Source organism: Chionomys nivalis, chromosome 1 (genome assembly GCF_950005125.1).
Source record: "Chionomys nivalis chromosome 1, mChiNiv1.1, whole genome shotgun sequence".
Taxonomy (NCBI): Eukaryota; Metazoa; Chordata; class Mammalia; order Rodentia; family Cricetidae; genus Chionomys; species Chionomys nivalis.
In genome coordinates, this window is record NC_080086.1 from 154,481,981 (window position 1) to 154,551,773 (window position 69,793).

The 69,793-nt window shown below is 49.2% G+C and overlaps 4 protein-coding genes across 15 annotated transcripts in view; all 4 read right to left on the bottom strand.

The window, feature by feature from the left end:
- Gimap8 (GTPase, IMAP family member 8) overlaps positions 1–12,534 on the bottom strand; it is a 16,405-nt gene extending 3,871 nt beyond the window's left edge. Inside the window, exons 1-4 of one of the 2 annotated variants that reach the window (XM_057773419.1) lie at positions 12,282–12,534; positions 8,011–8,665; positions 4,742–4,787; positions 454–1,077 (exon numbers count right to left, since the gene is read on the bottom strand). In XM_057773419.1, coding sequence (XP_057629402.1) covers positions 454–1,077; positions 4,742–4,787; positions 8,011–8,665; positions 12,282–12,373 — 1,417 coding nt within the window. In that variant the 5' untranslated portion in view covers positions 12,374–12,534. The remainder of the gene's footprint in view (positions 1–453; positions 1,078–4,741; positions 4,788–8,010; positions 8,666–12,281) is intronic. The other variant, XM_057773425.1, reaches the window with a different exon arrangement.
- A 14,330-nt stretch (positions 12,535–26,864) lies between these two features.
- Positions 26,865–33,383, bottom strand: LOC130889189 (zinc finger and SCAN domain-containing protein 2). 8 transcript variants are annotated; one of them, XM_057792842.1, is made up of 4 exons: positions 32,279–33,159; positions 30,640–31,334; positions 30,165–30,307; positions 26,865–28,910 (listed from the first exon to the last, which is right to left on the bottom strand). In XM_057792842.1, the coding sequence occupies exon 2, from the start codon at positions 31,304–31,306 to the stop codon at positions 30,695–30,697; it is 612 nt and encodes a 203-aa protein (XP_057648825.1). In that variant the 5' UTR covers positions 31,307–31,334; positions 32,279–33,159; the 3' UTR covers positions 26,865–28,910; positions 30,165–30,307; positions 30,640–30,694. The 8 variants fall into 8 exon arrangements, with proteins under 8 accessions (XP_057648825.1, XP_057648785.1, XP_057648809.1 ...); XM_057792802.1 differs by having other exon boundaries at positions 30,468–31,334; XM_057792826.1 differs by lacking the exon at positions 32,279–33,159 and adding an exon at positions 33,304–33,383 and having other exon boundaries at positions 30,165–31,334.
- Positions 33,384–40,380: 6,997 nt separating this feature from the next.
- Positions 40,381–57,856, bottom strand: Znf775 (zinc finger protein 775). 2 transcript variants are annotated; one of them, XM_057775914.1, is made up of 3 exons: positions 57,748–57,856; positions 48,468–48,549; positions 40,381–42,866 (listed from the first exon to the last, which is right to left on the bottom strand). In XM_057775914.1, exons 2-3 carry the CDS (start codon positions 48,496–48,498, stop codon positions 41,275–41,277), a joined length of 1,623 nt encoding a protein of 540 aa, XP_057631897.1. In that variant the 5' UTR covers positions 48,499–48,549; positions 57,748–57,856; the 3' UTR covers positions 40,381–41,274. The 2 variants fall into 2 exon arrangements, with proteins under 2 accessions (XP_057631897.1, XP_057631907.1); XM_057775924.1 differs by lacking the exon at positions 57,748–57,856 and adding an exon at positions 57,492–57,536.
- Positions 57,857–60,924: 3,068 nt separating this feature from the next.
- Repin1 (replication initiator 1) lies at positions 60,925–66,488 on the bottom strand. 3 transcript variants are annotated; one of them, XM_057785643.1, is made up of 3 exons: positions 65,866–66,006; positions 64,935–65,129; positions 60,925–63,763 (listed from the first exon to the last, which is right to left on the bottom strand). In XM_057785643.1, exons 2-3 carry the CDS (start codon positions 65,086–65,088, stop codon positions 62,109–62,111), a joined length of 1,809 nt encoding a protein of 602 aa, XP_057641626.1. In that variant the 5' UTR covers positions 65,089–65,129; positions 65,866–66,006; the 3' UTR covers positions 60,925–62,108. The 3 variants fall into 3 exon arrangements, with proteins under 3 accessions (XP_057641626.1, XP_057641620.1, XP_057641627.1); XM_057785637.1 differs by having other exon boundaries at positions 60,925–63,766; XM_057785644.1 differs by lacking the exons at positions 64,935–65,129; positions 65,866–66,006 and adding an exon at positions 66,278–66,488 and having other exon boundaries at positions 60,925–63,766.
- Positions 66,489–69,793: the final 3,305 nt, after the last annotated feature.

Sequence of the window (69,793 nt, forward strand, 5' to 3'; positions counted from 1 at the left end):
GACAGCAAGGAGATCGGGAGAGTCTCCATGCTGGAGAGGTGGGATAGGGGTCAGGAAGGAACTAAAGACAGGCCTAAAGTTACATTAAAAAGCTTGTAACTTTAGGATAATTTGAAGAAGACACCAAAGTAAGTATCTGTTAGTTGGTTTTGAGACAGGGTCTTATTTATAACCCAGGTTGACCTTGAACTCACGATTCAATCAATGAATTTGAATTCCTGGTCCTCCTGACTCTACTTCCCAAGTGTTGGGACAACAGGCATACACCATCACACCAACTTGATGACCTGCTGGGGATCAACCCTAGTGCAGGCTGGGTAAGCCCTGTACTGAGCTACACCCCCAGCCTAGACCTTTTCTCATGCTCTGCACTTTCTTCAAAAAGTAATAGCTCTAGACCGTGCCTTACACTCAAGCGCTGGACCCAAAACTGTTTGCTATGCCCAGCCGTACCTTTCTCTCTGAAGATGCAAGGCTTGTTGCCGTTGCGCTGCACCAAGCTCTCGACTTGGCTCAGGAGTTTGTCCACCTGGCTCTGCTCCTCCTCCACAGTTGCCCGGTAGTTGAAAGCGGTGTATCTTTCTCCAAATTTCAAGCTGAGGTCCCGTAGATCATTATTTTTACTTATAAATTCATCTAGAGCCTGATCCTCTAAATCTTCTTTCCTGGTAAAGAGAATAATTGTGAACTTGGTGAATTTCTCTCCAAAAATATGTCTGACAGGGTTAAACATCTTGTCGTCACACTTTATCAAGGAGCTCAGTGGTGTCACCAGCAGGAAGGCATGGGGACCTGGAAAGGTGAGTTTCTTGACATCAGCTGCATCAGGCTTCCACGATGAGATCTCTGGAGAATCAATGACCAGAAATTTCTTCCTGTTCCAGATCCTGCTATGGGAGACAAAGTCCTTGGTGACCTGCTGCTCACTGAACTGAGTCTTAAAGGGCCACTTCCCCAGAATGATGTTTCCGGCCGCACTTTTCCCAACACCATGCTTCCCTATGAGGAGGACCCTCAGTTCCGGCATCTCCACATCCTCATCATGTCCTGTAAGCTGAGACTCTTTCCTCTTTGTACCTGTGAGACAAAACAAATAAAAATTAAAAATAGACCCAGTGTCTCCTCCTGCCGTTGAAGACAGCTGTGAACTGTTCTACAAAGCCTCAACCCTCTGCCTGAGCAGACCTCTCTCCTCGGGCAGAACCCAGCCACCCAGGTAGAAACCACGGGAAGGAGGAACGAACTAGAAGGACTATGGGAAGCCCAGGATTTTCCAGGAGAATGGCTTTGCTAAATTGAACGTCTGCTGTCCCTCATTCTTCAAAAGCAAGTATGAAAGCATGGTATCATGGGCTAAGGCAAGGGCTGTGACAACCTGGTTATTAAATTCCCTCAGCCTTACACTCACACAACAAATAGCCAGTTGTTGGTTTTTTTTTAACATGTACGAAACTCAAAAGCATGCTGAGTGCAAGAATCCAGACACAAAACTGACACTGTGTATGGCTCCATTATCTGAAGTTCAAAACAGGACAAATTCATCTGTGTTTATGGGAGTCTGCAGTGGTTGTCTACGAGAGGAGGCTTTAAGAACTAATGTTCTTCACAGAGGAGAGGATATTATTTTTATATTAACTTTCTAATTAACACGCAAAAAATGCTTAACCATTTGTGTTTATTGTCGCATTATTTACAATATAATAATAAGCCTAGAAACCAACAACAGTTAAATGAAGAAAATATGGTATGGGGATTAGGAAACAAGTCAGTTGCTAAGCAACTTGCCTTGTAAGAATGGGGAATCTAGTTCAACATCCTAAACTCATGGAAAATTAAAATCCAAGCGTGATGGTGCACACTTGGAATCCCAGCACTTGGGGGCAGAGACAGGTAGATCCTAGAGCACTTTGGCCAGGTAGTCTTGTCTACAGGGTGAGCTCCAGGCCAGGACTAGATCTTGTCTCAATAAAAAAGTGCATGGTACCTAAGGTGATACACGGAGGTTGTCCTCAGGCCTGCATGTTTACACAATACACAAGCATGTTCACACTTACCTGCACACACTCATGTACACATATACAAATGAGAACACTCAACCACAAATGTGATATGTATATATGTGCGTACACATACACACACACATACACGTATATCAGTCTTATTTGGATATAAAGAAGAATAAAATTAGATCTAGATGGAACTAGAAAATAAGACAATGGGTCCTTGCTATGTCCCTTTGCCATTTGGGCAAATTGTTCTCCTCTGACTATCAGAACACACAGGGTAGGATGCCCCAGTCTGTTGAAAGGGCGAGAGAGGATAACACCCGGGCCTTGACAGGCACGGAGCAGCTACAAAGGGTTCATGGTCGAGGAAAACTTGAGTCCGGCTTTGAGTCCTGCTCCCCACACTTCCCCCTTGCCCACACACCCTCCACATAGGACAGAGCTCCTCACCCTACTGTCCACACCAGCTGCTTACTCAGGTTCCATACAAATATGGCTGCTTCTCAAGTGCTCCCCCAAGCCACACAAGCCAAGGGTCGCGCATTTCCCTTTACCCAGAGAGTATTATAACCTCCATCAGAATGGCCACCAAGAACACAAATGGCCACACATGCTGGTGTGGATGTGGAGGAAGGGAACGAACCCTTGTATACTGTTTGGGGGTAAAAGGCGGTAAGACGTCTTAAAATTCAGTCTGGAGGTTTCTCAAAAGAAATGGAAATAAAACTGCCCTCTGGCCCATCCATTCGACACCTGCCATACACCCAGCAGACTCTATTCCACACTGCAGAGATCTCTGCTCATCTGTGATGATTGCTGCTAAGAAATGGGGGAAACTTAGCTATTCATCAGCCAGCGAATGGACCAGGAACATATGACACACATATGTTCATACATAAATACAATGCGATATTATTCAGCCACGAAGAGAAATGAAGGTCACAGGTAGATAGATGAAACTGGAGGTAATTATACAGAGTGGGGTAACCCAGGGCCACACAGACAAATGTCTTGTCTTCTCTCTGATATGTGGAGCCAAGCTTGAACTTCGTAGTTCTGCTGGTTTGATGTGGAGTTTCTGTGGAAGCAGCAACTGGGAGGGGGTGGAGGGGGTATGAGGGTAGGTTCCCTTGCAGAGGCGGGGTGGTAGAACATAGGTAGAAGGAAAGTAGATGAGAGGAGAGAAGCCTGAGGAGGAAGGGGTGTGCATATATTGGAGAGATGAGGGGGTGGAAGGAGGATTAGTCAAAAACAAAGGGTCTGCGATAAAGGCCTTGCAGAAACCACTGTCTTGTAAACTCCAAGCCGCCCCCCTCAAGGAACACTAAAGGAAAAAAAGTATCGTATTATTCCATTTGTTATTTCTTTTTTTTTTTTTTTTTTTTTTGCTTTTTCGAGACAGGGTTTCTCTGTGGTTTTGGAGCCTGTCCTGGAACTAGCTCTGTAGACCAGGCTGGTCTCGAACTCACAGAGATCCGCCTGCCTCTGCCTCCCAAGTGCTGGGATTAAAGGCGTGCGCCACCACCACCCGGCCTCCATTTGTTATTTCTTTTCAAATGAGGGCTCCCTCAATCCAGAGAGCCCAGACAGTGCAGTGAATAGGCAAAACTAGAGAAGACAGCAAACCTAGAGACGGTGTCTTCTTTCTCAGCAGCCATCAGTCCCATGGTAGATGCCAGCGCTGCATATGGCCATATGCAGCATGTAAACAGCCCCAAAATATCCCTCTAGCGACTACAAAGACAGCAGTGGCCTCTCTCTAACCGTGTCATCCTGAGGACAAAATAATTCCTAGAGTTTCTTGTTGTAGAATTACCCCCCACTGCTTACTAGCACCCAGTCCAAAGAGACCCGACTTCCTTGGAACCACCTAATGCAAGCCATGTGCCACTGCAAGTTCTCTCCAGCCCGCGGGCTGAGGAGTCCTCTGGGTTAGATCAGCCATCGGCACATGCATGTCCTGAGGGTTTTCCTAAACAGCATTGGCTGAATTTTTAATCCTCAAGGCCTGAAAACTCAGTGTGTTGACAAGACACCTTCATTTGATGATCTCATGAAAAAAAGTGCCTTCCATGGCCGCTAGTGTGCCTGCCAAGATGCTATAAACTGTACATGGGCTGTACATATAAGTTTACAGACTTTGAGGCTTGAAGTACATGTATGTTATTTCCTAGTCCACAACGTCAGTTTCAATTATTGTTATTATTACTAAATTTCATAAATGACATTTTTGTTATTTTGTGGTACTTCCCAGTCTGTGAGCTTCACTTTGAGATTTTCGGTTTTTCCACAGGGCTGACCCAGAAAGAAGCTAAAAATGCATCTGCGGCTTCAGAAGCCTTGTGTGTCCTCACTGCAGGCATTCTGCTTACTGTTGTGTGCCGGCCTGTGCTGCTGCACAAGACACACAGCTGTTGGAAGTCCGTACAAAGATGCTGTGAGCTGGTGCCGTCCATGAGGAGTGCCCTGGTCCCCATCAGGAAGAAGAGACTCGTGACCCGGAAGAAGAGACAGAGTTAGGGGGAAAGCCATGGAAAGCAAGGCTCCATACACAGAACAGGGGAGGCTAGGGTCATCGCGGTGCCCCACCTTGCCTGCTACTGCACTGAGTCACGAATGGCAGGAGTCTCCGTGGACCTTTCATTTCTGATTCATTAGTTTTCCACCTTACTTTGGCTGGGCAATGCATTAAAAGAGTGTAGACATGAGTCTAAAAGCTTGGGTGATCGACTTACCACGCAGATTGTCCCCTCCTTCATATGTAGCTTTATTCCCACAAGCCTAGAAGATAAAGGGGAAAATGACATACACACAGCTAAGGAATACAGTCTTCTGCGCAATCACAGACAGACAGACAACTGGAGACAGAATATCTGCTGAGGAGAAAGAGGTCACAGTAAGGTCACGGTCCTTGGGTTCCTCTGTGCACCTGCCCAGTTTTCAGTCTGGCTGATGCTGTTGAGCAGGTTCCCAGAGATGGAAGCATTCCCAGCACCCCGTACCCTTGCTGTTCCCTGGGGTGGTGACGGAGCCTCTGATGGGAAGTTAAATTGAGAACACCTCACCAGGTGTGAAAAATCAAACACATAGTTAAATGAAAACAATGCCTTTCAGTCTTGCAGATGAGCTATTCCTGGAAACCTCCTGGGCTCCATTCTAATCGTATCTCTTGATGCTCAGACAAGTCAGAAGAGTCTGCCTCTGCTTCCTTACCTGTTCTCAGGCAACGTCTTTAATGCATTAGATTCACCCCCTCTCCCTCTCTCTTTCGTTTTATCTCTCTAGCTCTCTTTCTCACTGTTTCAATGTAAATATGCTATGCATGATATAAAAATTAATAATCTTCCATATCCAACCTGTCAATGCTTACATATCCCTCTATATTCCTCTGTGCTTATACAAATATGCACAAGAGTCCATACACATAGGAGAAATTCATGGGGCTTCCTGGTCAGCAATTTGCTTGGTATCATAAACTTCACACCTACACAAGTTAATTTAGATGGTGCTACCCGCTCCTTATGGTTGGTGCATCTACCCTACACTGTGGAGATAGGCAACTGATGCAGCCGTCCTCTTGGTGGTGGGTCTTTGGGTTATCTTTGGTTTTGCTACTTCAAAAGACTCTGTGGTAAGAATCTTTGTACAGGTTATCTTTATATATTTTCCCTTTTGGATTGCTAAAATCCTTAATATTTTTTAAAGATTTATTTGTCATTTTATTTTACATGTGTAAGTGTTTTGCTTACATCTTTGTATGCAAATCCCACGTGTGCAATGACTGTGGGAGCCAACAGAGGGCGACAGATCTGAAACTGAGTTACAGATGGTTGTAAGTCCCCCATATGGGTGCCAGAAACTGAACTCAGGTCCTCAGCAAGAGCAGTAAATGCTCTTAATCCCTGAGCCATCTCTCCAGCCCCTGAAATCCTTAATATTCATAATGCCTCTAACCCTCACACATCTCAATAACAACAGCTAAGAAATACTGAACATCTCTTTATTAACAAGTTTTTAAGCATCTCATTTAATCTCCATAGCAAATTCCAGGTACATCTTATGACATCGTTTTTCCACAAGACTTGGCAGTGTGGTTAACAGAATAGGGGTTTTCTATCCTCATGGGCTTCGTAGGGAGGCAGCTATTGTAACCGTATCTACAGAAGCTCCTTGAGCTGGCAGTGACTGACATAAGGGGTATCCTGAGGGCAGAGAAGAGAGGGGCCAAGCAGGGATGAGAGAGTCAAGAGGCCGAGGAGATGAAGGAAGTGAGCTGATGCTGCGTGACTGGATCCACAGAACAGAACTGGTGCAGGGTGGGAAGAAAGGCAGAGCCAACTACGCAGGTGCACAGTGCCAGAGTGGACATGAGTATCAGTCGAGATGGGAGGGAAAGCCAGTGAGACCAGCATAGAAAGCAGGATACAGGGCTGAGTCAGGACTATGATTCATCTTAAGATCAGCGAGAAGCTGCTAAGCATTTTAAGCAAGGTTTTCTTGTGGAAGGTCATTCCGAGTCTCTTCTCTTTGCTGGCATCCCTGTGCCACGCTTCGCTCAGGGAAGAGACAGGCTGTCCTAACACAGCACACATCGACGTAGGAGACAAGATGTCATGAGCCTGTTTCCTCATCTGTAGAACAGCCCTACATGGCGTTCACGCAAGTATTGGTGATGTGTGAGTCTGGCCTTCAGTAGGTGCTCAGTAAACGCTGACTTCTCTCTTACTGCCATCCTGCTTAGATTCATTCGTCATCAGTTTTGTAGCTTCTCTCTGAGCAGATGGTGCCACGGTTCACCTTCTGTTTGACCCTTGCCTTGCAGAAGCCTCTGTACTGATGTTCACCTGCTCACCCCATGTGGTGAGGACCTGGAGTCTGTGCAGAAACCACTCCGTTGGGTGTCAGCTCTTCACAGGAAGTCTGCATTTCTGTAACTGCCTTGGTTGCAAATGCATTTTCCTCCCACGTTAAAGAATGAAATGTGACTAACAGCTGGCGATCATATGGGACATGGAGTGGAGGATGTGGCCCATACGTGGATGAGGTGAAAACTGTCAGTAGGTTAAAGGGCAGAAGTAGGTGTATTTCAAGTGCTAATGTCACTAGACCTTTAGTGATTCCTTGGACATCGGAGAGCAATAGTTTCAGAGCTAAGCCTCTGTGCAGAGCAACACAACCATTGGCTGAGCGGAGAGGAAGGTGGGACTCTAAGAGATTTTAGGGTGCTGGGTGGTGACAGGTTTGAGCAAGCCAAGGGTGAGTTAGTGTTAGGGTCCGACAGAGCCTGAGCTGGCAGAACAGAGCTGAGCTAAGAATACAGCTTTAGAAACCAAGGACCACAGATGGTCGTCCAGGACCTAAAAGTGAGGGGTCTTCTGGGAAGAACGTGAAGAAATGAAGGAGAGCCTAAGGAGGCTCTGAGAACATCGTCTTTAGAGGCTAGAGACAGGAAAGAGACTCGAAATCTTTGAAACAGCCAGAAAGAGAAGTGGGGAAAAAATCAAGACTGGGTGGGGTTTTTGTTGCTGTTTTGTTTTTGTTTTTTTTTCTTGAGAAGTCTAAAGAAAGATTATGTAGAGTCCAGTGTGTTCAGTACCATGAGGGGCCACAAGAGACAAAGGTTTTGTCTGCCATTAACTTTCCAGTGAAGTCCAAAGTTCCCAGGCTGACACCCAAGCAGTTTGATGGCTTCTATTACTCTAGAGCGGAGGTTCTCAACCTTCCTAATGCTGAGACATTTTAATACAGTTCCTCATGTTATGGTGACCCCCAACCATAAAATTATTTTCATTACCTCATCAGTGTAACTTTGCTACTGTTTTGAACTGTATTGTAAATATCAATATGCGACCCCTGTGGAAGAGCCGTTCAACCCCCAAACGCGAGCCACGGGTTGAGTAATGCGGCCTGAGCGCTTGTAAACACAACTCCCTAAACAAAACAAACCCGTAAACACACAAGCTAGTCCACTGATTTAGGACTACCTTCCTCCCACCAGTCCTACCTGGACTCCACGGCCTTCCATTGTCAAGGGCACGAAATACGGCTCTGGGCTTTCCTTCACCAACCGCTCAGTCAGATCAAGGAGCCAGGAGGCCTGCTGTTCCTGCTGCTTCCTGTCTGCCTTGTTGTTGAAAGCACAGTATCGATCTCCAACGTTTCCAAGCAACTCCTTAAGAGGGCTCTTGCTTTCCACGTAGTCCTTCAGCGAGTCTTCACCCAGCTCATCTTCCCGAGTGAAGACAACAATCATGTGACTGTAGGCTTTAGGGCCAAACTCAGCATGGATGCCCTGAATGGTCTCCCTGTCCTCCTCTGTATAGTGGCCAATGGGAATGACCAGGAGCAGCGCGTGGAGACCATCAGCCGAGTGCTCCAAGCACTGCTGCAGGTTCTGCTGCCTGACCTCTGCACGGGACAGTGAGGAGAAAAGATCCGGGGTGTCTATGACAATGACCCGCTTCTCTCTCAGGGTCACACTCTCACTCTGGCACCGGTTGGTCACCATGTGGTCACTGAACCGGGACTCGAACACGGCTTTACCCAGAATGGTGTTTCCTGTGGCGCTTTTGCCTGCGCCATGTTTCCCTAACAGCAGGAGCCGCAGCGTGGATGTTCCCAGGTTCCTCTTGATGTTGTCCTCCTGGTCCCCGCTGGTGCTGTTGAGACAAGAGCTGTGCGTCAGTGCTCCACCCACCGCAAGTGGAGAGGGGACCACAGGAAGGCAGTCCTCCTTGTTCCCTGAGAATTTAAACCACTGGGTTGGGAGACTCCACTGTAAGGTCTTGCTTTGCTAGTCTGAAGCCTGGAGCTCTATGGTAGCACGTGCTTGAGAGAAGCAGAGAGCCTGAGCTCTCTCACGGTGACTGAGAGAAGCAGAGAGCCTGAGCTCACTCGCCAGCTTGCCTAGCCTGCAGCAGGGGTTGGACCAAGGGCTCCATGCTTTCCAGGCAAGCACTCTACAAACTAAGCCTCATCCCTGGCCCATGTGGTCCTGACTATAAACTTTGATATTTATTCTAGAGGACTCGGTCTAATATAAACATGTTAAGGAAGAACACGAAATCACCGTGAGCTCATCTCAGAAGTGACCATTGCTAAACGTGTGCTTGCTTCATATAATTCCACAATGACTTGTCTCCTTAGAGGGTTTCTCATTCACTAGCAATAACATGTTTCTCAACCATATTTTAAAAATGAAGAAAAACATGAACAAAGATGTTAGTAGGCAATCTGTGACGAATCACCGAAGTTTGTAGTGTTTTTACTGCATGTACTTGGCCCCTGCTGTTTCATTATGCCCACATGTGACGTCAATGTACTTCCTGATATCCATGAGTTCCCTTCAGTTTGGGCCTAGGTTTTCCCTGGGAGTGGCTCCAAATATCAAAGCTAAAAAAAGCAATGGTCAGGGGACTCATCTGTTAAGAGTACTGACTGCTTTTCAATACGACCTGGGTTCAATTCCGGGCACCCACGTGGCAGCTCCCAACTGTCTATAGCCCCAGTTCCAGGGGATCTGACATCTTCACACCAAAGTATGCAAAGCATAAATTATTTTTAAAAAATAAAAGAAGCGATGGTCAAACATATCACTTTAGAATATTAGCTGTGGAGGAAAGACCACCTCAGAGACACAGATGTGAGGTAGCAGTATACCTCACATCCAAGCTCTGCTTGGGACGGCTGCAGGTGTCTCACTCCCCGTGAGAGCTGCTGCCCAGGCTGAGCTCGGGGAAGCTGTTCCATAGGGCTGCTGGAGTGTTGAGGCCAAACCCTGAGCATGTTCAAGAGGCAGCATATGAGTAAAGACAGTTCTAGAATCTTTAGGTTTAACTTTGTCTGTCCTGTTGGGTTTAGACTGCCAAAGTGGTCTGTTATCCACTTTGGCCTACATCTCCCTTTTGAGATAGGAAAATTGGCCTTGTACTGGCCTCACCACTGTGCAGTGAAAGCCTTTGTTTTGACTTCCCAGGTTCACAGTTGGAGGAGAATTTCTCAGGACAAGCCCTGCCTGGAGTTTCATCCTTATCTGTCTTAGATAAGACTGGTTACAGCTAAGACGGCATGTTAAAACCCCAGGAGTGATTCAGATGACATGAGTATGCTCTGGTTGTGACTCAGACACAAACTTGAGGTCTAGGGGTCGAGTTTTATGATTTGAATGCCTCCGCCAAAGTTGGAAACTTCATCCACCATTCAGCAGTGTTGGGAGATGACCTAAGAGAAGAAGCTACAGGAAAGGGGATTCTGCACTCACAAGCAGATCCATGCCCTCCTGGAGGGAGTGTGCTCCAGATTATGGGGAGAGTGGATCATTATAAAAGTGAGTTTGTAGGGTGAGAGAGCCAGCTCCGCGCTTAAGAGCACTGGCTGCTCTTGTAGAGGACCTGAGTTCGGTTCCCAGCACGCACGTGGTTGCTCACAACCATCTGCAACTCGGTTCTAGAGGATCTAATTCCCTCTTTTGGCCTCTGCAGGCAAAGATGTGTTCATTTTAGGTGAGGTTGTACCCCTCCTGCTGCCTCTTATGCACTCTTCCGCCCCCTTCTCTTTTTCATCATAGTATAACACAATCTGAAGGTCTTTGCCAGGCACGGACCCCTTGATCTTGAACTTGCCAGCCTCAGATATCTGGTGATAGCAGTAAAGAATGCACTAAGACCCTCCACCAGGCCATCAGGTAGATGGACAGCCAGCCCCCCATCTTTGTCAGCCCCCCATCCTTGTCAGCCCCCCATCCTTGTCAGCCCCCCATCCTTGTGAAAGTCTTATGTATGTGACCAGAAGGACGAACTGGTTTCACGAAGCCGTATCCCCAATGCCCTTAACCACACCACCTTCTCCCTCCAGGCCATGGTCTGTGACCGCATAGGGAGTCCCCTGCAATCAGTTGACAGAGCAAAGGGAGACTTGGGTTTTGACAGATGATTCTGTACAATATGCAGGCACCACCAGGAGAGGACAGTTACAGCAGGGTGGCCCAGTCTTGGGCATCTCTTGGGGACAATGTCAGAAGGATATTCTCTCTGTGGGCAGAACTTTGAGCAGTGCACCTGGTTCATTTCACTAGAAGAAGAAACGGTCAGACATGCAACTATTACCCAATAATGTGGCTGGGTGGTGTGGATTTGGAAACAGCATGGCTGGGGAATCAGGGCTAAGCTGGTCTGGAAGAGGTATCTGGAAGGACCTGAAGAGAAGAAAATCAGGAGAACTTCTGAGCGCTCATCGAAAACTGACCACAGCAAAGGGAGACCTTGGTTATCAAGTCAATAGCATGACCCACTCTGCTGGTGCCAGTCAGCCTCTTCCTGCAATCACCCAATTATCAGCAAGGGGCTCAGGCACAGAGGGACCACAGTTTGTACATGGGCCTGGTCATGTGGAAGTAGACGGTGCCATTTCTCCCTAGCCATGATTCATGCTTCAGAAATCCGCAGGTAGAGTCAAGTGAGGATGACATCACTCAGCTTCAGCAAGATGTTTGCTTCCAGTCCCCAAGCCCTTACACTCCGATGGCACAGGGTCTTGGTGACAGAGAGCAGATGTTTCCACCAGGACACGATCATCACCCTATACTGGCAGTTAAGGCTGTACATAAGTCCTTTCTGTGTCTTCTCAGGATGCAGCCAGAGGGTACCATGAGCTCAGCCATTGGGAGGAGCTTCTGTGACACATGGATTCACCCCACGCCAAGGGACAAGTGGCCCAGAGAAAGGAGGTCAGAGAGGCCCCTAGAGCCCAATGGAGAAAGAAATTTAGTCCTAACCAGTGGGTGTGTTAACATAAGAGAAGGTTCACAGGTAAGGGCAGTTTAGATTAAACTGGACTTCCTCTAACGCGTAACTAACTGATCTTCTGTGCAAGGACTGGGAAATGTTAGAAGAGAGAATCTAGAACACAGACTCTGCCATCTGCCTCAGGAAACCCACAATCCCCATAGCACCTGATGACTTCCTGAGAACCCAACTCCTGAGGCGCTGTCTGCTAGGCTCTCGGACCTCCCAATCGACCCTCTTCTTCCCCCTTGGGTGTGGAACCTCCTTGACAGACCTCCTGGCTGGAAGCAGCCCCACATACTTTCTTTCGAAGTTTATTCTACACCCATCTGGATTCAGTTGGAATGGCATGGTTCCTGCCAAGAGAAAACTGTCCCCAGGCTCTTAAAATCAAAGCTGGCAAAGGGCAGGCTGCCTTCCATGGGCCAAACACTCCCTCAAAGGTTTGATAGTGCACACACACACACACACACACACACACACGGAAACATACCTTGGTCCTTCCCCCTGTCTTATTGATGTCTTGCAGCTTCTGGGCTCCACCTGGCTTCCTCCAGCTGCTCCTTGGTGGGATGAAGTGGCCATCTCTAGCCTCAGGCCAGTGGAAGCGAATCCTAAAGAGAGCCAGGAGCCACACAAGGAGAGTCAAGGATTCACCAGGTCACTAAGACCCCAATCTCCCTGTTTTTCTAGGAAGAAAGAAGTTTCTAAACGCATGTATTATCAGTAAAGCCTGAGAGGAAGCTCAGAACACCCTTCACCGATGAACACGGAAGCTTAGGGTGGGGCCAGTGTGAACACACTGGCATAGCTTTTCTGGAGATGCCTTTGGGGGCCACCATGTGGCTGAAGGCTGTGGGAGCACAGCCGTTCATGTAACAGAAAAGTCAGCTTGGGTCTTGTCCCCGTGAACTTCTGCTGTGAGGGTGACCCAAATCTAGAGTCATCTGGGAGGAGGAGGCCTCAACTAAATGATTGCTCATAACAGGCTGGCCCATGGCCTTGTCTGAGAGGCATTTCTTAATTGCTAATTGATATCAGACAGCCTAGTTTCCAGTGACCTGTGCCATCCCTAGGCGGGTGGACCTGAACTGTGTAAAGAAAGGTAGCAGTGCAAGCCAGAGGGACGAGCAGTAAGCAGCCTTCCTTGATAGTCTCTGCAGTAGTTTTCACTTCCAGGTTCCTGCCACGAGCTCCGGCCTGGCTTCTCTAGGATGGATTATAACTTGTAAACTGAAATCAGCCTTCTCCTGCCCAAGCTGCTTTGGGTCACGGTGTTTGTCACAGCAACAGGAAGCAAGCTAGAGCAGGTCTATTCTCTGCAAAGACCAAAGTCAGAAGTGTTGGACAAAACCAATTTGGGGTAAATCCAGCAGGTTTTCCTCCTGGCTCATCATCACCACCACCTCACTCAGCCTGGACTGCTCTAAAGATGGAGGTAAAACCATTAAAAAAAAATCATTTGCTTCCTCCCAGAATGCAGTGGTACCTCATAGGTGAGTCAAAGCTTCTCCCCAGCTAGCAAAACACAGAGATGTTAGTGTTTTCAAGTGACTCACAGAGTTCGCTGCGTCCCTGCAACCCAGTCTCTGTGTCCTAAGCAAGGGGTGCACAGCACAGGACATGGTTTTCTTGATAGTGCTGTTAGAATGCTCATGAAGGATTGGGGGACAGGAGACATACAGGCTATACCTTGGTGAGGGAAACTGCCCACTCCCCTCTGCCCACCCCCTCCTCTCACCTCCTTAATAAAGAAGGTCTACTCTGAGAACAGTCCCTACCTACCCTGGGCACCAGGTCAGTGTCTAGAAAACCATCTCATGAAACTGATGAGATGAAACTGATGAGCACATGCAGGTGCCTGAGAGGGAGGAGCTAAAGGCTAGCAAGTCCAGGCTGGAGAAAACCATAGAAAACTGCAGTCGGAGGGAGAGCAGCAATCTTGAATGAACCGTAGGCTTTGTGGTGGGACCAGAGGAGGGGGATGCTTAAAGTTTGGGTTTTTTTGTTTTTGTTTGTTTGTTTGTTTGTGGGTTTTGTTTTTTTTGTGTGTGTGTTTGTTGTTTTTTTTTTTTTTTTTTTTTTTTTTGAGACAGGGTTTCTCTGTAGCTTTGGAGCCTGACCTGGAACTAGCTCTTGTAGACCAGGCTGTTCTTGAGCTCACAAAGATCCACCTACCTCTGCCTCCCGAGTGCTGGGATTAAAGGCATGTGCCACCACCGCCCAGCTTTTTTGTTTTTGTTGTTTGTTTGTTTGTTTGGGGGGGATGCTTAATGTGAACATAAAGCTTCATGAAATTCCTTTGTGGTTTAGCAGAGTGACATTTGCCAAGTTGGCCTTTACCCAGAATGATCTTTCCACAAGAGTTGATTTTGTTCCTGTTGTTTCATTTGACTCTAAGGAAGGATGAGGGTCTGCTGCCCTCTAGTGATCATGTATAACAACATACGGAGCCAATGTGGCTGGACCTGCAATATTCCTGCAGACTCTCCTAGTTCCTCAGGATAGGAGGATGCAGGAGGGTAAAATGACAGAAATTGGATAGGGAGAAAGGAACTGTCATGCAAGGAGGATTTACCATGACAATGAACTGTGTTAGACACAGAGGCTCAAAGATTAGAAAGGAACTTGGGAACAGTTGATGTGGGATTTCCCTCTGTACCATTGATTAATAAAGAAACTGCTTTGGACCTACAGCAAGGCAAAATTTAGGTAGGCAGGGAAGGCTAGGCTGAACGCCAGGAGAAAGAAGTGTGGAGTCAGGGAGAAGCCATGGATCTTCGGCCTGAGACAGACACTGGGAACATTACCCAGTAAGCCACTGCCATGTGGCGATACACAGATTAATAGAGATGGGTTATTTAGGATATGAATTAGCCAGAAATATGCTTAAGTTATTAGCCAAACAGCATTGCAAATACAGTTTCTGTGTGATTATTTCAGGTCTAAGTTAGCTGAGTGGCCAGGAAGAACAAGCAGCCTCTGTACTACACACAGTGGTGCAGACTTTTAATCTCAGCACTTGGCGGGCAAAGGCAGGTGGACCTCTGTGAGGTACAGGCAGGCAAGAGCTACATAGTGAGACCGTGTCTCCAAAACCAACCAAACCAGCAACAAAACCCAAACAAATAAAAAAGAAGAAGGAAGCCACCAAGCCCTGCCACAAGGAGACTGTGGATAGGGTGTGGGGCACTGTGCTGTGTTTGGGGAGCCCTGGGAGGGAGCAAGGGAGCATAAGTTTTCTACACCCTGCAAAATGCAAAACAACCTTTACTCTGGTGCTTGTGGTGATTGTGGGAGCAATCAGGGGTTGGTGGCGAATCTCTGGCTGGGGTAGTTCTCTGATGAGATCCAAAGGCATCTGGGCTGCAATTCCAGGCCACCATTGCACATTGGGGTATGAGCTAAGGAGTATCTGTCTGCTCCTTGTGGAAAATCCCAATTCTCTTCTGCATCTCACAGACACTAGTCAAGGCTACACTTGGTGGGAGCTATAAGCAAGGGGAAGGAGGTTAGCCCCCTGTGGATATGGACAGGGGAGACGCTACCTTCCTGGGAGGTCTCTTGTATTTGATTGTGGTGTGAAGACAGCTTAGCCAGGGTTTCTGGCATACTGTGGAGACACCCTTACCCAGGGTTTCTGGCAGACTGTGGAGACACCCTTACCCAGGGTTTCTGGTATACCGTGGAGACACCCTTACCCAGGGTTTCTGGTATACCGTGGAGACACCCTTACCCAGGGTTTCTGGCATACCGTGGAGACATCCTTACCCAGGGTTTCTGGCATACCATGGAGACATCCTTTCCTTTCCCCTCCTGGCCTGGCACTCACTTTTCAGAAGGGGCAGCAGTAGAGCATATGGTTCTGGTGTTTGTCTTGCCAGACTCACATATCCAAGGGACCTCCCAGAACTCAGATGTTCCTTGCTCCAGCATGCTAAGTTCTCCTTTCTCTCACAGTTTTTGGACAGTTTGGATTCATGAGTATCCCTCCCAGGTTAGTTCAGCCTGACCAACCAGTTGGCTTTAACTGCAGACTGAGACCAGTTGCATCTCCACAAAGAAGGAAGGAAAGCCTTCTTTTCTTGGAGACACCCAGGAAAAATAAAGGCACAGCTTGAGTTAGTGTGATATAGTTGGCTCTTTTTTTCCTCCAAGAGCCAGCCTTCAGGGTGAGTGCTGGCCCCTGGTAGAACCCACAGCACAGCTCGTGTCCTTTTGCTCCCTCTGGCTCATCCCTGGAATTGGTCTATGATCTCCAGACCCTGACCTTAAAACACCATCAAGCCTCTTCCCTATCATGTAAGTCAGTCCCATTTCTAGATTTCTGCCTGGTTGTTTCTTGCTCATACTAACCAACTCACATCTTTGATCTAAATGTAAACAACCCTTCCAAATAGCACAACCAACTGGGGACCAAGCATTCAAACACATGAGCCTATGGGGGATGTTTCTCACTCAAACCACAACAAGGAATAATAAATTATTTCAAATCCTTACACTAAACAGTTTCATAAAGAACAAATGTGTCTAGAAGTCCCAAGGGAAAAGCAGTCTAATTGAGGAGTAGGATGGTGCACACGGAGGGTTGTTTTTGTCAGTAAAAATGCTCACTTCCCTAATCTGCTACCTTCCCTTCATTATGCAAGATTGCATTCTAGATTATTTTAATCTTAAGTATAATAATTCCATAATACAACATATGTTACATCATATTCAGAAGATGGGAAAAATCAGATCCAGACCAAGATGGCTAATAGATTTTATATGATCCAGAAGTTTCTTCTTTAATAACTTTAGGACCTATTCTTCTCTCCTGAAGACTTCTGTCCTGCCTACTGCTCAGCCTCTTATATATGAGATCCTAAGAGTGAGTCATCTTAGCAGTAGAGGACAATACATAATATTTTATTAAATAATATATGGGCCTCCTGTGCACAAAATGTGATGCTTAGCTATCATAGTTAGTTTCAGCAGTCAATTTGACACAAACCTAGAGTATCCTGCAAGGAAGAAAAATTAATTGAAGACGTATCTCCATCAGACTGGTCTGTAGGCGTGTCTGTGGAACATTTTCTTAACTTTTAATTAATTGATATGGGAGGACCCAGCCCACTGTGGGTGACACATCCCAAAACCATATAAAAAAGCTAGCTGAGCGAGCTAAAGGAAGCAAGCTTCCATGTGTTCCTCCACGGTCTCTGTTTTAGCTCCTGCCTCTAGGTTTTTGACTTAGTCTGGTCAAAAGTTGCTTCAGCTCTTTTTACGGCACCTCCTATATAGTTGGAATGTCAAGATGAAGCTGAAGTGGACAATGAACACAAACTTTGTACTTTCTGTGAGAAGCAAACAGCCACAAAAGTAGCTGTTGACACTCTGGGCAAGGAGTGAAAGGATTATGTGGTCCAAATCAGTGACGGGAATAATACACAAGGCTTTCCGTGAAGCAAGGCATCTTGACCCATGACAGAGTGTGCCTGCTATTGAGTAAGGGGCATTCTTGTTATACAAGGAGAGCTGGAGAGAGGTGCAAATCTGTTTGGCAATGCATCGTGGATGCCAATATGAATGTTCTCAACTTGGTCACTGTAAATAATAATAATAATAATAATAATAATAATAATAATAATAATAAAATAATAATAGGAGAGGGGTATTCCTGAACTGACAGATACTACTGTGTCTTAGCGGTTAGGGTCCAAAAGAGCTAGCAGAATCAGAAAGCCTTTCAATATCTCTAAAAATGATGATATTCACCAATATGCTGTCAGAAAGCCCCTAAACAAAGAAGGCAAGAAGCCCAGTATCAAAATATCCGAGATTCGGCATCTTGTTGATACCACATGACCTACAACACAAGTATTACTTCAAAGAAACAATGCACTAATAAACATAAGGAGTGGCTGCAAAATTTGCTAAACTTTTCAACAAGAGAATGAAGGAAGCCAAGGGAAAACACCAGACACAAATTGTCACCAGACACAGGCTGCTCACACTGAGAGCTTCTACTGCTGAGTCTGAATTCAGTCAAAAAGATGGCTTTAAGAATAACAAGAATCAGACCTTGAATCCCCCCCAAAAAAAAACCCCGAAAACTTCTGGTGTGGGACAATCATCTATATTCTGTCTATTATATTTTAAATAAATGCTGATTGGCCAATAGCCAGGCAGGGAGTATATGTGGGAAAACCAGACAGGAAGTAGAGGTGGGGCAATGAGAACAGGAGTATTCTGGGAAGAAGGAAGCTCCCTTCGGCAGTCCTGTGTCGCGCCCGCCTCGTCCAGCAAGAAGGACACAACACCGGAGCTCTTCTTGCTAAACAGTTTATTCAGGACTTTATTCACAGCTTCCTTCTCTTTCCCTTTCTCTCTCCCTCTCTTCCTGGGCAAACCTCTCCCAGCCCTTAAGTAGGCCTGGGCCACCAACCCCAGATTGCCAGGTGGGCACTGCCCATAGGTCCACGCATATGCAAGCAGCTGACTATCATTGCGTGATAATAGCATAAGTCAGGTCTTAGCCATAATTAGGAGCTGATTATCAGATGTGGCTTCACGCAGCTTGCTATGGTCCTGCCCAGACCACGGAAGAAGCAGGATGTGACCTGCCCTGCTGAAAAAGTTACTGAGCCATGTGGCTAACATAGATAAGGATAATGGGTTAATATACGTTATAAGAGCTAATACAAAGCCTGAGCTAGTGGACCAATCAGTTTTATAACTTATGGAGAATTCTGTGTGATTTTTGGGGGGGGCTACTGGCTGTGGAAACTGGGCAGGACAGAAACCCCAACGACCAGGCCCTCATGTTACAAACTTCATGTCAAACCATGAAAAATACAAGGGACTGTCAACATACATTGTTAAGTAAAAGAAACCATCCAAAGGGCTTTGTGGTGTAGATTGGAGCTACACAAAAGTCTGGAAAACAACAAAACTATGGAAACAAAGAAAAGATCAGCGTCTACTGGTGTTGGGACAGGGGAAGAGGATGAGCAAATGGAACACAGAAGATTTTTCAGGACGCTCACTCTGGTAAGCACATTGTACCGCTGTCAAAATCCATAGAACATACAACACCAAGAGTGAACTCTGCTGACAACAGTGTGACCGTGAAGATCCATGGACCAGTCTGGTAGGCGATGCTATAACAAGGCAGCCGGGGAGCACGCAGGAGCATATAAAAAACAAACAAAAAAAAAAAAAAACAACTTCATACTTTGTTCTCAACTTGGCTCTGAGCCCAAATTGCTTTAAAAAATAAAGACTGTTTTTTAAAAAGCTGTTTCATACTCAACTCTCCAATGTGTGGCAAAGAGCCTTCGATGTGACTTTCTTCAGTAGCATTTAGAAAACTTCTCTTATTTTCCAGCAAACATAGAAGTGTGTGCTTGCCCTTCAATCAAGTCAGCCATGGCAATCGTATGGATCAATGATTTAGAAAGATTATTTTGCAATCATCCACTTATAAATAAGAAAGGGCCCCCTTATCCTGCTCCCCACCTCTAGACATCTTGATGTTTTAGATCAAAGATAATGGCCTAAAATCAAAACTTCAAATCAACCAACGTTTCCTCTCTGCAGGTTTTTGAGAAATTTTAGAGGGAAGTTTTTCCAAAGGAAAAGAGGGTCATATAAACGCTAATTTGTAATGGAGACTTTTCTAACATGGGGCAGGATCAAAGATAATCTAGTGAACCCCCAGTTATCTGTCACTCACCTCCCAAGCTATCAAAACATCATCAGTGCTGTCCCCAGACCCACCTATATCCACATGATTCCAAAGCATCTCCCATTTCACCCAGTATGCATTCTGCATAACAACATCAGAACAACAGAATTATAACTAAGAGAAGTTAATAATCTCATAGCATAAAAAATCCAGATGGTGTCCAAATTTCTCCAATAACTTCTCTATCTTCAACACTACCTATACACGAAAGCAGTCCACTACAATTTGCTTGTTATTTGGTCCCCCAATCCTTCTATAGGCTCGTACACTTCTGCAGGCAGACAGGGAAGTTGGCACATCACCCCATCTCAAAGACACCTAAAAGCGCTGAGTGTTTCTTTGAGGGTTTGGTTAGGTTTTTTGTAGTTGGAATGTTTGCATGTTTGTTTTGAGATCCTGGAACTTGAACCTGGTGCCTCACGTAAGTTGGGCAAATGCTCTCCCTCTGAGCCTTTTTTTCCTAGATATTTGAGGCTTTTATGAGTAAACAATAGTTGACTAATTTGTCTGTTATTCAATTGGCAGAGCCGCTATTTCCTTCTTTGTTCTTAGATCCTTCTGAAACCAGGAAAGAAACCAATTCCTAGCTGCAGCCTCTCGTCTCCACTTCTCCTCTTAGGGGACAATGCATTTAGGCTGACCTTGTGCTTCTGGTCCTGTGTCCGTGTGTCTATCCATCTCTCAAGTACTGCGATTACAGGGCTGGGGACAGAACCCAGGGTTTTGCACACACTGGGCAAGTTCGACCGACTGAGCTATGTATTTTGATGATTTCCTTCTCGAGGGCACACCAAGAACCTTATGGTTCTGTATAGTAACTCATTCAGCAAATATGTACAGAGCACCCACATGGGTCTCTAACTTAGTGACTCCTTCAAACCAATATGAGTTGGCCCCATAGGACTAACCTTTTTTCTTCAAGGTATATTCTCAAAATGTGCACTAGAGGGCACTATGCTCTTCAAATACCAGCTTCAAATACCGACTAATGAGATTTCTGTATCCTTCATAGCCCACTCATTGAATCACAGCTTGCACTTTAAATAGGAAATGAAGGGCTGGGAGTGTAGCTCTGTGGTGGAGAGAACACTTGCCTAGTGTGTATGAGGCACTAGGTCAATCCACAGCACTGAAAAACAAAAGTTAAATAAATTCCATCACGTGGATACAAGGATAGAAATGGCATCGCTCCTGAAAATATCTTTTTTTCCAAAACTAACCACAATGGAGACAGCCTATGGATTTGGGGGTTCTATAAAATTATGGAAGCTAAAGACTGTTTCCACTCCAAAATATTGAAGGAAAATAGGAAGAATAAAATTAACCTCTTTAATTGCATGTTTACAGGACAATCAATTTAACGAATTGTTAAAATAGTGTCTCAAAAATTTTCAATATGCTTGAAAATTAGTAGCTATGATGTTCTCATATTATCGAACTCCTCAGTCAGCCTGAATAAAAATAGCCACGGAAGCGGAGTCAGACAGCAGACAGCGTGTATCCCCGTGGCTCCTAGGGTGTGCTGGACGCTGCTGTGGGAGTGGAGGTCTGGCCCCAGACTTTTCAAGTGAAGCACTTTACTGACTGATGTTTCCCCCAGGCCTCCCAACGTCTTCTGAGGCTGAACCACGTGAGTGAGAGGGCACCTTGGGCACGGCATACCTGTAAATATATTTCTGGATTAAATTTGCTAATTTTATTGGAGAATTTGTAATTACAGTCCTAAGTGAGATTGGCCTAGTTTTCCACCTGGTACTTTTTATCCTTTTGGTTCAGGTTTGAGAGTCTCATTGCCTGACTTTGGGAGTGTTTGCCAGGCCCTGGGACCATACAGGAAGGCCATCTTAATGAGGCTGTGGAACAGAGATCTTATTTTTCTATTAAATTCAAGTACTTTGGGTAATTATAATTCAGCATATATTCAGACTAGGTCCGTCCTAGGAATGTTTACAATTTTCTAGAAAATGTCAATTTCATATAAATGTAAAATTGTTTGAGATGTTCACAGAATTCTGTGATAAGTTTACAAAACCATCATTGTATCCACAGTCACCTTTCCTCATATTTTGACATTTTACTTTTATTTTTTTTTAAGTGCTGGGGTTCAAACCCAGGGCAAGCATTAGCATTTTGCCTCTGAGCGATAACCACTGCCTGCTTTTGCTAACTAAATTAGATTTCTTTTGTTGCTTGCTATTATTGTTGTGTTGAGGCAAGGTCCAGCTACTGGCCCAGGCTGGCTTGGAACTTGCCATCCTCAGCTTCTGGGAGTTCTGCAATACAGGGATGCATCACCATGCCTGGCCTAAAGCTGAGCTTTTTGCTTGTAAATTCTCACATTTTTTTTCTAATGAATGTGTTTACAGCTAATGTTTCGTCTAATGACTGCTTTAGTTATGCCCCAGTCTTTAAATGTAATGTTCTCAGAGTTACATGTTCATAAATATTTATAATTTCCATTGTGATTCTTTTCTTTGACCTGAATTATTCCATATGTTTTCAAATTCTGTAATATACAGAAGCTTTCATCTGAGATACACGAGAGATCCTGACGGTTAGAAAGTGCCCAGGGCTTACACTTTGGGACTATGTCACCTGACACAGCCACAGGCCCAGGTCTCATGGCAACACAGATGGAGTGAGAAGAAGAGACACCCTAATGAGGACAGTGACACCAGCATCTTCCTGGGACATCCCCTAGCGAGACATTAGGGAACAGTGGAGCAGAGCGACAGAAGAAGGCTCTCCTCGCCCACCACAGCCCGGGGAGAAAACCCTACAACAAAAGGCAAGCTGAGGAGATGGAGGCACACAGACTTACTTCACATCAGCTTCGTGTGGAGCAGGAGCTGACAGAAATAAACTCACAGAAGCAGGGAGACCTGTCTGAGCTGTCTGTTCAGACAGCTGTGCTAGAAATTGACTGGAGAACCAAGGGTTGTTTGTATCTAACAGCAACAGAAAGTCAGCAAAACCAGCTGGATCCAGTTCCTCCCAGAGTCACCTCACACAGGAGAAATGAAGGTGCTATGGCCTATTTTAGAGGTCAGAGATGCTCTTGTGACCTCTTCAAGGAAGGAGGGAGGGGGACAGCTGCCTGCTGTTTTCTCAAATGTTCAGATGCCATATTAGGAGTAACGTCCTGGATCCCGCCAAAGCCAAGAGCCATGATGTAAAGGAGAAAATCAAGCATGAGCCACGGAGCTGCAACTCTCAGAGGAAGCACATGGCAGGAGCTGCAGAAACTGTGGTAAGCGTATCCCACCCTGAAGGCATCAACTGCAGCTCTTTGGTGGTCAAAACATGATGTAGCATTTCACAGTCCTGGAAATCATGTAGCCTGCCTTCCCTCCCACAGTCCACACTATGCGGGTAGAATGTTATGGGTATGCTGACCCTGTCACTTCTGCCCATCAGCCAATTCCCCTCTGAACTGTCAGACACACTTCCATGCCACCCTCCCCAGGAGCCTTCCTTGCCAAGGCTTTTGCAAATGTACTCTTGAATCCACGTGCTAATCATGGGGGACCCTGCTAGTCCCCTAGCATTTAATCAGGTGCAAGGGGAGGACCAACAGCCCCCCATCAGGAAAATTCCAGCTCCTTCCTACACAGAGTTCCTCCTTCTGGGCTATACTCAGGTTTGTAATGGTTACTATGGAGTGGAATGGTGATCACATGGTCAGATGCAGCTGTGAAGAGCTGCTGAGTCCAAGAGCAGAAGTGGGCATTCACTACAGTGTTCCAGAAACCAAGTCTGTTCCAAGGTGACTCTCCTAGAAACTGCCAACAACCGAATATTTTGTGCCTAAAAGAAAAAAGACACTATGCTGCAGCTCACCACGCCTCTGCTGCAGGGTGGAGATGATGCCTGCTGTGCTGGAGAGTGCCGACTTGAAGCATCTCAGACACCAGAAGAAGGGGAACACCATCTTGGGATCCCTGCTTCCTACTCCCGGAGACCCAACTATACAGTTGGACAGAAGGGACTCCTCACATTCCCAAGGGCCTTTGACACAGCCTGTCACCAGCCCATGTGTGTCTGTGCCCTCAGGTCAACAGTCCAGGGCACACCTAGGAGAAACCCCCACAGTTGACTCCTCCGCCCAACTCTGGTCAGAGATCAGAAACAGAGGTTAAATTGGAAAAGCCCTTGATCAAAGCCTTACTGTCAGATGGGGCCCCAGCCCTTAACTCTAAACTCAACTCTCAGCTCTTGTTCCCAGTCAAAAGGAACGTAAGTGCCTCCACTGGGGGACTACCTGGCCAGCATTTGGATTCCTTTGTCAATTGTCATCTACCACCCATGAACCCAGTGACCGTTCTTCACTGAAAGCCCACAGGTGACCAGTATCGCACAGATCTTATTCTGTGAACAAGAGCTTGGGGCTTACAAGACCTTGTCTCACTCAATAGGGCATCCAGGAAGCAGATGAGAATTCTCAGGAAGATCCCAGAGAAAGAGAGTGGCTGTAAACAGCCCTAGGCAGAGAAAGGAGGACCCTGCTATGTCTTAGCAGGAGACACCCTTCTGTTCCGCTCACCCAGAAACTTTGAGCACAAACAGCCAGCGACACAGATCCTTGCCCCTCAACTTCTGACAAAGATACAGAATATCCATAAGTGGATGGAACAGGATTGTCTTATCCTGCCAAGACAGGGTAGGATAGTTATAAGAAAGTTCCTTGCCTTTTATAACGGTATGTCAGTTATGTTAGGCCTTAGCCAAAGTTGGTTGACTCAACATTGCAAACGAGACTTTGGGTGATTGCCCAGGTAGTCAGTTGTCTCTGTCATTTGTTGCACATTTTCGATATCTCTCGTTTGTGAAGTAATATTTATTCCTTTCTCAGATCTTTGACGGAGTTGAAGATTATATAATTGTAGTTACTCTCTACATTATTTAGACTCCTTGAGATAGTATGTTTAGCAAAACTTTTGTTCTCAATATTATTTGTTATATTTATTATTTGTTATTATTATATATAGTTGTATTTGGTTTAGTTCTGTCTTATTTAGACAGAAGGGGGAGATGTAGGGATAAGCCCCGCCCATTAGGGGGCATCTTCGCCTCGGGCTAATGTTTACATATAAATCTACCAGGTGTTCTCTGCTGGGAACCTGTGGTTCTGTAAGTCTATTTCCCCATTAAAGCTGTATATATTTTTACAATCTTGCATTCATTTACCCAGTTACATTTTGGCGCCTCGCCCCCTCCCTGTCAGTTTCCAATTATCACATGGGGCGGGGTGTGGCGACGCCAGGCTGGACAGCCATAACCCCTGGTGTCTGTGTTCATCCCCACTACTATGGACAAACACATGACACGAGGCAGTTTTAGGAGGAAGGGTTTGTTCTGGCTTATAGTTCAAGAGTCTTTCCATCATGGCGGGGAAGAAATGGCAGCAGAGGGAAGGGCCATCAGGAAGGCGTGGGGCAGGAGGCAGTTAGTTGTTCACATGGCATCTGCAATGGAGAGACCGAGAGAGATGAATGCTGGTGTTCAGCTCACCCTCTTCTTCTGACCCAGCCCATGGAATAACGCCGCCCACAGTTAAAGAGTCTCCGCATCTCAATTATCCTAACCTAGGTAATCTTTCACAGGTGCACGCAGAGACTTCTGATGGGCAAGCCTAGGTCCCGCCAAGATGACAATATTAACTACCACAATGGCCAACACTCACCAAAGCTATAAAGGAATAAGGGGCACCAAGAGCACACACAGAGAGACATTCTTTTACTTGGGGTGAGGACAGTGGATTCTGGTGTGTCTGAAGACAGCAACTGAGGCCGGATGTACAGACAAGGGGAGTCTGTTCCAGAAAAGATAAAGACTTTTTGGTCCAGGACTTGCTATTTTCTTAGCCTTTTATTTTCTTAGCCTTTCTCTCTCTGTATCCCAGCTCATTCCCATAAAGCTGGGCTGAGCAAGCCAGGTGAGGGTGGGCCCTGCTGATACGGCCAGTGCCCAGGATCAGGCAGTGGTAAGAGTCCTGGCAGATGGACCCTGTGAAGGTACTGAATCCTCCCTCTCTTGCCTCTACATCCCACAAGCTTGCACAGGAGGAAAACCCTATCTCTATCTCCTCTGCCCCACCCAAAGGGGAGAGGGCCAATGAAATGCCTAAGCCAGAAGATCCTCCTCAGAGGGTGAACATGGAAGGACACATTTCCCCAGAGTGGGTGGCATCTTTTTAAAATGAAGTTTCCAAGCAGAGTCTGGGGTTGGATCCAAGGCTTCACATAACAAGTTCCCAGGAGACAGTGATGCCCAGAGATCACACACATATGGATGCAAACACACAGGAACACACACACACACTGCTCACCCTCTGGGATTTATCCACAATCCACTCAGCTCTTGTTTTCTTCCCCTGTTCTCACACTGTGACTCTCTGAAGGATTGTGACGCAGACGTTCATAAGGTCCTCCTCAGGCCATAGCTCAGGCTGAGCCAGGCTACAACCCTGTCTGAAGCTCATAGTGAGGAACTACCCTGGGCCAACAGAGGCTGGGCCACAACTGCTGCTTCTGCCATGGGAGGTACGGGGATGGGTAAGAGAAGGGTGGAGCCTGCTGTCACCTTCCGTTTAGGCAACATGAGTGGAACACAACAACCCTGACCACTCTCCCCCCCCCCCAACTCTCACCCAAGAGTCAGGCTTCACAGGCACTGTCCCGAGTGACTTCCCACTCATGACCCTTCTTGGTTAATGACAGAATCTAGAATACTCCGCAGCCATAGTTGGGCCTGGACTGTACACACTAATGAGACATTAAGGTGCCGTCCAGCACTTGCACTAGAAAGGACATGGTCTGTGACAGGCTCCACCTTAGGACAAGGACAGGGGTGCGGATGTGCTCTGAATTTGCATCTGTTCTATCTGACTTATCAGTTCTCGCCGCAGTTTAAGTCAGAGTGCAGGCTCTGTTAGGATGACAATTGCCTGATGGCCAGCCCTAGAGTCCAATCTCCTGACTCGAATCTTCTTGGTGGCCAGCGCTTGGGAGCCAGTGGGAGTCACCTCAAAGCCTCTGGGCAGGAGCTATTCCACTGTGGACTGAGAGTGACTGGGAGATGCTGGGGTCACTGACTGAACAGGGAGGCCTGTACTAAGTGTGGTAGTTGGTGATCTGCTCCCTGTAGTCTTTGGCTACTATTCCACTTTGAACACAAGTCCATGTCACCTTGAAGGAACTCTCCCACAAGTGATGGAGGCTAAGATACTGGCTGAGAGAGAAGCCACAACCCTCTTCCCAGCTATGTACCCCAAAGACTGCTCCACATACCAACTGTGGTAGAGAACTTTTATTTGAGTCAGCTCCGACAGATGTCAGGAACCTCAGGAACATCCAATGTGAACATCCATTCAAGTGCACTCCTGTGTATGCATGGTGCGTGTTGAGGGGCGGGGTGTCCCTTCTGCTTCTACCCTGAGGCCCTCGAGCGTCCGTTATTGATCCAAGGAGCCAGCCCACCACTCAACCCAATGCACCGCTAGCTACACGTGTGCTCCACCCTTGCTCCCCTCCCGCTACCACCCCAGCCTCCAACATTAATTTCATCAGCCCGTTGACAAGTGTCTTCCTGAGAGTTAGGAGCCCAGCCCTGTGCTAGACCCACCTGGATCTGAAGAAGAAATGACAGCCCCTTGCCCTCAGGGAGCTCACAGTTTAGTTGGGGGTCCAAGGTGCACATGTGTACAAACAGCACGCATACATACGACACAGAAGCAGTGAGCACAAGACTACACATCACAGTACACAAGGGAGACGCCGCGTGTTAACGTGAGTGTGGTACAGAGAGAGCAAAGGCCGGGTGGGCTGGGAGGCTCAGCCCTGGCGAATAAGGAAGGGAGGTTTGGTGGGTGGGGAGATGAAGGTTTCAGAGCAGAACAGGGGAAGGCATGACAGAGTCACAGCAGGGAAGAGACAAGCTGGGCAATTAGCTGAGGGTCTCCTCTAGATTAGCCAAGGAAAAGAGATGCATGAAAGCTCCTGGGGTGTGGAGACTGCCTCCCCTGCACTCAGTGACCCCAGAATAAGGCATAGGGGTTCATTAAGAATGTGCATGGGAGATGCAGGCAGTAAGACCCTAGGTTAGGAATCCACAGGTTTCTAGCAAGTCCTAGTACAGGAAAGGGAGCCCCCCTTTCCTAATGGGTGGTTCATTTTGGGGAAGAGAAACATCTGTGGCCCCCCAGCTGACTTGCTCACATGTGGAGACAGGAGTCCTTGACCAACAGTGACCCAAGACCCACATCCCCTACCTTTACCCCTGCTTACTTATGGGACACACACAACTCCACAGGTTTCTCCCTCTGCCTAGACCCAGGGCTTCTGTTGCCTTTCTACCCTCACATTCCCAGGTGATGCCTGCCTGGAGCCATACACCTGGGCAGCCAAGAGGCCTGATTGGTTGCATGTGGCTAAAGGAAACAGGATCCCTACTCCCTGGGGCAGACACAGAGCAAATGATTCACCAATCCTTCAGCAGTGCAGCCTCCCCTTGAGACTCCACAGTGAAATCAGAGCCAAGGCCAAGCCGAGCCTTTTAGCCTTACAAGGCTCCATTGTAAAATCCCACAGTCTGTCAGTCATAGAAATGGAGAAAGCAGCCAAACCCAGGAGCCTTGGGCAATGCTGGGGGAGGGAGATCGGGTTCTAGAAACCAGATGTATTGCTAGACTGGGGGGACGGGATGGACGGACTAAAAGGGGCTCAGCCTCAGAAGTCTTTATTCCCAAACCAGAAGAGACCAGGAGGAGAGACACACCTGTATGGAGTAAGAAAAGGATGGCAGATGAACCGCCCAGGGCTCAGGTCTTCAGTCTGGAGTCGTGAGGCTCCTGAGACTACCTGGCATTGTGGGAGCTACATGAGTATGTGAATTCTCCCAGAAGGGCCACAGCCTCCATCAGAATTTAAAGGGTCACATGTCCCCGAAGTCTTAACCATTCTAGTTCAGAAAGGGCACAGGAGCCTTTGGGTGCTGCTCACATCTTGAGGGAAGTTTTGTCTCTCAAGCCGGGTCTGCCATCAACTTGCTGCGAGAACTCAGACCGGTCGCTTCTTGTCTCTGCCCTTCAACCAAGTGGTGGGCCGGGCTGGAAGAGAGAAAGCCAGCTCTCCACACAGGCGCTGTCTCCACACGTGAGTTGAACTCTAGGGTCAGGAAGCCAAAAGGAGGCTTGCCCAGCTGTAACTTTTCCACCAAGGCCTGGACCCAGCCTCTAATTGCCAGCTTTACCAACACAGGGCACCTCCAGAGGTAGGTCTTCTGAGGAGACACATTCTCATGCCAGGATGCCAGGACCCCATGGGACTTCATTTTTGGTCTCCATGCACAGATGTGCCCTGCATGTCCTGGGTCACGAGGTCCTGACCATTGTGTCTGTTCATGGAAACAAAGAGATCATGGTCAGAACATTGTAGTACCATGGCCCTGCCTGTGCACCCATCTGGACTGTGGGGGCACATTCACATGGCCCACTCTGAATCTGTCTGGAACTTCAAGACAATCCTCTTGCCACCCCCACCAAGATACTGCCAAGATTCTTAGAAGATTCTTAGCCATTTCACACATGAGATAGCTGAGTCCTGATACTTGAGTGACTGGCGAACTCCTGACATCCCAGGGCCACATTTATTTTCTGTCACCAAATCCTAGTCCACATTGCAATAACCACCAAGGACCTCAAGCTGAGGCCAGGGCTCCAGAGGAGTTGGTAGGACAGAGAGCAAAAGGAATGAACAGGCCTTCAGCACCGCACCCAGGCTCGGGGGACAGGGGCCCTCTCAGACCCCCCCACACACACATCCTAACCTCATGCCCCCAGCACCTGTCAAACCCGGCAATGCCCCTGCTCACATGCCCATTTCTCTCCACTGCATTTTCAATAACTCAGCAACAAAGCTGAAGGATTTTCAGGTCCAAAATCCCCAACGAAGCCCAGACTTGAGCTACCGTAGCACTAATTATTAACTGTGATTTGGAACAAGCTTAGGGAAATCTTGGTTTCCTTGTCTGTCAGATGGCAGAAAAGGCCAGAGCCTCTGAGTAACAACCTGGAGATAGGGGTTCTGGAAGCCCCCAGTTGTCATTCTTACCAGGGACCTTGATCAGCCATCCTAGCTGAGGCCTCCATCATCCTTCCCTGGATGAAGCTCAAGGCTCTCTGCCCCTCCAGCTGCCTTCCAGGGCTTCTGTTCTTATCCTAAATCACAGGTCTGAGCTCACTGCACTTACTACAAATGTCTGGTGTCTCCTCTCCCAAACACAAAGTCCTTTGTGGAACAAACCCTAACCCTTGTCATCTTGAAGCCCTCCTTCTGCACACAGCAATTCTCTGTCTCTAGGACCCAGTGCAAGGCCTTCAAACCCCCTTCGGTGGAGCCAGTCATTTCCCGACCCAGGGATGTCCCTACTGGAGCCCGCATGTCTGTGCAGACATACTGACACTCTATCACAGGCACCAGAGTGGGCTTCCAAGTGCCTGGCCCTGAGGTCCTTCCAAGAGAGGAGCAGAGCACAGCCCAGAGCTAATTGGTAAAACGCTCTGAACAAGTGACTTCACCCTCTGCTAACAGCCGAATCTCGCAACCTCCAGGGAAAAGAAAAAGTCTCTCATCTTCATCCCCAACTTACAGATAAGCAATTGAGACGTGGAGTGAAATGGCTTCTCAAGGCCACCAGGCAGTGGTTTCAGGAGGCTGAGGCTTTGGGGACCGAGCTTTGGCCCGGGGACTGTGGAAAGTGGCCCTCTCCGGGTCGTTTTCAAGTCTGACATGCTGGGAATGAAGATGAGATAAGCAAGAAGTCAAGTCGTCATGGAGACCAACACAGGCCGAATGGGCCGCTCCTGACCTGAAGAGCCAACACCGCGCACCCACTTCTCAGGCCCACCACTCCCACACCCCATGGGACTCGGGTCAACCCTATGGGGCTCACCTGCTCTAGGAGCCTGAGGAGGCAAACCAGGTGCCCAAAGCAGATTCATGCAACCAGCCAAAGGGTCCAGGGGGAAGAAGGAAAGGGGATGGCTCAAGCCCTTTCAACACCCCAAGTAGGCTGGCCCTGCCTCTCTCCCATAAGCCCATCCAGAGAGGGAGCAACTCAGCACCCTTGGTTGTGACTCCTGAATTGGAGGCAGTTGATGGTGGCAGGCCTTCCATAGGTCATAGCACGTGGCCTAAATGGGCCGCCTGGCTCTCAGGCCCATGGCCATGGCTGCGCTGGTGGGCCTTGAGCGAGCCCTCACGTGCGAAGCTCTTGCCGCAGCGGGGGCAGAAGTAGGGTCGCCGCTCCCCAAAGACACCGGGACGGCGCGGGTGCGGCGTGGGCATACGCGCGTGGGTGCGCTGGTGGTTGAGCAGGAAGCGTGGCTCACGGAAGCAACGACCACACTGAGCACACTGGTGTGGCTTCTCGCCGCTGTGGATGCGCTGGTGCGTGAGCAGGTTCTGCTTGAGGCTGAAGCAGCGGCCGCACTCGGGGCAAGGGAAGGGCCTCTCGCCGGTGTGTGTGCGCTGGTGCACCTCCAAGTTGTGTTTGACGCTGAAGGCCTTGCCACACTCGGGACACACGAAGGCGGCGGCGCGACCCGCCCCCACGTGCGCCTTCTGGTGCCGCACCAGGCTGGGCTGCTGGGAGAAGGTCTGGCCGCACAGTGGGCAGCGGTGGGACTGTTCCTCCGCCGGGTGGTGAATAACCAGACCTTGATCGTCCCCTAGACTCTCCTCCCCGTCCCCCGTAGGAGACCCTCCCTTGGAGGACACCAGCTCTGTCATGAGCACTTCCAGATGCAATCACCAGTCCCTGTAGAAGCAGAAGCAGAGAGGGGGATCAAGGAAGACCCAGGCTCAGTCATTCTCCAACCTTTTGAATCACTCACTTCCAACAAACCCCAGCTTCGTTTCATCACAGCCTGTCGTCCTTGGCTCTTCTCAAGAGCCATTACCTCCTAGACCGCCCTTCCCTCTCTGGCATCCCCTTGCAGTCTGCTGCCTAGCCCTGTGCCCTTCATTATCACCCTGGATAGGGTGGTCATGCTACCTCTGACTCCGAACCCAGCACCTCAAGAACAGAGAGCTACCTTCCATTACAAAAACACATCAATCCCCGTGCCTGCAACACAGAAAACATGGGCTAAATATTGTTGGGGACTTCTCAGGAGCAGCTTCTCCGTTCAGATGCTCAAGGGTAGGAGGTGACCTGAAACCTGCAGGAAGGAAGGTCACGGATGGCTTAAAGAAGGAAGCAAAATAAACCCCCATAAACTTGAAAGTGACCTCCCTGGGTTAAACATTAAAGGCAGTCCCCTCTGTCTAACAAGACGAATCATACACTTGAAACGTTACAGGTCACTGAGCCAAAGCAAGAGCTCCCAACCAGCCGGGTCTGGTCCATAGGCTGAGCACCACAATGGGTGTTCAGCAAACATCCCCAGCAGGCATGTTTTAAAGATTGTCATCCCAGGTCACTTGTTATGTCCTTCTGAAACAGTTTCTCACTGTTCTCACAACACCCTTGAATAAGGGGCAAAACAGTGTTACTGAGCCCAGGTTTGTAAATGGAACAATTGAAGCTGTAGGAAACCAACATACTTGTCCAAGGTCACAAGGCAAGGTGAGCCAGGACTAGGCCCTAAGTCTCCTGACTCACTATTGAAAACAATTCCATATATTAGCTGCTCAGCAACTAAACACCCCTTCACACACGCATGCACGCACGCATGCATGCATTCATGCACACCTACCTACCTCAGCCACCACAAATCCATCCATTCTCAAAGGGTCTCTGCTCCTATAGGGCACAGTGTCTTGCCACCACTCCCATGCCTTGTAGGGCACTGGGACCCACTTCACTCACCCCAGCACCAGAGAAGCTTTTTCAGGGTTCCCCTCAAATCTCCCTGCAGGTCTTCTCCACACTTCCAGCCTCAGTCAATCTACCTGCAGGGTGGTCTCAGAGACAACCTCTCTTCCCCCCACCTTCAGGCCAGGGTGGAACTGGCACCCTGGAGAAAGGGACTAGGACCCAGTGCCATGCTTCCACCCATAATCCCTCCCCAGACAACTGTGCTGGCATTTGCAAAGTCCCCTTGGCCAAGCTGAGCCTGGTCACTGAGCAACCTCCCTACTTCCCCTACTAGACCTCTGACCAGGCCCAGAAGGTCCAAGGCCATGGTTTTGCCTCCCTCCCCCAAGTTCCTCCATCAGGTGCCACACTCACAGCCCAACCTGCTCCACTTCTGCAGTCTTCAGCAGCTTTTCCCTCTGTCTGAGCGGCCCAAGGAAAACACAGCTAAGTCTCCCGCAGCGCTGCGCCCCTTCTTCCCCGCCCCCATAAGGCTGAAAAACCTCCTGCAGTCAAACCGCTGCATTAATCACAAGAGTTCACCCCACCCGGCACGACTCCCTCTCACAGCCTTGCCAATTCCAGGGGTCCGAGAGACCCTCGAGAAATGTGATGTATAGCAACCCCACCCCCAGGAACATACACAGGCTGCTACCCAGTTGCCGCAGCCCACCGTGCCGATCTGCCAGCACCAGTTCCTAAAGGAATGCATGCAATCCACCCACCCCCATGCCCGCAGCGCCCCCCACGGGACCGCGAGATCCCGAGTAAACAAGTAATTAAGTCTTGACACTACCACTCCCAGAAAGAGCTGCATGGCTCCGGGCAAATACGGTAGCCCGCAGTGACCCGCCCCCAAGGGTCCCGCGCTGGCCTCAATAAATACGGTAACCTCCCTTCCAGTCTGGGGCCCTAGCCAGGGACTCACGTGGCGTCGCCTCTGGAGCCCTTGTCTCTGCTGCAGCGCCGCAGTCGCCAGCGTCGCCGCAGCCGCACAGCAGCCCCGTGAGGCTGGGAGGTCTAACTCGCAAACAACCTGGCAGGCTGGGAAAAGGGAGGCAACAAGCGCTGCGCCTGCTCAGGAAAGAAAAGGGTCCAGATTCTGGGGCATGCATTGCCTGCAGGAGGGGTTACCCTAATGGTCCAACACCCCCCACCCCCAGCCAGCCCCCTTTCCGGAGAAATGCCATCTTGGTCTCCCTCATCCCTAAGCAGAAGCAGACTGGCCAGCCCCCGGACCTGTCCCAAGCAGGCTGAGTCTCTGGGAACAGGGCGTCAGTCCCAGAGAACAGGGGAGCAAGAAGGAGGAGACGCAGGGGCCCCAGTGCTGGAAAGTCTCAGAGTCACCAGAGCTGAGTCTATTGTGATCAAGCCAAAGGTGTCGCTGCTTCTAGTCCCCCCTCCCCCCAGAAGTGCAAGCCTTTACTTCCAGAACTAGGGACAGTGACAAGTGGATCTCTGGAGTTCGAGGCCAGCTTTGTCTACATATTGAGTTCTATGGCTCTATCTCAAATGAAAGAGAGAGACAGACAGAGCGAGCATCCAGAGAAGCAGCAGCAGGTGCAAAAAATAGCACTAAATTCCAGTTTCCCACTGCACTGTAATAATACTGCTTGCCTGTCCATACCCTTGGCTTTTTATACCACTGTTTCCCATGTATTAGCTCATGGGACCTTCCAGTAACAATTTACATCTATAAAATGGGATAATTATATCTTATTATAATATTTTATTATCCTGTTTTATAGATGGGAAAAGATTTTAAAAATAAAACTCAAGGTAACTTCTCCCAGCACCCACATCTTTATAAAAGTAGTAAAGACCACTTAAGAAAGGGCCTTAGAGTGCACACAAGACTGATAGGGAACAGGCCTGAGAGGGAGGGAATGTCAAGGATATAGTCACTGAAGAATAACTGATCGAGTTTCTCTGTGACCCCTTTGTAGCTGCCACACAGGGAAATCAGGCTTCCCAGGATCAGGTAGAGCTTTTTCTAACAGGTTCTAGGTAGAAAAACTGCACCATGGGCTTTGGCCAGCTGAGATACCATGAGGGTCCTCCCTGCTTCGTAGCCGCAAGTGTCCAGTGTGCTAGCAGAATTCTTCCAGAGGGCTGTGAGACACTAAACACATCCCCTCGTTCGGGACGCTAGACCAGGAAGTCGTGCCTACCTTTCAGTTTACGTAGAACCAGTGTGTCAGCAGGCCCCGCTTGACTCATTCTGGAGGGCCCACGTCTCCACAATCAGCCCCCTCCCCATCCCTTCGTTCAGTGATGTAGGCAAGCAGTGGCATTGCCATCTGACGTGAGGGAAAGGGGGTTGGTGTTCGACTTGTCCACCAGGTCATGTTCTGCGTGGATGGCAGGTCCTGGCCTTCTGTCAGCCTCAGGCCTGTTGTCACCACTGTTGTCTGCTCTAAGGGTAGCACAGCACTGCCAACTTCAGTTCCGATTCTTCCTTTGTAAAGTGGGTCAGAGAATATCAAAGAGGTGGCATCAGATTGAAGACAAGCTCATACTTCTCCTAGTGGTTCACAGTGTGGGTACTCTGCAGCACTGCAGAGATTAAGGGGGTACACGGGAGCCAGTCCATTAGGGAAAAAAAAAAACCCAAAACTCCAAGGCTTTTTAACCTGTCCTCGGCCAGGTAGTGAGTGCAGGCCTGCAGTGGCCCTGTCGTCGAGTTTGCAAAAGACCCTGCCAGTCAGTTGGGTGGGGCTGGATCCTGGACTCGTTCTTGTCTTCTGTGAGGAGTAGGCGGAAGACTAAGGTAAGAACATGAAATGCAGCTGGCCATTGGTAAACAAAAACATCAGATTTGACAGCAAAGGGGTCAGGCTCCTTGGGAGGGTTTGATGTATACCGCTCAGGCTCATGGGTCAATCTGCCATGAAAGCTGATTGAGAGAAGGTGGGGGTTGGGATACAGAGGCCAGGGGACTGAGGAGCAGCTGCTCAGCAGGTGCACCCACCTGGAGAGAGAACAGATCCTTGCTGCTGAGGGGCTTGGTGGAAACGCTGACAGTGGAGGGAACCTCTGAAACATTCCAACATGGTCTGAGTTTCATAAATATCCTTGACCTTTTGGTGGGAGGAGCATTAGAGCCCCAAATAGTATGATGTCATCACCCATCCTGGATGAGCCAAGGACAATGAAGGGAGGGGAATTAGTCCCCTCCTAGATTGTCCCTTTGGGGGAAGAGGATGGAGTCTCCTGTGTCTCCAGGTTTGGGGGACATGTCCTAGATCTCTATGCAACAGCACTTTCTGGGATGATGAAATGTCTGTTGTCCAGCATCATAGCCACTGGCCACATGTGGCTCTAAACACTTAAACCTGGAGGCTGGGGTGTAGCTTATTGACCAGATGCTAGTGATTGCCTAGCATGTACAAAGTCCTTGGTTCTGTCTTCAGGACCCTATAGACTTGGCCACTATGGTGCACATCTGTTAATCCCTGCACTTGGGAGGTAGAGGCGGAGGATCAGAAGCTCAAGGTCATCCTTGTCTACACAGAAAATTTGGGCTACTTGAGACCCTTCTCAAAGCTGGAGAGATGGCTCAGCGGTTAAGAACATGGACTGTTCTTCCAGAGGTCCTGAGTTCAATTCCCAGCAACCACATGGTGGCTCACAACCATCTGTAATGAGATCTGGTGCCCTCTTCTGGGGTGCAGGTAAGCACACAGGCAGAACACTGTATACATAATAAATAAATAAATAATAAATAAATAAATATTTAAAAAAAACAAAAAACAAAAAACAAAAAATGAAACAACCAAGCATCCATACCTGTACAATTGATTCCTGAATTTTAACTTGAATTTTATATAACAGCTACATGGGACAGGCAATAGTGCACCCTAGTAATAATGATGTTTCTATAGACAAAATAGAGGCCTTGCCTTTCCCCACCCCTTTCTCCACTCTTCCTTATCCATGGCCCAAATCTAGAAATAGATTGGCTTTTGCTGGTGTTAATCAAGGATGCAGTGACAGCTCTGGGGGTGAAGCTTTGGGGCCTTGGTGAGCCTGAGCACAGGCAAGCATTCACTAGGAGGTTGCCATTATGGTTCTAATAAGCCCCATGTATGGCTATTGGAAGAGCATGCGCACTATGGATGGAGAAGGGGAGGACTTTCCCTGTTGAGCTCGGCTTCTATGAGGGTCTGTGTTACTCACTTTTTCTGTTACTGTGAAAATACCTGAGAGCAACGAAGGCGGTCCTATCCTAAGGGTGTATGTGGCTAGGTTTCAGTCCATGCTTAGCTGGCTCCATCTTTTTTTTTAATAAATTTTATTTAAGTTTTAAATATTTATTTATTATATACACAGTGTTCTACCCGCATGTATGCCTACAGGCCAGAAGAGGACACCAGATCTCATTACAGGTGGTTGTGAGCCACCATGTGGTCGCTGGGACTTGAACTCAGTACTTTTGGAAGAGCAGGCAGTGCTCTTAACCTCTGAGCCATTTCTTCAGCCCTGGCTCTATCTCTTTAGACCCAAAGTGAGACAGACTATTATGGTGGTAGGAGTGTCTGGCAAAGGAGGCTGCTCACCTTAAGGCATACAGGAAGCACAAAGACAGGAAGGGGTCTGGGACAAAGTATATCATTCCTGGGCACCCCCTCCCACTCAAGAAAGGGCCTACTTCCTCCAGCTAATGCCCACCTCCAACATTCCAAACCCTCCCAATCCTGCCATCACTGCCATCGTATGAGTCCATCAGTGAATTAATCATTGCGCCCTTGAAGGAGGGGCACATTGTGTCTAAATCGTAGCAGCTTGAAGGGCCAGTTCCTCACGTTCAGCAGATCTGCCATGTGTTTAAAGGTCTGAACTGATGGTATTGACCCTGTCTTGGATTTCCATGGTGAAGAAAGAACTTTGGAACAGGTGATACTTCACAACTAGAGCCCTCTACCTACACTCAGGCCTCTGCAGCCCCTCACGCCCTCTAAGTTGTAACTGGAGCTGTCGTTTAGCCTGCAGCTCTTCATTTTCGCCTTGTCCCTATGACTGCATGGATATATCAGATGTGCTGCATAGACATGCATTATTCACTGAATAGACGCTAAAAAGGACTCCCTACATGCTGGGCTCTTTAGCACAGGGATGCTAAAAACACAGTTCCTGCTCTTAGAAATTCACAGTCTGCATTTGGGTGAGACATGGAGCCTGATATCTGGGGATAGAAAGAGCTCTTGGAGTTGAGAGATGGGAGTCTAGAGATCCCTGTGCAGGCATGCTCAGGGATGTCCAGTGCAGTGGTCTATAGAGCCCTGAGGGATCTTCCTGACTCACCTGTCTGCCGTGCCTCAGAGTAAATACAACACAGAGCTTGATCAGGGCTGACTGAGTCAGCTTTTCCACCCACACAGAAAGGATCCACACACCTTTGTTCGACTCTAGAGTCCAGCATCTTCATGACCCTTACATGGTGGTGGTGGCCACATGTGGGCCACTGTCCTGCCTGGATAAAGAGAGCATGACTGTGCATGCAGAACACAGTCACACTGTCTTGTGTTGGCCACAGCACACGAAGATGGGCTTGGGCTGGGGGCAGGTGCTTGCACGTGAACGGGGCAGACAGATGTGACTCAGCCAAAATTCAGCCTTCATTCAGCCTTCAACCCTAGGAGACCTAGGGTTCTAGATGGCATCCCTGTCCTCCATGCCCACCTACAGCTGTGTTTTCTTTTGCTGTGCTGGCACAGCTTACCTAGGAAATGGCGTTGCGAGCATGGCACTGTCCTGTCATCGATCATTGTACTTGATTTTGAAAGCCTTGGTCTTCCCTAAGTGGCCCCAGTTCTCCTGTGGCCTGCTGAAGAGATGAAACTCAGTTCCCCTGGCAGTGGACAGCTCCCCTTTGCTGTCGAACTTGCTGCTTTTGTTGTTTACCAATGACCAGCTGCTCGTCTGACTCGGCCTTCAGCCTGCTCCTCACAGAAGACAAGCATGGGTCCGGGATCCAGCCCCACCCAACTGATGCAGCCTTTTGCAAACTTGGCCTCAGGGCCACTGCAGGCTTGTACCCGCTTACCTGGTAGAGGATGGGATAGAAAACCTTCTCTTGTTTCCTTTCTAATGGACTGGCTGCCATGTGAAGTGGGCTTTCTTTTGGGTCACCAACCAACTCCCCAATCATGGCACAGAGACTTATTATTAGTTTTGAATGCTTGGCCTTATTTTATGCTTGTCCCACTAGCTCTTATGACTTAAATTAACCTGTTTCTCTTCAGATACAATTTGCCTTGGGGCTTTTTACCCTTCTTTTATTCTGTATGTCCTTCTCCATGGCTGACTGACTGATAGCTGGCTGACTTACTGGCTCCAGGCACCTGTGTACCCCTTAATCTCTGCAGTGCTGCAGAGTACCCACACTGTGAACCACTAGGAGAAGTATGAGCTTGTCTTCAATCTGATGCCACCTCTTTGATATTCTCTGACCCACTTTACAAAGGAAGAATCGGAACTGAAGTTGGCAGTGCTGTGCTACCCTTAGAGCAGACAACAGTGGTGACAACAGGCCTGAGGCTGACAGAAGGCCAGGACCTGCCATCCACGCAGAACATGACCTGGTGGACAAGTCGAACACCAACCCCCTTTCCCTCACGTCAGATGGCAATGCCACTGCTTGCCTACATCACTGACCGCAGATGATTAGAGGAAATCCTGAGTAAGAAAGTCTTGTTAACAAGGTCAGGGCTGAAAACCATATGCTCAAGAGTGGGGCACACAGACTGTGACAAATTGTTCAGCATATTAAAATGATTCCCCCAGGAAGTCCTTCAGCGAGGGCAGAGGCCATGTTCTATTCATCTAGCACAAGATCTGGTGCACAGATCCATTAAGGAACCAATGCTTTGCAACCTGGTTGATGAGCACATAAATCAGTAAGTTAGCCCTCGGGGGGATTTGAACCTGTCTGCCCAATGACCCTGTGAGACTCTGTCACCCAGGAAAAGTGAACAGGAATTCTCAACTTGCAACTTGCACAAGCAGGGGCTACAATTGGGCCTCATTAACCCGAGTGTACGCACACTGCACTGTGAATGAAATTTAATCACAGGTCATTGGTGGGAACGAATCCATTCTGGTGAAGGACTGAGCATATCTCATCTCTTCAGTATCTGCCTGCACCACTTTTGGCCACTTGATTCTACAGGGAGCAGGTATTTCTGCAGGGCTACCCTGAGGGCAATGGCTCTCCAGCCCAAAATGGTAGTGCCCTAGGGTGCCTTTCAGGAGTAGGTAAGCTTTTCAGGCTAGATTCAGGATTTGCTAGATGTCAAAGAAGAAGCAAGGAAGGATTAGGTTCTGTTACAATGCAGAACACTGAACATCTCCTGAGAAGAAAGGGCAGGGCAGGCTGGATAGGAAAGGGGGGGAGGGGTATTACAGGGAGGCAGGGGAGAAGCTATTGCCAGTGTGGGTCAGAGGGGATGGCAGAAAGCGCTGAAGGATTGGCATCCTGTTGGTCCTCAGAACAGCATACCTCACCCAGTGCAGGCCTTCACCCAGTTTAGGATCAAATAATTTGACCAAGAAAGAGCAGGCCAGGCTTAACACTAAGCTCCTTGCCTCTGCTCCTCAGTAGAAGTACATTGGCTGCAAGGGTCTTGTGCGTCCTCTACAGCCTTACGTGGCTTTCTGTGACGCTACAGCCAAAGCATCTCCAAAATAAAAAGGTTAAACTACTCTTCCTAGAGCAGTGGCCTAAAGCCAGGCTGAACTCAACACTGCTTGGCATCTCCAGGAAGATGCAGGCCCAGGAGGCCAGCAAGTGTAGTTCTCCCTTCTCCAGAACTGTCCTGGGCCCCATTCTTTCTACTTCTAAACCATCCAGCCCCAGTGCCCATCTTCAGGGAGGAATACATCCAAGGCTATAGCCTGAGCTGGAGCCCTGGCTGCTGTCGGCACCAGGACATCAGTCACCCTGCTTTACAGAAGCAGGAGAGGTGACCTCAGAGGGACAGAGTGGGGCACAGAGGATCAGCATATGGGGAGAGACGTGTAACGGACATGAAGAAGAGTGGGAGACAGAAAACTACCCTCCAGCCTGGGCAGCAGGTAGGAGGAGGGCACATATGAATGGCAACCCCACCAACACCCTTGGAGTCCTAGGGAGCACGCACATCTGGTCTCCAGTAGGTTGATGCAAAAGGACAGTGACACCATGTGGAATATTTAGTCCTTCATTTTTCTCCAACACCATTATAGGCGAGGACCCATGTCAGTCACAGACACCTGCACACCTGGAACACACGGCGACTTTCCCAGGCAGCCAAGCTTGGCTGAGACCATGTGTCCGTACCCCACTCTTAGTCATCACATACATTATCAGTTCTATGGCCAGGTCTGCCACACCTGGCACCATGAGCAGTGAGACACTCAGGGTGGGAGAGAGAGACCATCAAATCATCAAGCCAGGTACAGGTGGCACTGTCCTTGGTGCTGGGGAAATAATTACTCCTTCTAGCCAAATCAGAGTCTGTGACCCTCTTCCCACGGGGACCACCCCTCTAACCACCTTGTAGCTATGTGACAGGACAGTGCTACCGATGATCAGTTCCAGGCCATTTCACACAAGGAGGCTTTCCTAGGGCTCTTCACTAGGTGCCTCAGGCTGGGGTCAGTTCTAAATGCTGCACTAGTGAACACATTCCCATCAGACTCAGCTTTGAATCACCTCCTCCCCCAATAGGCACTTCTCAGGCTTCCTTGAGATGCTTCTGGAATACCATCCTCAGCTCTCAGAACCTTGGGGAGCTTTTCAATAGGATCTAACTTGAAGGGCATCAAGAGTCAGTATTCCCGGCCCTCCTGTTCCCCACGACACCCTGTAAGCACACATTCTGCCGCCTGCCACCATCAACTGCACAGGCGGCACACTCTACAGCTCTTTCTCCTCCTCTGGGCCAGGGTGTGGGGCCTGAGCTCCGCCATGCACACGCTGGTGCTTGAGTAGATGCTGCTTTTGACGGAATCCACGGCCGCAGACAGTGCACAGGTAGGGTCTCTCGCCGGTGTGGTTGCGCCGGTGTCGTGTGAGGTTGGGTTTCTGGCTGAAACAGCGTCCACAGTCTGGGCACGCATAGGGCCGCTCGCCCGTGTGAATGCGCCGGTGGATGGTGAGCGCTGACCACCATGAGAAACTCTTGCCGCACTCGTTACAGATGAACTGGCGCTGCTCACTGGGTGCAGCCTGGGTCTCGCACTCCTGACCACACAGCACTTCCTTGGCATCCTGAGTACCCTGGGTCTTCAGAGTCACACTTGGGGCAATCTCAGCTTGTGATTCCGAACCAGGCACACCACTCTGGACTGGAGATCGCGACCACAGCTCTGTAGTGGCATGCACACGTTGGTGCGCCCGCAGTGCCATACGGCTGGGGCAGTTCTGTCCACAGCTGGTACACCTCGTGGCCTGGGCACCAGGCAGGTGCGTGCGCAAGTGCTTGAGCAGGTGCTGCTTCTGACGGAAGCTGCGGCCACAGTGCGAGCATGGGTGTGGCCGCTCGCCTGTGTGGTTGCGCAGGTGCCTCGTGAGGTTGGGCTTCTGGCTAAAGCGGCGGCCGCATTCAGGGCACGCATAGGGCCTCTCGCCTGTGTGGATGCGCTGATGGATATTCAGCGATGACCACCATGTGAAGCTCTTGCCACACTCATTGCAGATGAACTGGCGTTGCTCATTGGGACCTAAGCGGTGGTGAGCTGCTGTCCGTACCCTGTGCTGGCCCCACCAGCCCTGGCAGAGTCTCAGCCAGAGCCACTCAGGGCGTCTGCGTGGGGATCCAGGGCGCAGATGGCAGGCCCGGCGGCGTGCCGCAGCATACTGGAGCATCTCATGCAAGCTGACATGGGCACCCAGGCGGTCCCGGGCATGCGCTCGCAGATGGACGCGGAGGCCCACTTGGTGCCTGAAGCAGCGCTTGCATTCTGGACACGAGTGAGTGGTGGGCCGAGAGTGAGTCTTCTGGTGCTTGAGCAGGTGCTGCTTCTGACTGAAGCGTCTTGTGCACTCTGGACAGCAGAAGGGCCTCTCGCCAGTGTGGTGACGCTGGTGGCGCTCCAGGTTGGGCTTCTGGCTAAAACTCTTGCCACATTTGCTGCAGAGGTAAGGCTTCTCGCCCGTGTGTGTGCGCTGGTGGATCTTCAAGGATGACCACCAGCTGAACCTTTTCCCACAATCCATGCACACGAAATGACCCCCACCCGCAGAAAGTGCAGGGCTCAGAGGGCCTGGAGCTGTCCCCGGAACTCGAGCAGCCAGCCGGGCTTCCTGCTCAGGGGGTGGGGCCCACCAAGCACCCCCAATTTCCTCCTGTGACCCCATAGCCCGCCGCCCCATAGTCTGGCACGGTGGGAGGCCACTCTGCGGCTGAAATATGTTTTCCTTGTCCTTCTCCGGAAGCGCAGCCTGAGATACCACAGTCTGCAGCGGCCACTCTGGTTTCTCCTGCTTGATCCCTGCCAGCCCATCTCCTGCAGAGGAAAAGGGAAAAGCCAGAAGACATGATTGTGGGGTTCAATGAGCCTAGTGAGGAAGATGTCCAGGAAGGGTAGGGGCAGTTGAAACAGTGAAGGCAAATAGCTTTAAATGTAGGGAGGAAGATGGGAGGAAAGAATGGGGGGTAGGGGAAGACAAGGATCCTATGTGGGCAGGGAGAGTGTGAAGAGAGGAAAAAGCCCACAGGAGAGTAAAGACAAGTGCAGGACTAGCTTGCCAAGGTCGTGGAGTCCCTCATGAACAAACTGTCCTTACTTCTCTATCCAATGCCCAGCAGATGCAGAGATATAAAAGAACCCAGGCTGTGGAGGCCCAGTACTGTGATCCTATTTCCATCCTGACAGATGGTCAGGATGTGCAAGCACACTTATTTGCTCCTTCATTTGTAAAATAAGGTTAGGTTACCTGGGGAGTGGATACCTTCAGGATACTTGGTCTAGGGTGGCTTCACTGCCTAAACAACAGAATGCTAATGACTTGATGTCTCAAAGTGTTAAAGCAATTAACTGTTCAAGCTGTCCTTTGTATCATGTTAAAGAAGTCTTTTGTTGCCTTCTTCCCCCTTTAGTATTGAGTATAAGAGCAAATGGAAAAGAATTTCAGTATTCACTGGAATATCCTCCTGGTACTATTCTATGGTTTCTGCTTCATTATTTTTCACATGTCTTCATATTCTTTACTTATACTTATAAATCCCTAGTAAGAGGTGTTTTTGTTGAGTCTGGTCCCCAACACCAGGCAGTGATGCTTCCTGACTCAGGAAGAAAGAAGGTCGCCAATGTTCAAAATTTCAATTTAAAAAATTGTTAAAATGTTCAATTTTTAAAAAGTGATTCTGTGAGGGGAGGGGCAGTTCAATGTGGAGGTCTGAGGACGGCTCTGTGGAGCAGGCCTTCCCCTTCCACCTTCAGGTAGGTTTAGAGAGGTTGAACTTGAGTTGGGCTGTCAGGCTTGCTAAGAGTACCGCCTGCCTTGTAAGAGCTCCGCCTGCCCCATAACACATCTCCTGTCCAGTAGAGAGCATCTCCTGACCCTGTAAGAGCATCTCCTGCCCCCAAAGAGCATCACCTATTGAGTCTTCTCACCAGGCTAAAACTTACTATTCTCTTCCTAGGAGAATTGACGCCAGGACTTTTCCAGGCAAAGGCATGCCCAGTACCTCAGTGGTTAGGGCTAACACACCCTTAGTTATCAACCCTTTGTCTCCACTGGCAGGGTCCCTGCTTCAATACAGCACCCAAGAGCAGGAACAACCCACTGGAAGGGCCTCCATCTTTCTCTCACAAAAACACAAATGAGGAGGTAGGCCCCAAGGCTCAGCATGGAAAAAGGTATTCCATGCCCTTTTAGTAAAGGTAATCCACCAGGGCAGTGGTTCTCAACCTTCCCAGCATCGCGACCCTTTAATGCAGGTCATGTTGTGCTGACCCCAAAAATACATCATTTTTGTTGCTACTTCATTACTGTGATTTTGCTATGACTATGAATCATTATGTAAACATCTGATACACAGGACATCTGATATGAGACCCCTGTGAAAGGGATCATAACTCACAGTTTGAGAACCACTACACTAGAGCTCAGGGAAACAGCTCCCAGCCTACACCTTACATCCAGGCTCCCAGCGGTAAGAAGCCATGGGGAAGACAGCTTCGGAAAGGGCAGAGTATAGCTGTGATTCACCTACATGAAAATCAAATCTGGTAAGACTATCTGAATTAGATCACAGCCCATCACAGAGACAGGAGTTCTGAGATCCTGTCAGTGATCTCCCTTGATGTGGGGGTCCTGGTCACAAAGGTGAGCTGTTTTGTAAGAATTTATGTAGTTTGTAACATGTGCTTCTTTCTGTGTGTGTTATGTTTCAGTAAGAAGCTCACAACCAATAAGAAGGAGGCAGTATGAACTCGTCATGAGTCAGGAAGATTTGCAAACAATAGATTTCAGCATCTGCACAGAGACACATTCAAAGAAGTAGAAAAAAGGCACTAATAAAGTTAAAAAACAAAGACTCACAGAAATACAAAAGGGTTCCAAAAATACTAAAATATTGTATATAGCCTTTATATCACTGAATTTGTAAACATAAAGTAAATAATATTATAAGAAAATATAAATTAAAATGAATTCAAGAGCAGGTTCAAGGGGCTGGAGAGATGGCTCAGTGGTTAAGAGCACTGGCTGCTCTTCCAGAGGACCAGGGTTCAGTTCCCAGTGCCCACAAGGCGGCTCATAATCAACCTGCAATGACGCCCTCCTCTGGCCTTTATGGGCACCACATGCACGTGATGCACAGACACATGCAGGCAAAACTTGCATGCACATAAAAATGGCCTAGCAGTGTACTCCTTTAATCCTAACACTTGGTAGGCAGAAGCAGACAGAGCTCTGTGAGTTTGAGGTTAGTCTCACCTACATAGTAAGTTTCAGGACAACCAGGGCTACATAAGCTACCTAAAGAGACCCTGTTTTAAAACAACAACAACAACAACAAAAAAAGTAAAAATAAAAACACATTTTAAATAGGAGCAGGTTTTAAAAACTGACTATATAAATACTTATAAGAGACTATTGTGAAAGCTGAATTCTAGCTCGATCGGGTTATAAACAACATAGCTATATCAACACAGTCTACAAAAACTCAAAGGGAGGTTGAGAGCTGTCTCAGCATCTAAGAGCATGTGCTGCTCGGGACTCAGTTCCCAGGAGGGGGCTCACAACCAGCTCTAACTCTAGCTCTGGGGATCTGATGCTCCCTTCTGGCATCTGTGGGAACCTGCACATTGTGTGTCACACACTCACAGACACACGCAGCACTCAAAAATGAAAAATGTCTTTTATAAGAAAGGATTAGTCCCAGCTCTGGAACTATTCAGTAACTGGGGAGGAAGAAGGAGGGAGGGAAGGAGAGAAGAGGGAGGGAGACAGAGGAGGAGAGGAGAGAATGAGGGACAGGGAGCAGTCGATATGACAAGCATGCAAAGATGGGCGTAGGCAGGTTTACGGCTGTGGTTTATACTCCTCAGACACAAACGTTTGCAAAGCAAGCTCAGCAGAATGAGAGCTATTACAGCCTTGCTGGGAATTTGTTTTTCCCCAGAAAAGTAAGGATATAATTCTTGATGTTAACTTATTAAAAGTAAAGTATCAGCTGGGGTTGTAGAGTGCTTGCCTAGCATTAATGATTCCCCAGCATTAAAAAAAAAAAAAAAAAAAAAGGTATTCCTTATACCATTCTCAAAAGATACAGAAAGTCATATGAAAAAAAAATAAACACCGTTTCAGGAGGAGGGAAGGAAGGCACTAGCAAACTAGGAATATAAAGAAACTCAAGATAACAAAAGATGCACATTAAAATTACAAGCTTTCTATTCAACAGCAAAGAAGTGAAGACAATACTAAGAACAAATTAAGGATACTCGTTATCACTGATACTATTTAACCTTGAAGACTCAACCAAAAGATAGAAGAGAAAACACAAAAATACTGCAAAGAGGAAAGAAAACCTCTCCTGTGCTTATGATTATTAACTTGGGTGTGTGCCAGAGAACCCACCAACAAACTGAGATACTATGGTGCCGTGAGAACACAGGCACAAAGGCTTACAAGATCAACCACTTTTAAAACAGACAACCGCCAAGATACATTAACTGTGAGAGCCTTAGGAAGCGTTCTGAAAAGAAAACCACTAGACTTTACTGAAGACAAAGGTCTTAGTGCCAACTGTCTTTCTGTGGTGGTTTGAATGGGAATGGCTTCCAGAGGGGGCATATGTTTAAATACTTGGTCCCCAGTTAGTAGAAGGAAGGGTGACCTTGTTGGAGGAGGTGTGTCAATGGGGCAGGCTTTGAGGTTTCAGAAGACTTGCACCATCTCCAATGCATTCGCCAATCCCCTCTCTCTTGGTCTTTCTCTGTCTCTGTTTCTCTCTCTCTGCCCTCAGCTGTTCCTTCACTCCACCATTATGGAGTCTAACTCTGAAATCATAAGCCAAATTAAATGATTTTCCTTAATGTTGCCCTGGTCATGGTATTTTATCACAGAAACAGGAATGTAACTAAGACATTTTCTTTCAGGAGGAAATACAATAGATTCCTGGTGCACAGTGTTAATAAAAATCAGCTCTATTGGGAGCGTGGGGACCATGGGAGAGGGAGAAGGGGACGGGGGTGGGGGAGAGGGGAGAGAAGAGAAATGTATAGCTCAATAAAAACAATAAATCAGCTCTAAGTAAATTTTGGTCTTCTCTGTGCTTGGACATGAGAATTCACTTGAATAATTCATGCTTAAGAAGGAAAGCAGTAGCTGGGCCGTGGTGGTGCACACCTTTAATCCCAGCACTCAGGAGACAGAGGCAGGCGGATCTTGTGAGTTTAAGGCCAGGCTGGTCTACAGACAGGGTTCCAGGACAGTTGTAGGGCTGTTACACAGAAACCCTATCTCGAAAAACCAAAAAAAAAGAAAGAAAGAAAGAAGGAAGGAAGGAAGGAAGGAAGGAAGGAAGGAAGGAAGGAAGGAAGGAAGGAAGGAAGGAAGGAAAGCAATGGCTTCAATTATATATTGGCAGGAATGGAATGGGTATTCAAGTGTAATGAGTTTAATTAATTATAGGAATGTCCCCTGAACTGCACTGAAATCTGGGCACAAAAGAGGTATTTAGTGCAAGTATCTACCCTGGCAGTGAGTCTGAGGTTCATTCAGTGAGAAGAGATCACTGTCCCTGATTGACACAGTATCTATTAAAATAACCCAGAGGCCCCATGTTTGATGCCTTATCTAGTTAAACTAGCCTTGACATCCAACCACAGAGACAACACAGACAGAGCTCTTCTCCAAGCACCTGCTGAACAGAAGAGAGGAAAATGGACCCAGCACAGACCCCTGCAGGTCCTCGGCTGAGGAAGGGGGTGTGCTTGAACTCCAGCCTGTCCAGAGGCACATTCCTCTGGGCTCAAGTGTGGTAAAGTCTCTGGCCTACAGGTAGTGTTCCCCATTCTTATAGCAAAACAATGCTCTCTGTTGCCATGACAGGACAGCTACCAAGAGCTGGGAGGGCCACTGGCAGGTGGGGGCTGCTGCAGCCCTGCAGAGAGCTCCAATCAAGAGCACAAGACCAGGCAGGAAAATTTTCCACTCCAGGAAGCATTTGCCTGGGAAATCCCCAGACTTGCTGTGTTTGTCATCACAACAGCCACAATGATGAAGACCCTGAACTCCGATGATCCTGGATCCCTAATAGTCTGAATTGATGGCCAATGAACAGCAGCTTCTTAGCCAACTGCCCTAGCCAGAGAGCTTATTCTCTGAGTCTGACCAGCCAAGTGTCCTCAAGCCCCAGTCCCAGCACTGAAAAGCACATCCCACTTTTTACCCAGGATGCTGTGTGTCTATGGGTCTGGCTTTGCCTTTTCTGTGCTTCCAAGATTACTGCCTTTGTTTTATTCTTTGGATGACCATCAAAGTCCTGGTTCCCACCCTGAATTCTACATTCTAGAAGACACCAGTTAAGGGCGGCAACTTCCATTTGGCTCCCAGGAGAGCAAGGGGTCTGGGAGAGGGAGGCTGACTTCTCTTACCTGAGCCGCTGCCAGCCAGGCCGCTCTCCATCCCTGCAGGCCTCCCTCGGCATCAGTGCTGGGAAGGTCTCAGCCCCACCACCTGAGGCAAGATGGAAGAAAAGAGAAAGAAGGGCCAATGGCACATGGTCAAACCCATTTTCCAGTCCTCTCCCATCTCACAGCCCAGGCTTTTTCTCAGAATTTGACCCACTCCCTCAGGGGAAATGTGCAGAGGCAAAGGTAAGAGGGTACAGTTCTCATTTACGAAGAGGAAACTGGGCCCCTCTTAATGTGCCCAGAGACACAGAGACTAAACAGCGGAACTGGGTATGAACTCCCTAACTCCCTCACCAAGGCCTCAGGGCCCACACCCTCTGTATGGGTAGAGGGCATGTGAGGGGTACGACACCTGAGGTATCTCAGGTAAGGTTGGGTTATCTTCACTAGGAAACCAACTCTGGGCCCTAGAGACCAGCCCCCAATTTGACGTCTCCCCTGCCCCACCTTCCTGAGTCTGCTCTGGGGTTGCCTACCCAGGCTAGAAATCAAGAGCCCTGACTAGAAATGCAAACCCCAGGTGCAAGGGCAGGGGAGAGGGCACCTGGAAAAGCTGAGTGCTTGGCCAGCATGTGCAAGGCCTGGAGTTCAATTCCTATTTCCTAGGTCAGTCAGTGGGACACTCTTCCAATACCCCTGAACAATGACATCTCACAGTCACTGTTGGTGCCCCCACCACCAAGAACGTGCTAGATCACCACTCCCTAGTTCATGATCAAGGATTCACAAATCTTATTTTTTAAAAAGATTTATTAATTTATTATGTATAAAGTATTCTGCCTACATGTGTACCTGCAGGCCAGAAGAGATCACCAGATTTAATTATAGATAGCTGTAAGCCACCATGTGCTTGCTGGGAATTGAACTCAGGACCTTTGGAGAAGCAGTCAGTGCTCTTAACCTCTGAGCCACCTCTCCAGCCCCATCAATCGTATTTTATGATCATCTTTTGAACATTAGCTGCTTCCCTTTATACCTGGGGTATGGCTTGAGACAGACCATAACAGGTGCTTGGATGCCCCAGGTTTTGACCCCCTCAGCCTTGCTCATCACTACAGTCTCTGCCTCTCACTCTTGCTTCCTCCTTCTACTAGGTGGTACCTTACCAGAGTGGCTGGCTCACCCTGGGACCTCAGTGTACAAGCCTAACCCCCCTCAACTTTCTTTTCCATTTCCCTGTATTTAAGAGTGTGAGGCAATGTCTTGTGTAGGCCAGAGTAGCCTCGCTTGCCACATACTCAAGGATGACCTTCAGTTCACGACTTTCTGTCATCTCCCTAGTGCGGCCATCACAGACCTGTGCCGCCCGCCATGCCTGCCTTTCTATGTGGTGCTAGGGCTAGAACTCACAGCTTCCAGGATGCATTCACTCAACGAACTGAGCTCCCTCCCCAGCTCACCTCCGACACTTTCTATCACCTCACAGCATCTTTACTGGTCTGCGTATTCCCAAGTCTGCAGCCTGGCATTGTGCTGTGGCTCACAGGTGGTCTCATGCTCTCCACCACATTGGTGTGACTGTCTCTCCTAAGGCTGGGGTCCAGCTTCACCTGACAACACCCCATTAGCACAACCAAGGACTCTGTGGCTAGCTGCCCAATAGAAATTCAAAGCTTGTTTCATGCTAGCCCCGGACAGCTTGGTATTTTTGATTGGGTTATCTTCACTAGAAAACCAACTCTGGGCCCTAAAGACCAGCCCTCAATTTGACGTCTCCCCCTCCCCTTCCTGAGTCTGCTCTGGGGGTGCTTACCCAGGCTAGAAATCAAGAGCCCTAACTAGAAATACAGACCCCAGATGCAAGGGTGGGGAGAGACACCCCCTTTTAGTTGCTAAGCTCTGACTCTGTCCTCTCTAAACAAATGTAAATCTTTTCAAAACTAAATAAGCCTCTTGCCAGCTTGACAACCCGCTGTCTTCCTCAAGGGTCTGGGAGCTGTCCATTGGAGATAGGAAACAGGCAGGTAGCCCAGAGGCCTCTCTCCTCGGAAAACTGGGTACCTCTCTCCAGCAGGCTGGCACCTGGCAGCAAACCTTTTTTTCTGTCATAAAAATATGTTTATTTTTAATTTGGATAAGGGCAATTATCTAACAGACAGTCACCCCCAACAATCAGGAGGACTCATGAGTTGCATGTGACATGCGACATTTTCCTGCCTAACGACCAGTGAGTTTTGTTGTGAGAACATGCTTCTTCCTGGGTTACATCTGGGCCAGTGTTATCATTCCTACTAATATTTATTCAATGAAAAAAGTACACCTTTCTTTCTCTTTTGCCCCTGTGCCCTCTTCTGTGGAGGCAGCCAGTCTTGTTTGTGGTTCTGATTCTCCATGGGGGTCTGGGACACATTTCCACTCCTGCTGTGTTTTCTCACAGACACTGAAACCCACTGCTGGCAGAGGAGAGAGCAGCAAGCAGCTGAAGGCAAGCCCTACCTTAAGGGACATCTGGGGACTTGAGCTCCCTCTTGCCCACCACCCAGTACCCCCAGGTCCCTCTCTGTGTGTGAGTTTCTGCACCCCACACCTTGGGAACCACCTCAAGAAACCTAGAAGACCGAAACATAAAAGTCATCTGGCCATGAGACTCAACTGAGAGGCAGAGCTAGAGGGTCAGGACTCAGCCTACACATGTGAGAAGCCCTAGACCACCCAGTCAGAGCACACGTCACCCGCTCTGGCTTCTAAGAACTGTTTAAGAAATGGAACTGATTTAAGAAATGGCTTTGATTCTTGGTAACCCAGCCTGAGCACCGCCTTAACATGACTGTTCAGGCCACACCAGGCAGAAGAGCAACTCTTCTGGGGTCCCAGCAGGAACAGACAAGGGAGCAGAGGAAGGAGATCCACACAGGCCCAAGGAGATGCGGAGAGAAATGAGACGGGAGGACAGAAAAGGCAGAGACATGTGGAGGCGGGCCAAGCCTTTTGGGATGGACTTCCCATATGCTCAGGTGCTCCATGTGTGAAGGACACACACCGGGAGAGCCAATCCCAGGGCAGACCCTACACGTGGACACTGCTCTCAGTGCCCCCCCGCCTCCATTCCCTGCCCTCCAAGGGTCTCTTTCCATCTGTCATTCTGCCATGTCATGAACATTGTCCCTCCTCATAAAACACCTGACACACCAGTCAGCTGACAAGAGACACACCCAAGTGAGCAGGCTTTCCACCTAAACATCCTAACAGGACAGAGGCACAAGGGGCAGGTGCAACCCTACACACACACACACACACACACACACACACACACACACTACTTCCTATATAGTCTCAAGAGACAGGAAGAGAGGCTGGTCTACCACAGGGCCCTGAACCTTGACTCTAGGTTCCTTCCATACCCATGAGCACTCTGAGGACAGGGCATACACAAGATAAGGCCCCTGGTCACCCCAATCTTCCTGTGGCCTGCTGGAACTTAGAGACCCACACTGGGTCAGGTTGCAGTTTGGATATGAACTCCCCTGACGGGGAGCCCCAAACCACCAGCTGTTCTGCCAACTACAGAGCAGCAGGTGGTGAGGGCTGGGACAGGGGATATAACCAGGGGACTTTGGTGTCAGATAGATTGCAGCGCATGGGGTAGAGAAGTGGAAATGAGGGACAAGCAACTCAGAGACCTGTTCAGGTCCCCCCGGACTCACCCCTCCCACAGTGTAGGCCCCTGCCCAGGAATGGAAGGGAGAAGTGAACAGCACTTCATATCTCCTTTGTCACCAGCAAAGCAGGACTTCCGATGACAAGAGCCCAGACACTGGATTTTCTTAGTGCAGGGGTCCCACAAGGTCCTAATGCTGTTGAGCTCTCCTCCTTCCCAGGAAACCCAGGCAGGAAGCAGCCTGCCTCAGGGCCCTCCCCACATGGCCATTCCCTCTATCCCACTTCCCTTCCTGGCAGACACATCTTTCCTAGCATTCGCTGACCCTGCCTGTCCTGGGCACCCCAGCAGGGGCATCATCCTTCTGCTTGCTTTCCCTGCCGCCAGCCTCACCAGGGAGCTGCAGAGAGCTGGGACAGCATCTACACAGGGATAGTGGAGGGCAGCATCTGTCTCTTTGTGCCAAGGAGGCTCTTAGATCTCCCCATGGAGAAGAGGATGTGCATCCCCAAACCCACACGGACCTGAGGGTGGAGGAAGGGGTGTCCTTGACAGTGACCTGGGGAAGAAAGATGAGGTGGTGAGCAGGAACAAGGAGAATGCCACTAGCTGCTGAGCATCCGCTAAGTATCACACACTCAGCAAGCAAAGCCCACATCATCCTTTAGCTCAGGAAATTCTGCCTGAAATTTCCTGTCATGTAAATGCTGGCACCAGGATGGATGGGGGGGGGTGCTTGCCCCCACTGGAGCACTTTCCATAACTATGTAGCCTCAAAGAGAAGGTACAGGACTTATCTGAGGGCAAAGACAACTCTAAACTCCCTCATTTTCAGGAATTTGGCTTCTATGCCCCAATGTGGTTATTTAAATTCAAATGAGTTGAAAAGATGGCTCGTAGGTTAAGAACACTGGCTGCCCTTAAAGAGGACCAGAGTTCAATTCCCAGTGCCTACATGGCAGCTCACACCTGTTTGCAATTTCAGTTCCAGGGGATCTGAACCCTCACACAGACATACATGCAAGAAAACACTAATACCCATAAAATAAAAATAAATCATTAAAAGATACAACAACAAGCATCCTCAAATTTAAATAAATTAATGGTATGGGAGAATGGTTTGTATTCTGTCAATTATATTTTAAATAAATGCTGATTGGCCAGTAGCCAGGCAGGAAGTATAGGCGGGACAAACAGAGAGGAAGTAGAGGTGGGTCAAAGAGAACAGGAGAATTCTGGGAGGAAGCCCATTCCTCAGTAGTCCTGACCAGCCACAGAAGAAGCAAGGTGTGACTGCCTCACTGAAAAAGGTACTGAGCCATGTGGCTAACATAGACAAGAATACTGGGCTAATATAAGTTATAAGAGCTAATAAGAAGCCTGCGCTAATGAGCCAATCAGTTTATAGTTAATGTGGACCTCTTTGGGACTTAATGACTGCGGGAGCCGGTAAGGACAGAAAACCTCAGACAACAAGTTAACATTTAAAATTCAGTTTCTCAATCATACTGGTCACATATAAGTATTCAAAGGCCACATGTGGTTACCCCACAGTGACTGACAGCCAAGGCCACTGCTGTCTTCCTGGGGGTAACAAAAGAGGCTCCATACACACTGAGCGACTGGATAATTAAGTTGAAGACTTAGAAGTGGTCACTCCTCTGTCCCCAGTCCTTTGTCAGTAACAACAAATTTACTCTGCTTCGGAACAGATTTCAGTCAAACATGACCAAAGGCCAACAGGAAGCTAAGAAGCATAACCAATTGCACGTGCAAGCCATACCTCCTACCCAAACCAGTTCAGCAAACAGAAGTGCAAAGATGCAGAACGGATACCTGCCACATTGCACAGTGGCCGCTGCACCCAGTGTGTTTTCCAGATCCAGTTAGCCATGGCCAACCTCACCTGGTGCAGTACAAAAGACATTTTGAGATAACAAAGAATCACATGACATTTAATATAGTACACTGTCATAACTGTTATATTGTATCATTTATTGACCTTATCCTCTCTCTGTGTATAATCTGTAAATTAAACTGGCAGATGTACATGCTGGAAAAGACTGGTACAGCCCAGTATTAGCTATAATCTCAAACATGCACTGGGGTCAGGTGACATGGCAGCATGTCCTTCACATGCTGGAGGGCTGGAGGACTGTACATGTAGGCACAGGAAAGTGTCTTCCAACAGGCATAGGGGCTGGGGAGGTGCCTGGGTAATCAGGAGCACTTGCTGCTCTTACAGAGGATTGGACTCCCAGCACCCACATGGTGTCTGGCAACGGTATGTAACTCTGGTTCCAGGAGATCTGACTCCCTCTTCTGGTCTGCCTGCGTATGTGTGGTGCATAGACATACACACCAGGCAAAGCACCCAGACACATAAAGTAAAATTAAGTCTTTCAAAGACAAATGCATATCCAACAGCATGCAAGCATGCGTGTGACGCGCACCAACACAAACTGCTGCACAGCAGAAATGCAGGCAGTCTTCTCAAAGTGGAATGCAGTAGGACATTCATGTAACCCGAGCTTTCACTAAACAGGAGCCCGCGGAGTTGAAGGCCAGCCTAAGCTATATATAAAGTTCAACACTAACCTGGGTTACACGAAACCCTACCTTTAAAAAAAAGTCTTTGACTCTCCAGAGCCTTATTAACACGCCTATTCGCTCCAAGAAACAGAACTTAGGGAGGCAGGAAGCCCCGAGTAGAAGTCCTGTGTAGCCTTATGAAACATAAAGACTAAATTAGGCCCAGCAGCCAATGCATTGTGAGATCCTTCAGGGCCTAGCCCACACAGAACCACCAGGCCATTCCCCTTTATCAACTTTGGATGAGCTGAGTTACCCCAAGTCTAAATCATCAACTCAAGTTTCTCTATTGAGCCCACACCCAAGTCTAGCAAAGTTCTTCCAGGCCTCCGCATCACACCTAGAATAAGAATCAGGAACTCATCTTGGGCTATCTGTCACCGATTCTGAGTTCAGGTCTTACTGTATCTCAGCTAAATGACTTCAAAAAAAAAAAATGTCAGTGAGATCATTCAGTGCATCGGTTATCAACTCCTGGGTCAACTAAGACCATCAGAAAACACAGATATTTACATTACATAACAGAAGCAAAATTAGTTATGAAGTAGCAACTTCAAAACATTTTATGATTGGGGTCACCACCACATGAGGAACTGTATTAAATAAAGGGCCGCAGCATCAGGACCAACATGAGGAACTGTATTAAAGGCCACAGCATCAGGACCAACATGAGGAACTGTATTAAGGGCCTTAGCATCAGGACCAACATGAGGAACTATATTAAATAAAGGGCTGCAGCATCAGGACCAACATGAGGAACTGTATTAAATAAAGGGCTGCAGCATCAGGACCAACATGAGGAACTGTATTAAATAAAGGGCTGCAGCATCAGAACCAACATGAGGAACTGTATCAAAGGCCACAGCATCAGGACCAACATGAGGAGCTGTATTAAAGGCCACAGCATCAGGACCAACATGAGGAGCTGTATTAAATAAAGGGCTGCAGCATCAGGACCAACATGAGGAACTGTATTAAATAAAGGGCTGCAGCATCAGGACCAACATGAGGAACTGTATTAAATAAAGGGCTGCAGCATCAGGACCAACATGAGGAACTGTATTAAATAAAGGGCCGCAGCATCAGAACCAACATGAGGAACTGTATCAAAGGCCACAGCATCAGGACCAACATGAGGAGCTGTATTAAAGGCCACAGCATCAGGACCAACATGAGGAGCTGTATTAAATAAAGGGCTGCAGCATCAGGACCAACATGAGGAACTGTATTAAATAAAGGGCTGCAGCATCAGGACCAACATGAGGAACTGTATTAAATAAAGGGCTGCAGCATCAGAACCAACATGAGGAACTGTATCAAAGGCCACAGCATCAGGACCAACATGAGGAGCTGTATTAAAGGCCTCAGCATCAGGACCAACATGAGGAACTGTATCAAAGGCCACAGCATCAGGACCAACATGAGGAGCTGTATTAAAGGCCTCAGCATCAGGACCAACATGAGGAGCTGTATTAAAGGCCTCAGCATTAGGACCAACATGAGGAACTGTATTAAAGAAAGGGCCGCAGCATCAGGACCAACATGAGGAACTGTACTAAAGGGTGGCAGTGTTAGGAAGGCTGAGAGCCACTGGCTTAGTGGGTAAAGGATTTGACATGCAAACCTGTTTACCTAAGTTTGATGCCCAGAAACCATGTGATCCACATGGTAGAGTGTGAGAACCAACTCCCCAAAACTGTGACACCTCTCGCTCGCTCCCTCCCTCCCTCCCTCTCCCTCCCTCTCTCTCTCACACACACAATCAATAAAATCCTAAAGTTTTACTGATTTCTTGGTCCCTCAAATTCACCTGTCACCCAGAAGCCACTGCGATTTAGATGCTTTACTCCCCTAACATATTTCAAGGGCTCCCTGGCACCTGGAGATCTAGACAAAATGTCACGGCAAGGCCACTCAAAGTTTAGTCTCTGGTTCCCCACCCCATTGTCCCATACATCTTACCACCCAATGCCCAGATTTGCTGTGCCCTCACCCACCTGCAACCTGTCTTGCAGTGACCTTGCCCATATCCCTTCCCAGCCCAAATCAGGGCCGCTGTGCCAGAGACAGACACCGTTTGGAGATGCAAAGCTACTGTTTATGACACCCAAATGAGTACCAGGGTAACTGTCATCATTAGTGACTCTCTGTTAGTAACAGAAGATCAAACGCATCCTAATACAGGCTGCCTCTACCGCAGCACACAGTCCAGGCCCCAGCCTTGTAGACCATTACAAAACACGGTTTTGAGAGCACATTTAAATAAAGGTCGCCCCACAACTGACTGGCAGAAGCACAGAATCATAGAACCTTGGAACTGACAGGACACAAATGCTATGGAGTGTTTTCATGTTATTGCTCCACATGGGCTAAGAAACAAAACCGAACAAACAAAAATGCGGAGCCTGGAATGTCACTTGTCTCCAACCTTAGGTGACTACACCCAGCCTCCACTGCAGCTGGAGACAATTCTGAGCTCTAGGTCACCCAACACCACACCCACTGAAGCTGCTGCATCAATTTTACTTGAAGGGTGTCTCGGGAACTACCCTCTCCCCGAAAACACGCACTGTAACTTCTGTGTGTTTTTTTTCCTCACGTATTCTCCACCTCCATCCTCATCCCGGCTCATCGAACCGCTCACTTAGGGTTCACCTACTCTGATTCTTTCTGTAGCTAACAATGAGGTTTCTGTCTCCAGAAGCGAGTCTACGAGGGGAAGTGGGGTGGGGGCAGACACAGAGAACTCAGAACAACCAGAGGGGCCATGCGTTGGCGACTCTCTGCTCTCCTACCCCTTGACCTCGCTGCCCTGGCCTGCTGCCCTCCCTGCCAGCCTCAGATCTCTCCCGGCAGCGCTGGGCAGGTGCATAAAGTTGGGTCTGGAGCTGAGGTGCGCGCGGGATTCGGGGCACCTCAAGGCCCCGGACTCATCCTTTCTCTGCAGTCCGGGACAGCGGAGCAGCGGCCGGGCGCTGGTGCATCCCTGCACCGCCCCTCCCCGCCCGGAAAGCACAGGGACTCGGGGGAGGGGGGCTGGGAAATAAATACCTTTGACTTTGTGGCTAAGGTTAACGGGAGCTGTTACCCAAGGGGTGACTTGGGCACCGGGCTCCAGGCCACGGCCAGTCCCGGGTCAGACGGGGCGGGCAGGCGCGCGTGGTTGGCTGTCTGCTGTGCACCGCCCCGTCTGAGGATTGGCTGTGCGGCTCAGATGACACTCCCGGTCCTATCGGAGCAGCCCGTGGGGCGGCCCCTTTGTTCTCCGGAGCCAATAGCCAGGGTCTGACCTTGCCCGCGGACGAGCGTCTCTGAGCTGTGAACCTGTGTGCTGAGCGCTGGGAATGGGAATGGTTTTTCTCAGGCTCCCTGTGCTGGGCGACATTACGTCGTTACTGCTCCCCGTCCACTGGGTGCCTCGGATCCGCCAGCCTTTGCGAGCTCTGCCTCCCGCACAAGCGCGTGTTGACATCTGAATTTGCAACATAGGTGCGGAGTCTGGCAGTAGCTAGTATTTTTGAGGTGCCACTGGTATCCGTGCTGTGAAGCCATCGCGGACCGCATAGAAACTACCACTCTTAGGAACCCTCTCGAGAGTATGTCCACTTTAGTGTGGTCCTTTTTCTTTACTCCCTGAAAGCTATGTTCAGGTGGCACTGCACACAACCGCACATTTTACATTGCAGGGCTCTCGTACCTCGCCCTCAGCAGACCAGAGTCATGATAAATGATGTTTGGCGATGTCTGGAAGTGGCTTTGGAAATCGTTGCACTGGGGAGAGCTTGTTCTAGCTGAGGAAACAGGTCTGAAGATGTTACCTTACTGCACATTAGGGTTCAGTTGCGTGAACTATCTTCAAACTGCTAACCGGGTTCAGACTGCCACGGAAGGCCATTGTTTCCAAAATACCTCCAGGAAAGCATTTTCATCTCCACCCCCTTCCGTCCATCTGAAGGGAATTCCTCCCACTCCTGCCTTGAGTTGGGTCCCAGCTGGGTAAATCCTCTCACTCCTGCCTCAGGAATCACAGTGGGGTCAACTGGAGAGAAGGTACATCTTTGAAGGTGCATCTGGAACCAAGATGCTCCCTGCGACCCCTACCATGGGACCAGTCTGCAGCTGGGCTTGCTATAGGCCCAGCAGCTGTCCAGCTCTTAAGCATCATGGAAGCTGAGGCGGACTTTCTACCCATTTTCCCACTAACTTCACATGCAGTCATCACAAAAGAGACTCCTGTTTCTGGACTTTGACTTATTTGCCTGTGAAATAGATGGATAATTTTCCACCTGCTTAGGTAACTGTCTGGATTTTCATTCCTACCTCTCAGAGCAGTATTCTGGTTCCCGATCTTCCACCAGCTAGTGTGGTCCTGGAACAGCAAGCAGCTCCACTCTAGAGTGACAGACTCTCCAGACTGGCATTCCAGGACCAAGGCTGTTTCAGGGGTGAAAAGATGGAAGCAAATCTGCCAGTATTTCCCACAGGCCAAAGCACGGCAGCTGAAAATGCACAAACAGATGGCTGAGAGAAAACCCTGCAAACTTCAGGTATGGAGAGGGGGGCCAGGAAGGATATTTAAAACACATTAGAGAAGCTGCACATGGTGATGCTTGTTTGGAATCCCAGTTCTCGGGAGGGAAAGTTCAGAGGATCAGAAGTTGAAGGCCAGCCACCTACATAGGGAGTTCATGGCCAGCCTGGAGTTACGTCAGATTCTGTCTTTAAAAAAAAAAAAAAAATGTATGTTTTGATGCACACATGGGAGAGTCTGCATTATAAAATCATAAAATCTGTGTGGGGGGTGCGTGTGAAGGTCAGAGGATCACATTAGTTATCTTCTGGCACCTTCCATCTTTGTTAAGACAGGGTCTGTGATTAGCCTTGAACTTCATCAAGTAGCCTAGGCTGAGGTGAGCAGCAAGACAGCAGGATCTCACTACCTGTGGGATCACAACTGTGAGCCACCATACTCAGCTTTCCACATGGTCTCTGGGACACAAACTCCAATTCTCATGCTTACAAGGCATGTGTTCTACAAACTGAGCCATCTCCCCAATCTCAGTATGTTATAACCAAAAGTAGTGTATTAAATTTATTTATTTATTTGTTTGCTTGTTTGGTGTATAGTGGTAGTCACAAATGAAAAGGGGAGCTGGAGAGATAATTGACCAGTTAAGAGCACTTTCTGCTCTTACAAAAGACTTGGGTTTGGTTCCTAGAATTCACATGGTGGCTCACATCCATCTATAACTCCAGGTCCAGGGGGTCTAATACCATCTTCTGGTTTAACCTCTATGAGTACCAGGTACACAGATATACACAGGCATACATCAAAGCAAACACATACAGACACACATCTTAAAGAGAAAAGGGGGCAGGAGCAGACTGACCGGAGTCTCGGTCAGCCTCTAGTAGTCAGCATTAACAGGTCGTGTGCAAGAGTGTGCATGAATTTAAAGGGAGAAGTCAAGCATCCAGGGAAGCCTATCAGGTAGGATCAGGTAGAACTTCTCAGAAAAGTTCATTCACACACACAAAAAAAGAGTTCATTCTTATGCAGCACTCAGTGTAGGGACTGATGCAGAGATGACAGGCAAGAGGCCATTGGTGTCCAACAAGAACAATACTCGGCTGTGTGTGAAGCTACCAATGATGGACCTGCAGCTGGCTGACCAGGGAGGCCCTACCAGGCAAATCAAACTAGCCCTTCTCCCCTCAGGGAACCTACTGACTCTGAGCTGACCCCAGAGAAGGCTGAGATCATGTCTGTGTGTATCTGTAATCAGGGTTGGGGGATGTAGGCTGAAAGCTATCTTTGCTGCTCAGAACACCTCTTTTCCCAGAGACTCCTTTTTTCATGACAATGACCCTGACAAAGCTGCAGATGTAACCAAAGCATGTAAGGTTCGCCACCCTTCAAATGAGGCTCTCAGAGATGTGACATAAAGGCTGACGTTGGAAGAAAAACAATGACTGTCTTGGGTCCAATTTTAAGACTTTGATTCCAAAATAAGCATCCTGTTCTCCAGTGCTTTTGCCAGCCCTCTGAATCTGCTCCGCTCAAGTGTGGCTAGCTCTGCCTCCAGCGAGGACTGGAGGAGAGTACAGGGTACTCAGCTGCTGTCAAAGCCCCCAGCCTGACTTCAGGAAACAAGAGTGACGTGCCTTCCCATCACCATGAATCCCACAGAAAGGAACACAGACAGCTACTAGTTCTAAAACCAATTCTTTATTCTCTAGTTTGAAAAGGAGGGTAAATGGTTGTTCTGTTTCGATCCACAGAACAAAACAAGACCCAGTAGGCAGAAATTATAGGAAAACAGAATCCAATCATTATAAGTAAGGATTTTAATAATTAGAATCACCCTACAGTAGAACCAGGTGCATGGTAGAGGCTGGCATCCACACCTGGGAAACTTAAAAAGGAAACCTACCCAGGACTTTCCCTGCAGCCAGTCTCCCAGCGTCAGTGGACTAGTCTTTCCACAACTCCTGATGCTCTAGAGTTGGGGAGAGTCAGGAGTTCAACAAAACTGCCAGGTAAGCCCTGTACCCGGGGAGAGAGGGCAGATAAAGCCAGGCAGGTGAAGGAGTAAATAGATGCCCTGGAAGGATAACCTGCAAGAAGTAGATGGAATTTCTAACCGTGGGTGGGCGGGCCTCTCCACATCTGGTACTTATGCAGGAGGCATTGTGGAAGGGTACTGAGAGGGAGGGGGAGAGGGAGAGAGGGAGAGGGAGGGAGGGGGAGAGGGAGGGAGAGGGGGAGGGGGGAGAGAGAGGGAGAAGAAGAGGAAGAGGAAGAAGGAAGGAAAGAGAAAGAAAGAAAGAAAGAAAGAAAGAAAGAAAGAAAGAAAGAAAGAAAGAAAGAAAGAAAGAAAGAAAGAGCTCAGCTTCACCTCTCCTGCTGTCTAACAAGGCCAGCAGGTTCACCAAGGTGTATCCAGCTGGCCCACTTTCCTTGCTCCAGGATTCATTTACTAATGACTATACCAAACCTACTTCCAAAAAACTGACCTGAAGTAACTCATAGTAAAGACTGGGACTTTAAGGCGTTAACACCAGAGGATGGAGTGGCTCCCTTCCCGCTGGTGGCTCCTCCATCAGAGGACTCAAAGGGTAGATGGAGCTGCTATTGCTACTTTTCCAGGGTACAGGGTAGTCTGACTGACCCTTAGAAAAACCAGTTGGGGGCCGGCTAGCTCAAAGCCAGGTCCCTGCATACTAAAATGGATTCCTGACCACTTAGGGAAACTCCCTTCCTAAACAGAGCCCAGATCACACTGCTTCCTCTATCCCTCTGGCATCCCCACCTGTCCTTCCAGCAGCGTCAATGTAGGCACCCCACAGGGCCCACTAGCACACTGTTGCCAAGGACATCCAGGCCTGTTTCCCTCGGCCTATGGCCCCTCTTAGGCATCGTGCTTCTTCTGGTGCATCAAGAGTCGATCCTCGTCATCAAAGGTCTGACCACAGATAGCACAGCAGAAGGCGCCATCCCGGATGTGGCTCTTTCGGTGTGTGATAAGGTTGGACTTCTGGCTGAAGCTGCGGTCACAGTCGGGGCAGGCGTAAGGCCGCTCACCAGTGTGGATACGCCGGTGCGACACCAGGTTGGACTTTTGACTGAAGGCTTTGCCACAATCTGGACACACGTAGGGCTTCTCGCCAGTGTGGATGCGCCGGTGTGCAGCCAGGTAGGGCTTGTGGCGGAAAGCCTTGCCACAGTCGGGGCACACGAAGGGCCTCTCCGGCGCATGGTCGCGCCGATGGGCTGCCAGGTGGCTGCCCTGTGAGAAGCGGCGCCCACACTCCTCGCAGGCAAAAGGCCGCTCGCCCGAGTGCACGCGCGAGTGAGCCACCAGGTGCGTCTTCTTGCCGAAGTTCTTGCCGCACTCAGGGCAGGTGAAGGGCCGCTCGCCTGTGTGCTGTCGCTGGTGCAGCCTCAGGAAGCGCTCGAGGCGGAAGCTGCGGCCACAATCAGCGCAGCTGTACAAGGGCACAGATGCCTCGGCCGGGGTCCGCGGAGACGCCAGAGCCCCCATTGCAGGTTGCACCACGGGCTCCGTTGAAATCTGAGGGCTTTCGATGCCGGGGGCAGCTTGCGCCGCGATCTCCGAACGCTTGTGGATTTTGCTGTGGGACAAGAGGTTGGGTTTGTGGCGGAAGCGGCGGCCACACTCGGTGCACGGATAAGGCTTCTCGCCGGTGTGTATGCGCCGGTGTGAAGTTAGGTAGGGCTTGTTGGTGAAGCGCTTCCCGCATTCTGGGCACTGGTGTGGTCGCTCACCAGTGTGCACGCGGCGGTGGGCGATCAGATTGGGCTTGTGGCGGAAGCGCTTGCCGCAGCAGGCACACTGGAAAGGGCGGTCCACGGCATCTCCACCGGGCCTGGGGGCAGTCACGGCAGGACGGCCCCGAGGCCGGGGACCCAGAGCCTTGACTGCTGCCTCCTCCAGGGCCTCGGCCACATGCACCCGCTTGTGAACAACCAACTGGTCCCACTGGGCAAAGCTCCGACCACAGTTGCCGCATATGAAGGGCCTGGCCTCAGGGGCAGGGGGATGGCATCTCCGCAGATGAGCTCGAAGCTGCTTTTGTCGCCAGAAACGTCTGTGGCATTCGGGACAAGTGATGGGCCGTTTTGCAGCTGAGTGAGCCCGCAGGTGCAGTACCAGGGCTACCCAGCCTCGGAAGCTATGCCCACAGAGGTGGCAGGTGAAACCCAGATCAGGGACGGCAGAGGCATGAACCTGAAGGTGCAGCGCTAAGAAGGGGGCGTGGCGAAAGCGCTGGTTGCACTCTTGGCAGGACAGCGGCAGCCGCGCCTGGCACCGCCGAGTATGAAGCCACTGGGCTACCCAGCCCGGGAAGCTTCTCCGACAGTGGGCACAGCGATGGGCCTTGCCTGGGGCTTGGCCTCCTGGCTGAGCTACTGACTTGCCCTGGTGCCTCAACCCTCTGTTGGGCTGGGAGGACTCCTGGGAGGGCCCAGAAAGGAGCCTGGGCTGGGCTGGGCCCATGGCCATGGTGCCCCTGCAGCGCCGTTCCAGCATCGGTTCTTCCTCTGCTGAGGGTGGAAAATCACAGTCACTGCAGGAACTAAGCCCAGTTTCTCCCTTCTAACCCCAAGGAAGAAGAAAGCTTCCCCCTAGGAACTGCTAGCACCATTCTAGCCTATATGTAGGCCTTGAGTTTCTAAATAACATTCAAAGAATCTTCTTTTTTATATCTTTATTGCACTGGAAACTTCCAGAGGGAGACACGCTGACACTTCTTGGAGTTCTCACATGGTATCTAGTCTAGTGTCAGGAAGACTTACAGAAATATTCTTCATTTCCCTACCGTGCCTGGCCTATTGCGAAACTCCCCTTTTGCCTTTCCCCGTGATAACCACTTCCTTCTGCCACATCAGAGCTCCCTGCTTGACACATGAAGCAAGTGTGGCACTTCAAATGGTGGTAGTACTTGCCTGAGGTGACAATGTCAATCATTAGCAGACCCAGACTGGCGGACAGGTCTTGTGAACCCTCAGGCCAGTGTGTTCCTCTTAACATGGAGGTGTGCAAACATCTCAAAAACCATCTGACTAAAGCCTTGAGGAAGGTACTTTCAGCACCCCCACCACACACACACCTCAGCACTTCTTCAGAACAGGAAGAGAGCAAGGTGCCTCTCCTAGCACAGACGAATGCCAGGCCACCACCTGTCCAGATGGCCCACATTGCCCTATCAGCCCTTGTCACCCACGCCTAAGCAATTGCGATTGGGACATTGGGGGAAGGAAAGTGCTTCTCAGTCCAAGGAACACCCACAGTTTGCTGCGCGGGCAGTAGGGGGAATCCCTGGCTCAGCATCTCTTAGGGGTGCTAGGGATTGTTGGGGTAAGGAAAGACGAGATTGTGATCTCAGTCCCTTGCCTGGTCCTGCCCAAACCTAGCCAAGGGCTGCCCCATGTTCAGCTATACCACAGGAGGGGAGCCCAGATTCCTGAGAGCCTCCTACACAGAGTGAGTTCTGGGGTGGCAGTGAGACTCCCCAGGGACCTTTCATGCCTGCTCACGGGATCTGTCCAGGCACAACCTCCTGAATCTCTTCTGGGGGACTACACACCCCCAGGGATGACGCCATGATACAGAATGGATTCCTTGCCCAATAAGCTCCTGTCCTGCCATCAAGGGAGACCTGAGACTGGAGTTGGGGGTTGGTATGAGGACACACGAAAGGCCAAACTCTACCCTGGAGACTGCAGAGCTGGGGATGAGGCTTTTTCCAGCTCCTTCTGGGGATGTTCCTGGGGATACTTCTGCTGCAGCGCCTACTTCGTCCCACACTCCGGTAGCCCCCGGATGTCAGAGAAAACTGGAGCAATAAAGACATCCCTATCCCCATGGCAGAGCTCAGACCTCTAACTGCAGAGAGGTCAGCCTTACCTGGGGAAGGGAGAGAAAACCTATGTGAGGCTCTGCGCTCTGCCAGGCGAGCTTTGTGTCATCACCTAGTCCCTCCCCCATTCAAAGCCACAGGCTTCAGCCGTAAGCTCCACACCTCGGTCTGGCAGAATGCCCTAACGGACACGGACTAAAGCATGAATATGGCCCTTCACTAGGAAGTACAGTGCTGCCTTTGGGGGCCACCTCATAGCCAAGTAGGGTCACAGAAGAATTCTTGATCTGTGGCAAAGATCTTCCTCGGTAGCCAAAGGCCGACCTAGGCAGGAACTCTGGAATCCCTGTTGGCTCCCCTTCCCCCCACTCTTCTCGCAACAGAAATTCCAGGCCTGTTTCCCCGAAGGTCTTCGCAGGGTGCGACAGTGTGCCCAGGACCCGGCCGGGATCCCCTTGGGGATCTAGGACAGCCTCGGGTGGCAGCAGGCCCACACCCCCCTTTTGTATTGGTGCGTGTCCTCTGTCCTCGTTCGTCGTTGGCAAGCTGGACCGGCTCCTACGAGGGGAGCGGGCCATCTCGGGTCCCACGCACAGCGCAGCCCGCGGAGCCTGTGCGCAGGTGCGCTCGCCCTGCGCTGCAGCACTCCGCCCCCCCCCACACACACACATACACCGCAAGCGCGCGAACCCCACAACCGCACACACTCACGGTCACGCGCCCCGCAGGTGGAGCTGCCCCCGCGCGCCCTCGGTGGCCCCGGCGCCCCTGCTCGGGCCATACCTTTCCCGCGTGCCCTGCGGGGACGCGGCGCCCATCCATGAAGCCCCAAGGCGACCTCTGCGGCCCGCTCCCCACCCCGCCGTGGCGACAGCGGCAGGTTCGAGTTCACAACTGCCAGGCCCGTCCCCAACCTCCCCCCTCCGGGTTCCCAGCACCACGTGACTACAGGAGCTGCGGAGGGTCAGTCTCGGCTAGGCGGCCGCGGCCTGGGGGCGGGGCGGGCCAGGTCACCCGCGTTTCTCTCCGGCTTGGGCGCACTGGAGGGCCCCCGGCTCCGTTGCCATGGCAGCCACCAGCTCGAGTTTTGGCACCGGCCGGTGCTCCAGTTTCTCAACACAGTATCCCTGCAAAGGAAGCTCGCCCCTGGCTGGGCCACCTCGTGGCCAGGCTCTGGTCACTGCATCTGACCCACCTGCACTGGCTTTTTAATGACTCAGCGCCTGAGAGAACTGGTCCGGGCGCCGATGGTTCCCCTGGCGCCGAACCCGGAGCTTTGCCCAGGCCGCTCCAGCTTGGGGCTGCTGCGGGCACCGGCTCACCAGGGCCGCAGAGTGCACCCCGCACGCACCTGGACGGAGAATGAATGGCGCGCGACTGTGAACTCTACAAAGCCCTCTGTTTCCACAACTAAGATCCGGAGTTGCCCGTGCTCTAGAGCTGCAGGCCAGGCCCAGGTGGCTGTAGCACAAGCGGGTCATTTACACTTGGAAACGCATGGCAGCCAGTGTGGCGTCTGCGGGGGCAGGTGCAAGCCTGTGCTGATGACTCACCCACTAGCAGGTGGCCTTGGCTTTCCAAAGGAACCCCATCTTGGAGCTTCCAGACCAGTGCAATTTCCTGTCCTTTCATGCTTTCAACAAAGACAAGTTTTGAATTGTACAATTATTTTAAAAACACTTTTAGAATCTGTCTCACACGTAGGAATAGAGGGCCATCTAGCCCTCTCATGTATTAGCCTCCTAGAGTCATAAATTACATTCAATGTTGTGGCATACTCTGAAGCATTTTATGTTGGGGTTGCCTGAGGTAATCCCTTGCAACCATATGTGCTGGCTCTGCCCGTAAAATATTGTAAGTTTTCTGCCATTTCATTGCTCTTTTATATATTCTTTCATATAGTTTGATGGCTGCACAAATAGATTACAAAATTTGTATCCCTATAGATTATTGCTTCTTTGTACATCATATCAAACTTTTGGAGGTGGAAACAGATGGTCAAAGACAAGCTATCTATTTTTAAATGATCATTTTATCCCTGAGAAATAACCGTTTCCCATTTCCTTGACAACATGAGCTATTTTCACAATTTTAATTGCTTTGTTTTAGGTTTGTTTTTTTGGATTGCTGGATTGCTGAATTGTTTCTTTCAGGTGATTTTTTTTTTTACCAGTTTATTCTATGACTTTTGAGAATTTATCCTTTGCCCAGTTTCAAGGTTGCGAAGTTGGTTTTGTTGTTTGGGGTTCATGCTTAAAGGTGTTAAGCTGTCAGGTATGTGAAAAATGTTTTTCCTTGGACTGTTCTTGTTGGGGGGTGGGGGTGTTGGTAAGGTCCCACTATGTAGCCTACACTGGCCAAACCCAAACCTGATTACAGGCAAACCCACCACACTCAGTAACTTTAATTTTGAAGTGAGAAAATTTTGGTTTTATGTGCTAAAACCTGCCCTTCCTTTCCTTTCTGGTGTTTGCCTTTAGATTTGTGTTTAGAACGTCACCTCCTCCATCCCTAGTCACTCTTTATGTTTATAGTTTCGTTGCAGAAAGTGAGTTTTAACACCTCAGTTTCCATAGTCCCTACAGCGATTCTGTCTTGTTTTAATTTGATTTTTAAAACTCATCTAGAATCACTCCTCTGTTTGTCCACATGAACGTTAGAGCTTGTCAATATTTGAAGGTCTGTTTGTGTTGGGAGAGAAGAGAGGTGTGTCACTCCATGGAGTAGACAAACTGTTTGGGTCATACCTTGCCTCTCACTGTGGAGTCGCTGCTATGAGGGCTACATGCAGACCCTGTGCTCTTCGTAAGTACAGCTCAGACTGTAGAACTTCCCTTTTAGCAGACAAGGATGGAGCACCTCTGCACCTTGTGTCCAGCACAGTGGTAGAAGAATATGCAGCAAGACCTTCCAGTTCCACCTACACATTTTATAGAAATGCTTAAACCCTCAGGGCGACTTAATTTTGTGCCCGATGTGGTAATAAACCCCTCTCACTGCTGGGCAGTGATGGCGCACACCTTTAATGCCAGCACTCTGGAGACAGAAGCAGGCAGATCTCTGTGAGTTCTAAGCTAGCCTGATCTACATAGTGAGCTCCAAGACAACCAGGGATACACAGAGAAACCCTGTCTCCCAAAACAAAACAAAAACCCTCTCATACATCTCATTTTACCCCCTCAACAGCCCTTGGAAATGGACTCTCTGGCTCTCATTTTACAATTGACACAACTGGGCCTTGGAGATGGCAGAGGGCTAACTGGAGGGCCGCAACAGGGGCAGCACTACCCAGCCTCACCCTTAACCACTGCAGCTGGGGAGGGGGGTATCACGTGCTGGGCCCAGCAGAGTAAGTGTGAACTATAAAATGCTGTGGTTAATGAGTGTGCAGCGCTGATGCCTCAGGGTCCCTGGAGTTGATTACAGCATTTTTGCAAGAGCTTCTCCAGCAGAATTCATACACTCAAAGAGCCCCCTTCATCACATGTATGATCAGTCGCTCTCCTTGGTTAAATAAGGTCCTAAACCAGTTCCTACCGTGGATCTCAGACCCTCTGAGGCTAACATATATCGGCTATTCTGCTTATCAGATATTTACATTATGATGCATAACAATAGCAAGATTACAGTTATGAAGTGGCAATGAAATAATTTTATGGTTGGGGGGGTCATAATGATATGAGGAACTGTACTGGAGGATCATAGCCCTAAACCATTCCCTTTCTCCCCATCCCTGAAGAAAATACCTTGTTCCCCACCACCACCCCCATTCAGTAGCTACTACCTGCATTTTTTCTCAGTAAGGAAACAGTGCCAGCCTTGATGCTGCAGAGGGAAGGAAATGGCAGGGACTTGGGCTAGGATTCTTGAGCCTTTGTACTAGTCAAGTAATTTGTACTCGAGCCTTTGAAATGCGAGCCTTAGAGATGGGGGCTTCACCCTGTACAGTGTCAGAGGTAGGGAGATACGGTCCAGCAACCAGCCAAATGGCCAAGTGATCTAAGCCTAGTGTAGACTGTTCCAACTTTTGACAGGTTTGCTGGAGTAGTATAGAGCCAGACCTGGCTAAGGGCCCACTGGACAGCCTTGGGAGATTTCTTTTCTCTTCTTGAAAAGCCAGGTCTTTGTTTTGAGTTACATGGCTAACTGGGTAAGCAGCTGGAGGATGAAAACCATCTCTGGAGACCCTGTCTGTCTGAAGATTCCCACATACCACTTTGCTAGGCAAGGAGCCCCAAGACTGCCCAGGCAGTACTAGTCAGTACATCCTACAAATATTGAATCCGTGTGAAACACCTGCCATTGTGCAGGCAGGCACCAAGTTTCTTCATGACCCAGACAGAAGTGGTCCATGCTGGTTTTCCCGAATGAGAGAGGGCAGCAAGTGGCTTTTAATTATAGTGTATCATTGGAAATACCTCTTAGGTTAGTTACCACAAAATTTTAAAATCCTTGTTAATGATTTCTGAATGGCTGGCTGTTGTAAAACTGGAAAAGAGGGATTGGGAGAGGAGAAGGGAGAATTCACCAGAGTGGATTTCCTGTAACTATTCCACAGTGACTGCTGCCTCCGACTGTGCCTGGGGCAGATTACAGGACCCCCAGAGTTGTTCCAGGAGAGAATGCAGAAGGCACATCCTGGACAGACCTGGAAAAAGGACAAGCCCCTGGGTGTAACATCCTACACAACCCTGCCTCCTTGGCTCTCCCA

What these genes read in the sequence shown, in the direction of transcription:
- LOC130889189 (XM_057792826.1), bottom strand. Translation starts at nt 31,306, where the DNA reads ATGACAGAGCTGGTGTCCTCCAAGGGAGGGTCTCCTACGGGGGACGGG.
- Znf775 (XM_057775914.1), bottom strand. Translation starts at nt 48,498, where the DNA reads ATGGAGAGCGGCCTGGCTGGCAGCGGCTCAG. An exon ending in CCTGGCTGGCAGCGGCTCAG is followed by an intron (nt 42,867 to 48,467) that starts GTAAGAGAAGTC and finishes TTTCCTCTGCAG; the next exon opens with GAGATGGGCTGGCAGGGATC.
- Repin1 (XM_057785637.1), bottom strand. Translation starts at nt 65,088, where the DNA reads ATGGGGATAGGGATGTCTTTATTGCTCCAGTTTTCTCTGACATCCGGG. An exon ending in CCAGCTCTGCAGTCTCCAGG is followed by an intron (nt 63,767 to 64,934) that starts GTAGAGTTTGGC and finishes TTCCACCCTCAG; the next exon opens with CAGAGGAAGAACCGATGCTG.